This window comes from Mesoplodon bidens, assembly GCF_964165515.1.
Source record: "Mesoplodon bidens genome assembly, chromosome: 11".
Lineage (NCBI taxonomy): Eukaryota > Metazoa > Chordata > Mammalia > Artiodactyla > Ziphiidae > Mesoplodon > Mesoplodon bidens.
Genome location: NC_138167.1, coordinates 46863686 through 46935154, shown reverse-complemented (window position 1 = coordinate 46935154; position 71469 = coordinate 46863686). Strand labels below are relative to the sequence as shown.

The 71469-nt window shown below is 50.2% G+C and overlaps 1 protein-coding gene across 1 annotated transcript; it reads right to left on the bottom strand.

Moving 5' to 3' along the window:
• Positions 1-11937: 11937 nt before the first annotated feature.
• Positions 11938-41777, bottom strand: FAIM2 (Fas apoptotic inhibitory molecule 2). The gene is made up of 12 exons (XM_081249513.1): positions 41679-41777; positions 38151-38346; positions 35380-35483; positions 34898-34962; positions 34371-34424; positions 28316-28366; positions 27942-27981; positions 27410-27447; positions 26786-26873; positions 26398-26493; positions 24684-24737; positions 11938-12347 (listed from the first exon to the last, which is right to left on the bottom strand). The coding sequence occupies exons 1-12, from the start codon at positions 41691-41693 to the stop codon at positions 12198-12200; spliced, it is 951 nt and encodes a 316-aa protein (XP_081105639.1). The 5' UTR covers positions 41694-41777; the 3' UTR covers positions 11938-12197.
• Between the last annotated feature and the right edge of the window lie 29692 nt (positions 41778-71469).

Below are 71469 nucleotides of genomic sequence, written 5' to 3'. Positions count from 1 at the left end.
TATTCAATGCAATCCCTATCAAAATCCCAAGGACATTTTCCACAGAAATAGAACAAAAAAATTCTAAAATTTATATGGAACCACAAAAGGCCCTGAATAGCAAAAGCAATCTTGAGAAAAAAGAACAAAGCTGGAGGTATAACACACCCTGATTTCAAACTATATTACAAAGCCACAGTAATCAAAACAGCATGGTATTGGCAGAAAACCAGATACATAGATCAATATAAGAGAATTGAGAGCCCAGAAATAAATCCATGCATGGGTTTATGGACAATTAATTTATGACAAAGGAGCAAAGACCATACAATGGAGAAAGGATAACCTCTTCAACAAATGGGGTTGGGGAAACTGGGCAGCTTAAACATGAAACTAGACTACTACCTCACACCATACAAAAAAATCAACTCAAAGTAGATTTAAAGACTTGAATGTAAAACCTGAAACCATAAAACTCTTAGAAGAAAACATGTATGTTTTCTGTATTTGTCCCTGTATTTGTTTATTATTTGTTTTATCTAGATTTACTCATTTTTCTATACCAAAAGTTACATAAATTGTGTAAGAAGGCAGTATGTTCTTTGACATCAGTTTTAATAATATCTTCCTAGATATGTCTCCTCAGGCAAAGGAAACAAAAGCAAAAATAAACAAATGGGACTACATAAAACTAAAAGCTTCTGCACCCTCAACAAAACAAAAAGACAACCTATCAAATGGGAGAAGATATTTGCAAATGATATATCCATTAAGGGGTTGATATCCAAAATATATAAAGAACTCATACAACTCAGCAACAAAAAAACAAACAACCTGGTTAAAAAACGGGCAGAGGAGCTAAACAGACATTTTTTTCAGAGAAGACGTACAGATGGCCAACAGGTACATGAAAAGATTATCACTAACTCATTATCACTAACTATTTGGGAAACGCAAATCAAAACCACAATGGATATCACTTCATGCCTGTTAGAATAAATAACAAGGCAAGAAATAAGTGTTGGGGCTTCCCTGGTGGCGCAGTGGTTGAGAGTCTGCCTGCCAGTGCAGGGGACATGGGTTCGTGCCCCGGTCCAGGAAGATCCCACATGCCATGGAGCGGCTAGTCCTGTGATCCGTGGCCATTGAGCCTGTGCATCTGGAGCCTGTGCTCCACAATGGGAGAGGCCACAACAGTGAGAGGCCTGCGTACCACAAAAAAATAAATAAATATATAAATAAATAAAATAATAAAAATAAATTAAATTAAAAAAAAAAAAGAAATAAGTGTTGGCAAGGAGGAGAAAAGGAAGCTCTTGGGCACTGTTGGTGGGAATGTAAATTGGTGCAGCCACCATGGAAAACAGTATGGCAATTCCTCAAAATATTAAAACTAGAAATGATCCAGCAATCCCACTTCTGGGTGTTTATCCAAAGAATAAGAAAATGCTAACTTGAAAAGATATAAGCACCCCTATGTTCATCACAGCATTATTTACAATAGCCAAGATATGGAAATAGCCTAAGTGCCCACCAGTGGATGAATGGATAAAGATTCCCAGAGTTGAATACTCCTCAGCTATAAAAGGATGAAATCTTGCCATTTGTGACAACATGGATGGACTTTGAGTGTGCTATGCTAAGTGAAATAAATCAGATGGAAAAAGAGAACTACCACATGATTTCACTCATATGTGGAATATAAAAAACAAGCAAACTGTTAGTGGGAATGTAAATTGATACAGCCACTATGGAGAACAGTATGGAGGTTCCTTAAAAAACTAAAAATAAATTATCATATGACCCATCAATCCTGGGCATATACCCTGAGAAAACCATAATTCGAAAAGAGTCATGTACCACAATGTTCATTGCAGCACTATTTACAACAGCCAGGACATGGAAGCAACCTAAGTGTCCATCGACAGATGAATGGATAAAGAAGATATGGCACATATATACAACGGAATATTACTCAGCCATAAAAAGAACTGAAACTGAGTTATTTGTAGTGAGGTGGATGGACCTAGAGTCTGTCATACAGAGTGAAGTTAAGTCAGAAAGAGAAAAACAAATACTGTGTACTAACACATATACATGGAATCTAAAAAAAAAAAAAAAGGTTCTGAAGAACCTTTGGGTAGGACAGGAATAAAGATGCAGATGTAGAGAATGGACTTGAGGACACGGGGAGGGGGAAGGGTAAGCTGGGACGAAGTGAGAGAGTGGCATGGACGTATATACACTACCAAATGTAAAATAGATAGCTAGTGGGAAGCAGCCACATAGCACAGGGAGATCAGCTCGGTGCTTTGTGACCACCTAGAGGGGTGGGATAGGGAGGGTGGGAGGGAGATGCAAGAGGGAGGGGTTATGGGGATATATGTATACATATAGCTGATTCACTTTGTTATATAGCAGAAACTAACACACCATTGTAAAGCAATTATACTCCAATAAAGATGTTAAAAAAAGAAAAAGAATCAGCCTGCCAATGCAGGGGACATGGGTTCGAGCCCTGGTCCAGGAAGATCCCACATGCTGCGGAGCAACTAAGCCCGTGCACCACTACTGAGCCTGCGCTCTAGAGCCTGCGAGCCACAACTACTGAGCCTGTGCACCACAACTACTGAAGCCTGTGCGCTTAGAGCCCATGCTCCGCAACAAGAGAAGCCGCTGCAATGAGAAGCCCATGCACCACAACAAAGAGTAGCCCCCGCTCTCCGCAACTAGAGAAAGCCCACGCGCAGCAACGAAGACCCAACGCAGCCCAAAATAAATAAATTTATAAAACAAAAACAAAAACAAACGAGGCAAACAAAAAAACCAAACCAAACAAAATAAATGAACAAACCAAATAAAAACAAACTTGTAGAGAAAATAGTAGTAGTTACTAGCTGGGAAGGGGCAGTGGTGGGGACAAATGGGGTAAAGAAGATCAACCATATGGTGATGTATGGAAACCAAAGTTTTGGTAGTGAGCATGATCTATGGGATACAGAAGCAGAAATGTAGTATTGTACACATGAAACTTACATAGTGTTATAAACTAATGTTACCTTAAAAAAACTTAAAAAAAGAAAAAGAGGAAAGTGATCTATGTGGAGATAAGCTGAAACTATCTTAATATTCTGTCCCTATGAAACTTTCACCTAAAAGTTTAGCATTCATTTGATGATTCTTGCCTAAATCAATTATTACAAAATGGTAATTTTCTAATTCTCTCATTCCATCTATATTTATTCATTGGCAGTTTACTATAAGGAAGAGCCATAAAATATATTTTAAAAAATAAAAAATGGGATTACACTCTACATAATATTTTGCAATATGCTTTTTAATCTAATATTATGCAATACTGTGATTCTGTGTAAATATTTACTCAGATTATCATTCTTAATGACTGCTTAGTAGTTCATACAATAAGTGTACCACAATTTGTTAAACAGTCCCGTATTGTTTAATATTTATGCTTCCAAATTTTCACTCTTATAAACAATATCCCAGTGGACATTCTGTATCCTTTTGGCATTCGTCCAGTTGTTTATTTAGGATAAATATCTAGAAATATGATTTCTGGGACACAGGGTATATACTTCTAAAAGTCACTTGATAAATATGGCCAAATTATCCTCCAGAGTTGTTTCCCAAACACAGATCTGATCTTGTCATTCCTCTACTTAACCATCTACAGTGTTCTCACTGCCTACAGAATCTAGTTCCATCTCCCTGGCAGAGTGTTGCTTGGTTCCTCATATCCCGACTCCTCTCCATGTTTTAGCGTCTCCTCTTTCCATTCCTTTCAAACCCCCTGTGCTCCAGCTAACACCAGACAACTTGCCATCCCCTAACACATTATAACATTCCATGCCACCAGGCCTTTGTTTCAGCTAATCCCTTTGTCTGAAAGGCCCTCTTCTCTCTTGTCTGCTTGACTAAAATGTGCTCATCTTCTAAGCTCAAAGGTCTCTGAGAAGACTTCTTTTTTTTTTTTTTTTTTTTGGCCACACTGCAGCTGTGGGATCATAGTTCCCCAAGCAGGGACTGAACCTGGGCCCCTGGCAGTGGGAGCGCAGAGTCCTAACCACTGGACCGCCAGGGATTTCCCGCTGAGAAGCCTTTTCTAATTCCCTATCTAACTATAATAGAATGGCACTTACTATATTGGTTACTTCACTGACATCTCCATACCACTATGCTGAGTTCCTTGAGGACAGGGTGTCTGTCCTCTGGTGATGGACATGTGCTGTTTTTGCCTGCTTGGCATTCAACTGTCTCCTGGGAACCATACTCTGATTTTCCTTTGGGGAAATATCCCTCACTTCCCCAACTCCTATCAATGAGTGTGGCTCCCGGGATAAAGAGATGACCTAGATCCAGTCAGTCAGTGCATTCCACCCTAGTGCCATAGTGATTGGTCCAGCAGAGAACTTCTGAACCAAGGAGGACCAATTAGGGTCAGCCAGGACTTCTGCTGGAATTGCTGGGCCAGAGAACTCTTGGAACTCACACAGAAGCACTTTTATCACATTCCACCGGTCAAAGAACTTGGGGTCATTGTTTTAAACTCCTCCACTGTATCCTCAGGCCTCATGCAAAATATACCCAACCTTTCCTAAGACCCCCCAAAGTCTCATCCCATTGCAACATCAGGCTCAAGCTTGAGGTCCAGAATCACATCTAAACCAAGTCTATGTGCATTTGAGGCTCTTCAGGTTTGGTTCCTGGGTAAGGCTGGTCTCAATCTGAAAACTTCAGAAGAGAGACAAGTTATTTATCCCCATGTCCCACCCCCCACCACAGCATACAGTAGGGGGACAGGGATGGGAAAACCACAATAGTTGCTCTGGTTCAAAAGGGAGGAAATGAGAGGGATACAGCAGACACTGGTTGTAGCAATTTTGAACTCGGGGCACATGTTGCCCATTCCTTGACTAGGGCCCAAAGTTGCTCTCTGGCAATGATCCTCTGTGGCTCTTAACTGGACTCTCTGGCCTTCTTGGTTTTGCCTTCTGAGTCACCTTCTTTTCCATAGGAAGTAGCCCACGTTGCCTCTGAATAGTTTTCTCAGTCTAATTCCTGTCCATAGAAGTTCAGGAGTCCAGAGGCCTCTTCATTTTGTATTGTTTCTGTCCCTTTCCATTTGAACTGGTGGTGCTACTACAAATACAACTGTCTTAGAAACTCTGTGGTTTTTCTATGAATCTTATTGAGGATCAGTCCAATAAGTGACAACAGTCACACTCATAAATCTTTTGAAGACAAGGCCTTCTCTATCTTGGGCCCCCAGTGAGGCTACTGAAGGCTAATATCTTTAAGATCCTTAGTAGCCCTACTGTTTATCAGAGCCGGTTTGCAACAAATGTGTTTAAGATCCTAGGAGTGCTTCTGTCTATTGGAAAGATTCTGAGGCACCATCTTAGATCTTTCTAAGGTCTTAACAAAGGGTTGTACAGTCACACCTTTGGCTTCATCTTTGCTAGTAGATCATGTTTTCCTGACAATGCCTTGGATTTGATCTTTGTCCTGAGGCCATTATTACTTTGAGAATTCTTTGCTGGCTGGAAAGACTGTCCCTAGGCTATTTATATCTCCTCCAAATTTTGTTTAACAGAATAGTTCCTTCTTTAGGTTTTCTCTCACTATCTGTTTCTTGTGATAAAAAGCCAAAGCAAGCCAGCTGACCCTTTCAGCGTTCTACCTGGAAATCATCTTAGCCAGATCCATCAGTTCATTAGGTATTTTTTTCTATTTTTCACATGAGTGTAGATAAAAGTTTTGCTAAACTTTCTACCATGACATAACAAGGGTCTGTGTCCCTCTGGGTTTCAATTCTATTTTCCTCAGTTTCCTCTGAACCTTCATATGCAGTCTCCTGGAAGCCCTTCAAGATTTCCTTAACAGTCTCATTGAGACTTGTCAGGCATCTCCTACCACCTGGTCCCAAAATCAATGCTGTGTGTTTGAAGTTTGGTTATGGCAGTGCCTCACTTCCAGGGAACAGATTCTGTTCCAGTTATCCGTTGCTGCATAGCAAACTACTTCAAACTTAGTGTCATAACACAACAATTTTGTTGTACTCACAGATTCTGTAGATTAGGAATTTGAACAGGGGACATAGGGGGTGGTTTGTCTCTGCTCCATGATATCTTGGGCCTCAACTGGGAAGACTCAAATGTCTGGGGGCTGGAGTGAGAGAATCTACTTCCAAAATGGCTTCCTCCCTCACATGGCTGCCACTTGGTGAGCATGGCTGGAAGACCGGACTCAGCCTGGTCTCTTGGCTAGAGCACCCACACATGCCTCCCTAGAATGGTGGAAAAAGGAGCTAACGAAGGGGCACAGAGCACCTACCATGTACAAAGCACTTCCATAGCCGGCAGAAGACAGGAGAGGGAGAAATCACCAGGAGTGTTGCAGAAGAGAAACCATACCCAACAGCTCCAGACCATTTAGCTGAGAGTCCCAAGTAAATGTGCTTTAAAGTGGCCCCAGCAGGAGAGCAAGCGCTGAGGAGATGGGGAGCTGTGGAAAGGGGAGGCCTCTGAGTTGGGGTGGGGCCTTTGAATTGTTTTCTCAGCTTGCTTCCTGTCCACAGAAGTTCAGGAGTCCAAAGTCCTCTTCATTTTGAGACAGGGTGAGGTTTGCTCCTTTTGGCAGGGTTTTCCCAGAAAAAAGAGCAGAGACCCCAGGAGGGGTTGGGGAGGGTGGGCTGGGAAGAAAGGATCTTAGCCGTCTGTGTGTGGGGATGGGGGTAGGGGACAATCAGTGAGCGGGCAAACACAGGTTTGCTGAGAGTAGCCAGACTTGAGTGAAGACAGATGGCAGGTGTAAGCCAGATCAGGTCAGTTCAGCTCTGGAATTTCTCCAGTCTAGCTAGGGGGTCTGGGAATGGGAATGAAGAACCTCAGTGTGAAGACCATTCCTGGGGTGGGGAGGATGTACACGAAGGTCACCACTCAAGGCAGCAGCTGCCAGAAGGGTGGTTTAGTGGGTTGAATAGTGACCCACCCCCTCCAAAGAGAAGTCCAAGTCCTAACGTCTGGTACCTTTGAATATGACCTTTTTTGGCAGTAGGGTCTCTGTAGATGTAATTAAGGATCTCAAGAAGAGATCATCATCCTAGATTTAGGGTAGGCCTAAATCCGATGATAAGTATCCTTATAAGAGAAAGGAGAGACGGATTCAAGACACAGAGACACAGAGGAAAAGGCCAGGTGAAGACAGAGGTAAAGATTGGAGGGCAACCGCAAGCCAAGGAACACCAAGGATTGCCTGCAGCCACCAGACGCTAGGAGAGAGACACAGAATGAACCCTCCCTCAGAGCCTCCACAAGGAACCAGCCCTACCGACACCTTGATTTCAGGCTTCGAGCCTCCACAGCTCTGGGAGAATAACTTAGTTCCGTTGTTTTAAGCCACCCAGTTTGTGGTAATTTGTTACAGCAGCCCTAGGAACTAGTGAAGACAGAATGGGTAAACAGATACAGAGAGACCGAAGGGCTGGTTGAAAGCAGGTGGTGGCTAGGGAGCCCAGTGTTGCCAGCTTGGGCTGCCATCCCTCCTTTTGTACCAGTCCAGGCCCCTCAGGCTTCATTCACTTCCAGCCCCGACACAGAGGCCTCCCCTTTCCACAGCTCCGCATCTCCTCAGCACTTGCTTTCCTGCTGGGGCTACTTTAGAGCACATTTGTTAATACTTGGGACTCTCAGCTAAGTGGTCTGGAGCTGTCGGGTATGTTTTCTCTCCTGAAATGACCATTGGTGATTTCTCCCTCTCTTATCTCCTGCTGGCTACGGAAGTGCTTTGTACTCAGGAGGTGCTTAATAAGTGTTACTTATTCTTTCTTCAGAGTCCTCGAACTATTGCCCTGCTCCTTTCCCTGCTCCAGTTGAACTGATACCAAAACCTTGTCAGAGGCAAGATAAGGTCTCCCACTGCCCCAGTGTGATGTGTCCCCTCCCACACGTCACGCTCAGCCCTGAGCTCCTCAGAGGAACTTGGTAATGTAACCCCACCCCCAGTCACTCACTCGTGTATAAACTTGGACAAGTCACTGCACCCTCTGCTCCGGAGTTTCCTCTTAGGTAAAATAAAAGGGTTGGAGGGGGTTCGTTCATTCATTCCTCCATTCATTCAAAGGCTGTTTATTGACGCCATTTGCCATAAGACCTATGAATTCAAGGGTGAACAAGACACAGTTCATGCCTTCAAGCAGCTCAGGTCTTATACGAGGAGACAGGAGAGGTTAAAACGCAGCTAGAGTGGCACAGAGCAGGAGGGCTCCGAGGAGGGAGTGGCCAGGGCACCTGGGGGAGGGATTGAGAAAGGCTTCATAGGAGAGGCAACTCTAAAAGCTGCTGTTCTTGGGGATCCTTCCAGGTACAACCTAGGCTTGCCTTCTAGGGAACCAGATTTTGGGTCAAAATAAGGAAGAATCTTCTAACAGAACTGCACACAAAAGAACAGGCTTCCATGGAAGGCTTCCTGTTGGGAGAAGCCTCTGTCAGGGCTGTCACAGGTGCAAGGATCCAAAGGGCCTCCACCAAGGGTCTATATATATCGACAGGAGGGCCAGTGTGGAATGTGGAGATTTAATTCTCACTTAGCTACACTAGGAGCAGCAGCTCTGGCGTGAACTTCTCACACTGCCCCCCCCACACACACACACACTCCCTGAGCCATCCGAGGGGACGAGCAAAAGGCAGGCAAAGGAGAAGGTTCGGGTGTCATTATTACTTTTATTCTTATCTCCTGTCCGTAATGGACCAGGAAGGTGAGGCCAGGGAAAGGAGCAGCGCAGATCCCAGGAAACTTGGAGGAGATGAGGCCTGAAGGGCTTGTTTCTGGGGGTGTGTCTCTGCCCTCGGACACTCGAGAGAAAGCTCTGGGCCTGGGTGGCACAAGGGTGTTTCCAACAGACAGGTAAACAGTGTCTGAGATACGACAGTGGCTGGACTAAAGGGAACAGCAGGAGGCTGAGGCAGAGAGTGGTCTGGGGTGATCCGAGAAGAGCAGGGAATGAAGGCCAGTGGCCAGATCCTGCCCGCAAACCTCAGGCCACACATCCTTCTGCTTCTCGCCTGCAGAACCAGGCCCTGCTTTTCCTCAGGCAGCCACCGAGGGGCAGCAAAGTGCTTGAGTGAAATCCCAGGTGGGCCAGGGAGGGAGAGGCGGAGCATTTTGGAACAAGGGTGTCTGTCTGATCCTGATTCCCCCAGGAGCAAAAGATGAGGATGGGAGAACCAAGATTCCAGGGGCTTCCCCAGGCGATACAGGAGCCACACGTGAGCCTGGGAATCGGTGCTAGAGGCCAGGGACTTGTGTGTACCTGCCTGGCCTCCCATCTACAATCCCCAGGAGAGGATCTTTTGCTCTGTTTTCCCCTCAGTAAAAGAGACCTCTGACCTGCATCACAGATGGTCAGATTCTTGGCTGCCTGCAGTTTTATAAAATCCAACCCACCCCTTCCTGGGCAGGGAAGCAGGCCCCCCTCCTCCTCTGCGGCTTGTGGCACCTGCCCAGCTTCGGTTTCTCTGTTTCTTGTAAGCTTGCATTCCTGTTCCCCACCCCTCCTCCTTCCAAGACCCATCCAGGTGTCCCTGGGGTGCCTCATGGCTTCAGTGCAGGTGGAACACAGGAGCCTCAGCCCTGGCTCTGCTGCCAGCTCAGCATGTCCTGGACCCCTCTCAGGACCCAGAATAGGAGACTCCGCAGCATACTCTGCTGTGCGATGGCCCTGAGTTGCCCTGTCACATTGTCTGTTGCTGAGTGCTTGCCTTCTCCTTCACGCTTTTGGAGCTCAGCCTTGGAAAAGCTTCTCAATCCCCAACTTCTGCATAAACTGTCCTAGGAAGAGGAGGGCTTTGACAAGTGGATTCTGGGAAGCATGACCAAGGCCCAGGCTGAGAATTATAGGGCAAGGGGTGGGGGAAGTAACCCCTCTAGCACTGGAACTGGAGATTGGGAGAGGAATCGAGGGGACCTTGGAGGAGAGGTGGCAACTGGATAAGGAAGTCAGTGCAAATAAATGTTCTGGTGCCTGTCCCTGCGGCACTCTGGCCACGGTCTTCCATCTTGCTGATAGGAAAACTGAATCACTGTCAGTAAGAAACACTTGCTGAATACCATGAGCCCGTTGGCAATGAGGCTGGAAATCAGACCCAGAATCCTGCTTCCCAGCTTGTGTTTAGAAGGTGGAAACTACAGAGTACAAAATCTGGTGGTGGTAACTGGGGTGGGGTGGGGATGGAAGGCCAGGGGTGGTAATGAGGACAACGAATCCCCCGAGCTGTCAGGGCCTGACCATCCAGTCTCATTCCAGCCCCCATCCAGTCTATTAGCTGTATGACCTTGGACCAAGCCTCTCCATCACCTCGGCTTTCCTCTCTGCAATGGGGATGCGCTGAGTACTACCTTCGTAGGGCTGCCGTAATGGATTAATTTAGACCAGCACGCAGGGTGCATCCCACCTGTGCTCCCAGTTGCCTTTGTCTCACACACCAACACCGCCATCCATTCTTGGTTCCCTCCCTCCTCATACCCAAGATGGAACAAAACTTCACATGCTTCTGCAATATTTCTTACAAGTTGGAAGTAGGAAGGGCGGAGAGGGAGGGGTCAGGAACACATAGATAACATACCTAGTTATCCCCCCACCCCCAGGGGCAAACAGAGCCACCGGCAAATGGGGAGAGAGGCAACCCTGGAGGGAGAGGCCAAGGAAGGGTCCAGGTATCCACTCTGCACCTCCCTGACTCCACACAGTAACTTTCCACTGGCCCAGTTAGCCGCTAGCAAGGGCAGGCTGCACGCTTCCCCCAGGTGTGGCCCCCTGGTCCACTCCCCAGCAGACTTGCAGGGGGCTGGGTGGCTGACGCACACCATGCCTGAGATCTCAGCCGCCCAGAGGCTGATAAGGAGACCCGACCCCATCACATGGGGACCAGGTGGAGGGACTTGCCCTGGTTGTTAACATCAGCTGGACGGCTTCCAAATTGGAGAGATGAGGAGATAAGGAGTGAAACAGCCTAGACCTCTGGCCTGAGTGGCCAGAGAAGCTAGGAGAAGGGACATAGGCACTGCCAATGGAGGCCTCAGGAGGCCTGACTGGGGATAAGCCAGCAACTGGCAGAGGATGGGGGAGGTTTTAGGAAGTGAGATGGGCAGAAAGACCATGGGGAAGGGCTGGAGGCAGGGCCGGATTCCCTCCTGATGAGGCTGGCTCAGTTGCTAGATAAGCCTCCCTTCCCTAGAACACCCAGTCCTCCAGGGCCCAAGCCCTCACTCAGCCTCAGGCCTGTGGGAGCAGCCTGGGAGTTTAAGAGGTGAGTGGATGTTGGTTTCAGTCCTGCCACGCCTCCCAGGAGGATGCAGGTCTGGGTGAGTCGACGGTGCTGCAGAGCCCAGGCCTCCCAGTTGGTTGGCTGCCTGCTCCCACCTCCCTTGGAGTCTCAGGACAGGTCCCCACTCAGTAGCAGGGCCCCTGCCCCCACCTCCTGCCCCAACAGCTCTGTGTCATGACCCAGGAGGGTAAACCAAGGCAAGCACAGATGGCACTGGCTTCCTGCCCCTCTCTCTGCTGCAGGGCTCAGGTGCCTAGAACAAGCCGCTGGTCCCAGAGCTGAGAGAAGATAGGCAGCCTGGAACAGCCATCCTGTTCACCCACTATCCCCGTCCACCCACTGCAGAGCACACACATCCTGTCTCCCAGTTGCCCTCCCCACCCCTTTCTTACCGAATGTCAAAGCCTAACCTGGAAGGAGGGAGAGGAGGCAGGGGGTGGGCACAGGACAGTGTGCCCCATAGTCCCACAGCTGTGGCAGCCTCAGGAGGAATCATGGTGGGGCTGCAGGCCTCGGCCAGGCTTCCTGGGATCTTCTTCCCACCTCTGAACTCCTGCTGGGCTTCTCCCACTCATCCCTTGGGTCCTCAAACCCAGAGGAACCTCCAGCCTCGACTATCTCACTTTGGGAGATATAACTGGGGGGAAGGGGCGGCACAGGGGATGGTGTGACCTGGGTACCGCAGGGCCCCTGATGGCATGGGTGCAAGCTGCAGAGGGTGAGGATGAGGGCTGGCTGAGGGAAGTGAGCAGGCTGGCCAAAGGCTGGGCTGGAAGCTAGCTTTATATCTGGGCGGGCAGGAGCACGGTGGGGGGCGGTCAGAGGACCAGCAAGGGGGCATTCTCTGAAGGAAGGAGGGGTGGGAAGGGCTCCTCATTCCCGGTTGGTGCCAAAAAGCTGCAGGAAGAAGGTGAAGATATAGATGATGTCTAGGTAAATGTTGAGGGCTCCAAAAATATACTCCTCAGGGCTCAGCGAGTGGCGTCGGCTACCCATCAGCAACTGGGTGTCAAATGCCAGGAACTGAGGGAAGGGGGAAGAGAGAGAGAGAGAGAGGTCAGAAGGTCTGGTCACTGTGACACTGACCAAGGGAGCCCAGTGTCCCAGCCCAGTGTCCCAGCCCAGGCCCACCCCCAATTTTGTTATCACGGGCTGCCTGGCTGCTCAGTGACCCTCCTGTGACAGCCCAGAATATGGCACTTTCCCAACACCTTCCATCCCTAATTCAACACTTATTTACTGAGCACCTACTATGTGCCAGCCACCAATGCCGCAAAGAACAAGACAGACAAGATCCCCGACTTCGTAGAGCTTAGAGTCTAGCAGGAAAGTAATTGTTAGTATGGTGAGTAACAAAGAGAAACACAAAGTGCCACAGGGGGCTGATAACAGGAACCTGACCAACGTGAGTGTGTCAGGGGTCAGGGAAGGCTTCCTGGAGGAGGGGACCTTCAAGCGGAGGCATAGTCTTCTTGCCATTCCCTCAGGACCCTACTCTTAGAGGATGAACGAATGCTCCACGTAACAGTGAGCAGGGAGCAGGCACTTGTTAGGTGCTTTATAGACATTAGCCTACTTTGTCCTAATAACGTCCCTATTGAGTAGGGATTCTACCTTTCTTAGAAGAAACCAAGGCCCAGAGATGTTCAGTACTTAACCAAGGTTACACAGCTGGGAAGCGGCAAAGCCAGGATCTGCACCCAAGCAGGCTGGCTCCAGAGCCCCCTCATTTAACCATTCTGCTTTGCAGCTTATGGGCAGCACCCAGGGTTAATGTGTTTCCTACCAGGAAACAGGCTCCCCCGAGAGCCCCAGTGACTTGCTCAGAGCTGCAGAGACAACGAGGAACACCATGCCATGCCTGCTTTCAGGGGCTCACCACTTAGTGGGGGACACTTACAGATGATTACAATAAAACCTGGTAAATGCCATAATTAGGGCTGATTGGGCAGGAGGAAGGTGGCCCGGGAGAGGTGACACTTTCCCTGGGGCTTGAAGTATGAGTAGGAGTTTGCTAGACTAAGCAGGCCTGGGGAAGCCCTGGAGGTGAGGGCGGTGGTGTGCAGAATGAGGAATTCACTGTGGCAGGAGCAGTGGGGCAAAGGAATGGATGGACAGAGAATGGAGCCCAGGGGCCAGAGGCTCCAACAGGGAGCAGCTCCAGCATGTGGGACATCAAGGCATGTCACCCTTGAGGGCGGGGAGGTGGGCGTGATTACAAGTATGGGCTTGAAAGTCAGACCGACTTGGATCCCAGTCTCAGCTCTACTACTCACTAGCTCTGGGATCCTGGGCCAGGTTATTTAGTCGTTCTGAACCCGTGAGTCCACTTCGGCAGAAGGGAGATGAGTGTGCTTGCCTCCTGAGGATGTTGTGAGAGTGAGATAATGCGTGCAAGGTGCCTGGCAAGGTGCCTGACACATGGTAAGCACTTAATGAATGGTGGCTATTAGTGCAGTTTTATTGTTATATCTGCAGAAGGAGAGGTGCCCTCTTGAGAACCTGTGTGTGCTGCTGCTGAGACTCAGGTCTCCTGCCACTCAGCAAGGAGGCAGAAATGTCACTAGGGAAGCTGTGTAGCCTTAACAGCAGGCAAATGGAGAACCATAGCCAGGGCTGAGGGGGCCCTGCTCAGGGCATGAGAACACAGGACCGGAGTCGGAACGCCTGGGTTTGGGCTTCTATACCTTGGAGCCATCACCCACTTGACCTCAGTGTCCTCACCCGCAAAATGGGACAGTAATGACAACCACACCATGGTGTGGTTTTGAGGGTAAATGTATGACAGCGTATGTGTCATCAACTATTGTTATTCTTTAGTATCGTCTTACTCCACTCCACTCTGCTCCTTCTCAATTTGATGTCGATTACCAGGTAAAGTTTCCTTCTGTAGCAAGAACAGGCAAGGAGAGGGGCTGACTCAATGCTACAGGCTGCTTAGCAGTCACGGCTGCCAGCATAAGTTAATAAACTGCTCATCTGGCTTACCAATCAGTCGCTTGCTTGGTTGATTTCCCAGAGCCCAGTCACCCCTGGGTGAGCTAATGAAATTGAATCTCTCAACTAGAAGGCTTGGACCTGACCCGGTCTGGGGGTGGCCTCTCCAAGGAGCCTCCTAGAACAGCCAGCTGGCTTTTCTCTTGGAGAAAAGAGGAATGAAATGGTTTCTGCCCCTATCCTTGGCCAATGGCCATGGATGCTTATCTACATGGGCTATCTGCGAGAGCCTGCCACAAATTTCAACCCCACTGCCCAGCAACACCCATCACTGCAACCTCATGCCTGTAAGCCAGCTGAAGGCTTTCCATTCATTTATTCCCAGCAGCATTTGTTGAGCATCTACTATGTTGCAGGGAACATGAAAGCAAAAGACATGATCAGAGATTACATTACGAGCATGCACTCACATAGGGGAAAGTAACTTGATAATCTCCCTGGGTGATGAGCGCTGTTCCCTAACACGTTGGCTGAGAGCAGATATCTTGGTCATAGTTAACATCGTAGTTGGCAGCTAAGATCTCAGTTGAGAGCTAACAACCAGATTGACCACTGACACCTAAAAGGACAGCAGGGGACTTCCCTGGTGGTGCAGTGGTTAAGAATCCACCTGCCAATGCAGGGGATACGGGTTCGAGCCCTGGTCCGGGAAGATCCCACATGCCAAGGAGCAACTAAGTTCGTGCGTCACAACTACTGAGCCCACACGCCTAGAGCCTGTGCTCCGCAACAAGAGAAGCCACCATGATGAGAGGCCTGCGCACCGCAACCAAGAGTAACCCAGTCGCCGCAACTAGAGAAAGCCCGCGTGCAGCAACAAAGACCCAATGTAGCCAAAAATAAATAAGTAAAATAAATAAATTTATAAAAAAAAATTCCCCAATCCTGCCAAAGTCATAAAAAAAAAAAAAAACACAAGAGGACAGCAAGTGCTTGAGTTGCGAGGCAACTGGATACAAGACCCAGGAGGGGCATGTGGGTCAGGGGCAAGAGGGAGGAGCTGGACGAGGATGCTACTAACTTACATCTGAACTGTCTTTTCACACGCTAGTCCTTTATCTCACTTGCCCAATTCACTCTAGGAGGTGGATATTCACCCTTATTATTTTAAATATGAGGAAAGGAGTCTCAGAGCAGGTGAGTGACTTACTGATGGTCATTTATCTAGCTGGAACCAGATTACCTGTCTCCTACGTTCCAACAGAGAAGGGGGGAGGGTGGGCTTGAAGGGAGGGAGGAAGCACGCACAGAGGGCAGAGGAGACAAAGGCAAACTTTCTTAGTTCACCCTATTGGCCGGGGCTGCACCTGGTCAGGGTCCCATGGCCATACACTTGGCCTGACCCTGCCTCGTCCAGGCTTATGTCTGCTGTCCTCCCAGATATGAGGCTGAGAGGCTCTGGGGGAGCCATGCCATGGAAAGGGTAGCTCAGAGCCACCAACAAACAGGCACTGAATACAAAAAGCTGGGGTTGCAATGTGTTGAATCAGCATAAAAAATATACGTGGACCATGTCCATCCTACAGAAATGCCAGCATAAGGGCTCAAAGCAGCACACCCAAGGCTGTTCACGGCAGCCTTGGTTCTAACAGTGAAACCTTGGAAACAAACCCAACCTCTATCAACCAGGGGATTGTTAAGAAAACTGTGGGCAGCAGTGCTGAAGCAGAAACATCTCTGATATACACTCTTATGAGAAAAGCACAACTTGCAGAAAAATCCAAATCACATGAGCCCCTTTATGTAACAAAAAAAACCTCACAAAACTATGTGTTATAGGGATCTACATAGCATATATCTATAAAATGCATATAGAAAGGTCTGGAAGGAGAGACAACTGACCACAGCTGTTATACAGCCAAATGACATTTGCTTTATCTATATTATTTAAGATTTTAAAAAATGAAATATATGAATAAGTGTATTCATACATTAGAAAAAACTAAGAGAAGGGTTAAAGTAACACAAAAGAAGTGTTTATGAACTCTTTCATTTAACTGTCCCCATAATCCCCTGGGACAGGTATTGCATGATCATCTCCCTCATGGAGCTGAGACTGAGGCCCAGAGAGTATAAATGACTCGCCCACTTCACACAGCTGAGAGGACAGATAATCCCATTCTGTTTCCACAATCTGACTGACACTGCTTTGGGGCATGGGGTGTGTGTGTGTGTGTGTGTGTGTGTGTGTGTGTGTGTCTTTGAAGAAGGATGGAAGAGGTGAGAAGTGTAAACAAAGCTCATGGCCAAGAGCCTAGCAGGCTATCTGGGGGGATGCAGGGAGCGCTGGGCCCACCTGGCCCCGCCCCCACTTTCTGGGCTAGAAGGTAAGCATGGGCTTTGAGGATTCCAGAGAAAAGAGACTACCAGCTTTAAGCCCTTGTGCCCTCGGTTGGGATGCAGGACAAGGAGAGGGGAGCTGAGTGGAGACCCGCCTGGGGCCCACAGAAGACACTTCTCTTGTCTTCAGCAATCTGGGTGTCAAAAGTTTAAATGGCACAGACGACCTCTGCATGCAGCCCTGGGTCCTGGGGAGCACTCCCAGGTGGGTCACCACCACCAAAGGGACAGGGTCTGGCAGCCATGTGAGCCAGAAAGTCTGGCCCAAGATAAAAGGGGAGCAGTGTGAAAAGGTATGTGAAAGAGGAAGGACACGTGTGTAATACAGCGCTTAAGAGCACGGACTGGGAAGTCGCATAGACCTGGGTTCAAAGCTTGCCTATGACCTTAGGCGTCTGACTACTACTAACAGGTAATATTATTGATCACTGATGACACGCCAGGCACTTTCTGACTGCTTTGCACATATTAATTCACTGAAAAGTCACAACCTACGAGATGGGTACTATTATTATCTGCATTTTACAGATAAGGAAACAGAAGCACAGAGAGGTGACATGACTTGATCAGTCCACACAGCTCGAATGTGGCAGAGAATGGATTTGAACCCAGCTACTGTGCTCCAAAATCTGGTGTTCTGAATTATAAGGTTAACATTTACAATAAGGGTGAAAGCTACCATGGTAGTTGAGAGACTACCATGTTCCAGGTGCTAGGCTGCTTTCTTTATTCTGTTCATATATTATCTTATTAAGCATTACCACAGCCTTGTGAGATAGTTAATATTAGCCTCATTTTAAGATGTGGCACAGAGAGATCAAGTAACTTGCCCAAAGGTCACAGTGGTAAGAGGATGAGCTAGGCCTTGACTGTGGTTTGGGTGGGGTGCACGTGGCCACCTGAAGAGCCCCCCTGGCCCTCCTGATAGCACCTTTCCCGGCTCTGCCCCCGTATGCCTGTGTAGATGCTCCCCTGCCCTACTTCCTACAGGGACTCCGAACCACCCCTCCCTCAGTCTACCAGCACTGGGGCTGGGGGTCTTCTTTCACCTTCTCCAGGTCAGGGTGTTGGTCTGAAAGGCTTGGTTTGAGCAGGGCATTGGTTTTGGAGGATTAGTGTCTCAGGAACTGAGACTGAGGTGAGGTCCAGGAAGGGGTGCACCTCCCCCCGAAGGAGCAATTACTGGTCAACCCACCCTCCCTCCTGCCACCCTCACAGGAATCCACTCAATCTTGAGTGGGTTCAGATGAGGCCTCGGGTGGGCATCGGGGCTGTTGTGGTGGCAGAGGGTGGGCGGCAGGACAGAGAAGGTTCTCACTGGATCTTTCAGGCTCATGTAAACCACTGAGGCAAAAGAGTCTCTAAACTCTGAATGAAATAAAGATGAGTCTAAAATAAAGTGATACCCCTGCCTTGGGTTTGTGTAGCCATTTTTACTTTTCAAAGTGTTTCTCTAACTTTGAAGAAGGCAGGGCATCTATCATAGCCCCCACTAGAAAAGCAGGGTAAGGGGTGGGGTCGGGGCAGACTGGAGTCTCTTCCCCAAATCCCTCACGTGCTGTGGGAAGATTCACAGGACACACAGATTCCCTGTTGGGGCTGGATGGAAGTAACTGCCCAAAGCCTAGCCTCAGGGTGACAGAGGCTGAGAAGGCCTCTCTGGGCCCTCCTGCTGTGGGGGAACGTCTCTAGGCCTCTATCTTCCCATCTGTAAAATGGACAGGGAGACAGAGTAGAAAGAATGCTGGGCTGAGAGTCAGGAAAATGGGGCTTTCATCCAGCTTGGTGGCCAACAGTGCATGCATGTGTGTGGGGTGTGTGTGTGTGGTTTGTGTATGTAGTGTGTTTGTGATATGTATATGGTGTGCATGTGTATATGTGTGTGGTGTGTCTGTGTAGTATGTATGCGTGTGTGGTGTGTATGTGTGTGTGGTGTGTGTGTATGTAGTGTACATGTGATGTGTATATGGTGTGCACATGTATATGTGTGTGGTGTGTGTGTGTGTGGTGTGTATGTGTGTATGTGTGTGTGGTGTGTATGTGTGTATGTGTGTGTGGTGTGTGCGTGTGGTGTGTATGTGTGTATGGTGTGTGCGTGTGGTGTGTATGTGTATGGTGTGTATGTGTGATGTGTGTATGGTATGCATGTGTGTGGTGTGTGTAGTATGTATGTGTGTGTGGTGTGTGTGATGTGTGTGTGTGGTATGTATGTGTGTGTGGTGTGTATGTGTGTGGTGTGTGTGTATGTGTGTGTGGTGTGTGTGTATGTAGTGTATATGTGTGTGTGGTGTGTGTGTGTGTGGTGTGTATGCGTGACATGTGTATGGTATGTATGTGTGTGTGGTGTGTGTGTGTAGTATGTATGTGTGTGTGGTGTGTACATGTGTGTGGTGTGTGTGTCTGGGTGTGCTCTCTCTGGGCCTCAGTGCAGGGAGGTCCCTGTCACTCTGAGGGCTCACAGTCTCAGTGTTCCCTTTCTTCTAGAAACTGAGAGCAGACGGTTGTGTGTGTCCCCTCTATGGTCAGAAGTCAATACCCAGCACTGGAGGCCCAGCATCTCTACAAACAAAGCATCTTCCTATCCAAGCTTCACTCATCCAAACACCATCAGGCCCTGATGCATCCAGTACTGACCACACAGGCTCTCCGTGCCACCCCATCCCTGACTCTGGGACACCGCAGTGGCCTCCTAACTAATCATCTCTCAGCCTCTCTCCTGTTCATTAATCTGGCTTCTCACTAATCTTCCTTAAAGCATAGAGACTGATGTTTCCTGAGGTCCTCAAACTGGCCAGAAGGGGCAGGCAGGAGAGAGTTCTGTTCCCATTGGGCCCATCACCTAATTTCTAAAGTCCTATTCCCGGTTTCTTCCCTAGGTATCCAGGCTTGGCTTCCGGATTTAAGTGGCCGCGAGGCTTAGCTTCCCCAAAGAAGGACCAGCTCTGAGGCAGAGCAACGTGCCCACAGTCATGTAGGCAAAGAGGCTCAGTCACTGCAGGAAACCAGCTGGCCAGGCCCTGGGCGCCACCTGTGCTCCCTCGCGCGCTCTCTCTCTCTCTCCCCCTCTCCCTGCCTCAACCCTCCTGCTCTGTCCAAACCCCTCCACCTTGCCTCATCACCCCAGCCCAGCCCTCATGTTCCTCTGCCTCACTTTCCATGAGCTCCTACAGAAAAGCACTCCAGGAGAGGGCACTAGAGGGGAGAGGAGGATGGGGGCAGCCTGAGACCAGTACCTTTCGGCTGACTCACCCACTTCCATTGGCATTTGAGTCTAGTGCCTAGAGGGGGGTTATGTGGTAGGGTGAGGGAGAAAACCCAAGCCTCTCAAGAACGTGCCAAGGCTAGTTGGGGTGAGGCCCAGGAGGGGCCTGTTCCTGCAGGCAAGAACACGGCCCTAAGAGGCCTTGGCTCCCTACCTCCCCAGTCTCAGACTAGTCCATCTGGGTGGCCCTGCTCTCAAAGATGGCAGGGTCCTTCAGGGGAGGGGCTGAGGTCTCTACGAGAAAATCTTTTGCTGCTCACAGCCCTTCCAAGGCCCAGGCTGCTGGGGGCTGGGGTGGGTCTCACTGGGATCTGGGCCCTGCTCTGACACTTGTCTTCCCCCGTTTCTCACACATCCTCCTCGAGGCAGCAAGGAGGATAGGGATCGCTGAGTGAAATTCTTGCCTAGCTGCGGTGCTGGAACGGCCCCACATGGTGCTGATACTTCTCCATCGGCTAGGGTAGGAGATGCCAGGATGGGCAGATGGAGAGACCAGGGCTGCTGAGCACTGGTTCTGGGGATGGGTTGAAGCTACAGGACCACAGATTCCAAAGGACAGAAGTGATGCTGGAAACAGGATCAGATTGAGGTCAAGGACCTTCTGACTTGAGCTTAATGGGGAGGAATGGGGACCTTAGTTCTTATGGGGCTGGGCCTCTGTGGGTCTCCATCCACCTGACACTGAGAGGAGGGAGGGGAATGAGTCTAGCAGCCCCTCCTCAACTCTCCTCACGCCATGGGACCCAGGGGACGGGCTGCAGGTCGTCCCTTCTTTGAGCCAGGTGGCAGAGGGCAGGAGATGGGACTGGGGCACTGACACCACGTGCTCCGAGCCATTGTTTACATAACCTGCAGGATGAGCCCAAAACTGTCTGGAGTGTTGCTCTCCTAATGAGACATTAACAGGTAATTAGGCGCAGTGGTTCCTCCCCCGTGACTCACAGAAGACTGATGCTTAAGTCAGCTACGCACCTATGCTTTCTTTGCCTCACTCTGACAGCGCCTCTCAGGCGTCTGTTCATTCTGCAAACATCTAGGGGTGCCTGCTGTGTGCCACGCACTGCTCTAGGCGCCATGGATGCAGCGATGAGCAAGCCAGACCCAAATCCCTGCCTTCAAGGAACTTAAATTCTGCTGGAAGGAGACAAACAATAAATAAACCAGAAAAATATGTAGGATGTCAAAGGATGAGACGTGCTATGGAGAAACAGGGGTGTAGGGAGCAACGTGTGCGTGCCTGCATGTGCGTGTGTACACACTCAGCACAAGAGATTGTAAATAAAGCAAACACTTGAAGGAGGGGAGAGAGGGAGCTGTGAGCAGATGGGAAGGAACAGACAGAGGCAACCTTGGGTGCAGGGGCCCCAGGCTGGGAGTGAGCCTGCCATCCGCAGGAGCAGCAAGGATGCCAGCGTGGCTGCAGCAGAGTGGGCGACGGGAGGCCCTCGTGAGCTCAGGGAGGGCCTGCAGGCAGTGGAGAGCGATTGCTGGAGGCCAAGCGGAGGAGTGACCTGACCTCATTAATGTGTAACAGGATCACTCTAGCTGCTGTGGTGTGGGACACAAACTGTCGGGGCAGCACCCACGGGAGGCCATTTCAAGAATCCAGGTGGAAGGTGATGGCGACATGGACCAGGAAGTAGCCGTGAAGGTGGAGAGAAGCAATCAGATTCTGGATAGAAGGCGAGGCCAACCGGATATGCTTCTGGGCCAGTTGTGGGGCGTGGGGAGAGTGAGGAGTTGAGGTGTCATCAAGGCATTTGGCCTGAGTGACTGAAAGGATGGAGCTGCCACTTACAGCAACAAGGAAGGCTGTGGGAGGAGCAGGGGTTCAGGGGAAGAGCAGGAGCTCAACTCTGTGCACATGAAGTTTGAGGTGCCCATTACATTTCCAAGTGTGGACCCGGAGTAGGCAATTGGAAAGTCTAGTGTGGGATTCCAGGCTAGCGATGTAAAATTTAGGGTCATTATCATAAGAGATGGTATTCAAAGTTTTGAGACAGTCTGAGATCCCCTAGGGAGTGAGTGTGGATGGTCCATGGCCCCAGAGCCCTCCAGTGTGACCCGGGAAGCAGGAGGAAAACCAGGAGAGCTGGTGTCTGGATACCAAGTGAAGAAGATGCTCCTGGGGGGAGGGAATGAGCAATTGTATCAAATGCTGCTGAGAGTCGAGCAAGATAAGGACTGAGATATGACCTCTGGAATCAGTCACAGGGAGGCCATTGTGGACCTCGGAGAGAGCATTTTTAAGAGGGTAAGAGAGAATGGGAGAAGAACTGAGTAGAGAGAAGGGAGGAAGGGAGGAGAGGAATTGGAGAGAGTGTAGATTCCATTTTAAGGAGCTTTGCTCTAATTGGGGGGGCTAGAGGGAGATGTGGGTTAAGAGTGTTTTGTGTGTTGCTGTTTTTTCAGTTGGGAGAAATTACAGCCTGTTTCTATGCAGATAGAAATAATCCAGTAGTGAGGGCAATACTGATGGTGCGAGAGAGGGAGGGGGAACATTGCTGGAGAGATCACCCCAGCCTCTCCCCACTTCAAGCCAATAGAAGTTGTCCTCTTTGAGGGGGACGATGGGGGTTCTGGCAATAGCACCAGGCTGGGCACAGGACACCTGGGTCCTGTCCTAAATCTGCCCCTTACTGGAGGTGGAACCCTGTGCCAGCCCCTTAACACCCGGGACTTCGGATGTGGAAAGCGGGTCTTCACACGTAGAAAGCAGGTCTAACAGCAGCACTACCTCCCTCCCTGGGTTGTGATGGAGATCCAGTGAGGTAATAGGTGTGAAAGTGCTTTGTAAAATGTAAAGGGTGGAACAGATGGTTGGGATTATTTTTATTATTCTAATAATGCAAGGGATTATTAAACAAATTTAAAGGATTACTGTTTACCCAACCCAACTTGTACACACAGCCTCCCCACATAGCTGACACACATGCTGTGTCCTGATCAGCGCGAAGCCAAGTAAACTCCCTGACCCTCCATCAGCGCTCGCCCTCCTCCCACTCTGCCCGGCACGGACCCCTCTTCTTCCATTTATCCCTGGCAAACGCTGTCCTCTGAGGCCTCCCCAGTCTCCCTCCCCTCAGTCTGACCCTCCTTCCTTTCCTCCTAGCCGACACCCCCCCACCCCAACCTTTTCATCAAAATTTGTCTTTAGCGGGTACTGTGTGCAGGAAAGAGTGCTGGTCAGGAGCCAGAGAAGTTAGTGTCGTAGGAAAATCAACCATCCTGGTTTGCCCAACCTTGGAGTTCCTAGGGGGTTCCCCCAAGAAGTGAGACTTTCAGTGCTAAAACTGGGAAAGTTCTGGGTAAACAGGGATAAGTTGGTCACCCTAGTCTTGACCAAGGCCAATCACACTTAGTTGATTTACCATTATCTTGCAGGGAAACCTTAGAAAAATCACTTAACTTCTTTGGGGTTAAGTTTTCTCATCTCTAAAATGAGAGGCTTGAAGTTTCACTAGACCCCTTTTTCAGCCCTGTCCAGCCCTCAGCTTCTGAGCCTGGAGGCCATTTACTCCATAGATATTTACTGAGTGCCACTATGTGCCATGCACTGTGCTCTTCCTGCTGACTGTGGCATCCTGGGCACACAGCACACACCTCACACATTGTAGGTGCTCAATAAAGACCTGTGGAAATGAATGAATCTACCACACCCCCATTCCTGGCTCGATCCCTATCCACACCCCCAAAGTCTCTGCTCATAGTTCTGACCCCTATTTTCCCCCCATCTCTGCTCCCCCACTCTGTCAGCCATAAGCCTCTGGAACCTGTGATTAAGCCCAGAACTCTGACCAGACTGAGTTGAGCTGAAAACACCAGTGAGGGAGAGGAGAGTCTGGTCACTGCTCCCGCGGGCAGTGGATGTTTACCTTGGATGCCACCCCACTGCGCAAGAAGATGTCACCAACACACGCTTGCCCTGGCGCACCATCACATTCAGGTGCTGGGAGCCCACTGAGCAAAGGGCCTGTGTTGGGCTGCTCTAGGCAGACATCTGCCCCGGTCACCTTCCATCTCCTGGGCATCTGCCTCCAGCCACCCCACTCCCTTCCCCACCTAGCCTCAGACCCTGAGTGGGGCTCTGGGGCCATCTGTGCAGATTCCCAGTCTAACCCTCCACTTCCTAGGATGCTGTCTGCTGTCTGCAAGTCATTTAAAGTCTCTGAGCTTCAGGCTCCTCATCCTAATCTGAGAACAATAGAGCCTAGTTTATAGAGTTATGGTGAGGATTCAGTATATGTGCAGAGCTTGCTGTGGGAGAAGCAAGTGCTCAATAAATACCAGCTATCATTGTTATCATAACCATAATCATCATCATTAACTCTCTCAGTTTGGTGAGGACAGCCAAGGACAAGCTCCATCTAAGTGCATCTGTCACAGGGTACCTGGAATCTCCCTTGCTCCAAGAAGCTTTCCCAGATTACTCCCAGCAGAGCAAGGACTAACTTAGTCCATGTGGCTGGGACACCCTCACTCTCCCACCCCCACAAGCAGCACTGAACCTCCCCAGGAGCCAGGGGTACCTCTTCCCAGCTCTGTCTAAAGCGTCAATCCTGATGTTACAACCTTCCTTGACCCTCTGCCCAGGTCAGCTGGTCTGTCTTAGAGACCTGAGCAGCACTGAGCCCTTCTGCGCCCACTGGTACTTCACAAGGGTTCAGAGAAGAGGACTATGAGGAAGATAGGGATGGTGGAGGGGCCTGAGGAGATGGTGGGAGGCTGAGAAGGCAGGGCCCCCAGGAGGCCACACTCACCAACGTAAACACGCCTGCCCCCAGCACGGCATACACTGCATGGAGCCAGGGCACCTGCAGGGCAGACAAAAAAATGGGCTCAAGGATGGCGAGATGGGCAGTGCGGCAGAGGGGCAGGGAGAAGGGATCAGTCGAGAATGGAGGGTGTGGCACAGACCTCCCCAGGGGGGCCCTCTCTCACCACCCCCCAAACCCAGCCCCAGACTGAGAGGTCCTTAATCCCCTGGGTGCTCACGGTGGGTGGGGGAGCCCCAGGGTAACAGTGATCCTGGAGGGCTGGCAGGGGAGGTCCAGATGGGCCAGCACTTCTTTCCTCCACACACAGCCCCAGGCTCAGGCTGGCCCAGAGTGACTCATCCTATGGGGTCCCTGCCATCCTCCCAGCCTGGGTCTGGCCTGAGGCTGCGCCCTTCTCCCAGTGTGGACTCATCCCTGGGCTGTCTGTCCCCATGTCGGGAGCTTCCTGGCTCTGCCTGTGTGGGTAAAGGGGCTCAGGTAGAAGGGGACAAAGGCTTAGGCCCAGGGGTTGGGGGGGCATCTGGCATCCCTGCCAGCTGTGCTTGATGGGATTGCCTGCAGAGGCTGGAACAGCACCCCTTCCCAACCTCTGCTCCCCCCAGGCCTCAGGGGCACCCAGCTGAGTGCGGAAACCTTGCAAGAGGTGCCAAACCAGCCGTGCCCTCTGAAGAGCCTTCCCCCAGAAGATTCCTGGAAACATAGGCATTCCATCAGCCTGACCCGGGTCAATAAAGGGTTCTTTGAAGCTCTGGGGCCCCTTCCTGTACCCCGCCCCCCCATCCTAGATATACAGAGGGGCCCCAGGCCAGCTCCGGCTCCTCCCTTCGTCAACAGGATCCTGGGAAGAGCCAAGGAAATGCCAGAACCAATCCTGACGTTCTGGACTGGGAGGCAATAACCTGGGGCTGGGCAGGATGGGGTAGGGATGGGGAGTGAGGAATCCTGCTCTCAGCCTGGCAGAAAAGGGGCAGTGGGGGACCCCCGTACTAGAGGTAGCTAAGAGGAGCCCGCGGCAGGTACAAGCCCTGAGCCCTCAGCACGGGTCCAACAGCAGCTCTCTTGGGTTCCCAGGGTTCAAACCCCCTCCTGTGATGCCCTCGGTCTGCCCCTTCTGCACCTGCAGCAGCCTGAGTGCCTGGAATGGGTCACGGAGCCCTGAGCAGTCTTAGTGGGATTTCCCAGGCAGGCCGGACACTTCTTAAAGAGCTGAGATTCAGCTGTCCCCATGGACACCCTCATGGGGCAGGGGTATGCTCGGAGCCCCGCTGTCCCATTTCCCGCCTGCCTGGACAGCCAGATCCTGCCTCTCTGGACTTGACTTATCCCCCAAGAGTCCCCTCTGGGCCTGGTGGCCCCATGGAGCTCCGGAGCCCCCTCCCTGGCCTAGGGTTTAAATGATCTGAGCCCTCCCCCTCAGCCTCACCTCCCCGCTAGTGGAGAAGATGGGAAAGGTGAAGCGGATGTGGCTTGTGGAGTGGGCAGGTGCCCAGACCTGTCAAGAAAAGCCTGGCTTCGTTGTTTGCTTACACTGCCAACCAGCCAAGGGCAGGTGCCAGGAGGGGCAGGACAGGATGGCAGGCTGTGAGCCCTTGGCTCCCGGCCTTCCCTGGAGGGTGCAGGAGGAAACAGCGCCCTCGGGCCAGCAGTCCCACCCCCTCCATCCCCACGGGGTCGGTTGGGACACTTGGAGACTCACATATTGGAAGGGCAGGAGGATGGCCAGGATGAGTCCACTGAAGAAGAGAGTCATGAGGAGCACGAAGAGCACGCCCTGGCAGGACGTGAAGTCAAACTGCAGGGATGGGATGGGCATCAGCTGCCGGGCCCCTCAGGCCTGCATGGAGCGGCTTGGCGTTCCTGGGGGCCCTGGCTGCGCAGTGTGCTGGCCAGAAGGCCGAGGCCTCGGCAGCAGGCCACCTTCCTGTGCTCACCCCAGAACCCCGTGTTCCTCCCGCTCCCATCCCAGGTGGCCTCCCCAGGCACTACTCATGCCTTTTACCTCCCCAAGCTGGGGAATCCAAGGTTGGAGCACCCCCCCACCGCCCCCCGCCAACCTTCCTCAGCCCGAAGGCCCCAGGGCTGACCTTGGTCTGGAAGCTAAAGACGGTGACCGAGAGGCAGACGAGGGCCGTGATGCCCAGGCACAGCAGCACAGATGTGGTGTTGTAGTAGCTGCAGGATGGGCAGGCCAGGAGGTCAGCTTCAGGGCAGGGCTTCTGGTCTCCCCTTGCCCTCCTCCAAGGTCCTCCCCTTCTGCCAGGACCTGATCCCACGACTTCTGGCCCCCAGCCTCTCCCCTTTCCCAGGATCCCCCTTCTCTCTGCTTCCTCATCCTTTCTACTGGGACCCACCCTCCCCAACATGCTCACACTCAAAATCCTGTTAGAAGGATCTTGAAGAGGTGGAAATGGGGGTGGGGAGGGGTTTATGCTGGTGTCTGGAGGTGGCTTATAGGGAACTGTGTGATCACGAATCTGGGGTCTTTTCAGCTGCAGCTTGAGAGGTGTCACCTTGCTCTCCTCCGTCTCCCACCTCCACCCACCAGCCTGGCCAGGTCCTGGAGGCCGAGTGCGGGAGGAGCGCGCTCTAAGCCAACGTCTCCTGCCTGCCTGAATGCCCACCCCCCGTCCAAACGTTCTCCGGAAGGACTGTGCTTGGGGCAGCTCCTCTCGGGGTGTGGCCAGCCCCCGTCCACCTGGGCCCTTTACCTGGACAACATCCCAGTGAGGTAGGCCATGGACAGGGTCTGAAAGGAGAAGCAGGATGAGGGAATGCTGGGGGCCCAGACACCTTCAAGGGCCAGCCTGGGTCTCCACCCCTTGTGCGTACCCCTCAACTCTGAGTCTGCTTTGCCCACACACACATTTACCTCCAGGATTTCTCCCGGTGAAGGAGGTCTCAGCTGTCCCTTTCTTTTATCTGCAGCCCTGCCCGTCCCCCTTTCTAAGATTCACACCCTCCCCCCCCCGGCTCTTGTTATCCATCTCTCTAGGAGTCCCCATACAAACCTCTTAAAAACAAAATCACAATGGAAAGAGAGAGTGGATGGAGTGGGGAGAGAAAGGCCATTTGGAAAGAGAGGGTGGGGTGTCTTTGCAGAAGTGGGGCGAAAATGCCCCTGCCTCCCCCAGTGACCTCCCATCGGCTATCTCCAACTCCTAGCCCTCGAAGCTCACCCTTCAACCCTCCTCCTTCCATCCCCACTCAGCATCTGTCCCCAGACACTCCCACATCACTTACAAAGATGGTCAGGAGGATCAGGTTCCAGGGGAAATGCCTCCTGTAAGGCAAGCCACTGAGTTCAGAGGAGAGAGGAGGGGTACCTGCAGCACAGGCTGGGTCATGCTGTTCGAGGGCTCTCCGACACACTCAGCCCCACTCCTCGGAGCTTCTTCCTTCAGCCACATCCCCATGTGCCCCCATCTGTGCCTTCACCCTCCCCCCACCTCTGCGGTGCCAAGTAAAGGAGGGAGGGGCAGGCCTGCTTGATGGAGCCCAGAGAAGGATGGGGCCCTCTTAGGGGTGCACTGGCATCAAGCAGGACTGGGGCCAGAACTTCCAAGGCCCTGCTCATGTTCCCACAAGCCATGTTGCTCCTCAAGCCATCATCATACCTGGGTCCAGAACAGCAGGCCAGGGTCAGGTAGGTCGCAAAGAAGACAGCGCTGTGAGAGACAGATGGATGGGAGAGCTGGCCGTCCCTGAAGGCCCTCCACCCAGTCCCCTGCTCGTTCCACTCTCTGCCACCCCTGCCCACAGGGCACCAAGCAGGGTGCCATGGGCCAGGGGCAGGGGTTGGTTAAGCGCACGATCATCTTAGAACCTTGCGATGGGCAGGGTGATGGTATAATTCCAAAAGAAAGGAAGGGGAATAAGATGAGCCTCCTTCTAGAAATACTGAATCTTGGGTGCCATGTGATAGCTAACCACCCAATGCAAAGTGGTTCCCCCCCAGACAATATCTTATTACTTATATATATTTTGAAAAGCTCATATACAGTGTTCTCTATATGCCAGGCAGAGAGCTACATGCTTTATGAGTATTAGCTAATATAATCCTCATATCTTCTCTATGAAGCACGTTCTTCACTTTATAACTGAGGCACAGTGAGGCCAGGTGAGTTGTCCAAGGTCATAGAGCTACCACATGGCAGAGGCAGGGTTAGAACACAGGCATTCTCCTCCAGAGTCCTAGCTTTAACCACTACCCCGCACTGCCTCCTTTAGGCCTTTCCCTGGCCCTGTCACTACCTACAATGATCTTGTCTGTCCTGCCAGCACCTGGCACAGTGAGAAGTACCTGTGGCATGAATTTCTGGATCAGGTGGCCGTATCCATTGGGAGACTGGCAGGAAGCTCAGGTGGAACCCAGAGACAGGGGTTGAGGATTAAGGATTTTCTGGAGAGCAGTGGAGGTGGAGGCCAGTCCAGGTGGTAGGACATGAGGGCTGAAGACCCAAGAGTGGGGCATGCTCATGTCTACCTAGATTGGTGCTAACACCAACGCACGGTCTCCAGCTCTCAGAGTGCCCTCAACACATGGCACCTGTCATCCTTCCCCATCTCCCTCCTCGGTTCTCTCACCCATCCCCTACAGCAACAATGCCAACCATCCTCCTTCACCTGCACACCTCCCAGGCTGCCTCACTCTCCTGCTTGGTCTGGCCTGATGTGTCCCAGAAAGATTTGAGATGAGGGCGGGGGGCTCCACTGGCTCCCTGCCTGCCGCCTGCAAACATCGCGTCATGCATCTATGTGTCCTTCCTCCTGTCCCTCCTCCCGTCCCAGGTGAATCCCCCCAAGCCTCTGGGTCCTACACCCTTAACTGCCCTGCCATCGACTGCTACATCCTCTCCCTCACAAACCTCCTCAGCTGTTCTCCATCTTTAACCATGTTTCCCGGCTCCAGCTACTGCCACTTTATCCACCCTCACAGCCAAGCTTCTTGAAAAAGTTGTCTCCACTCACGGCACCTTCTCCATCTCACAATTACTCCTCATCTTAACAAACCAGCCCGTCCCACTTAACGAGAGCTGGCTTTGCCACGTCACTATGACCTTGTTGAGTCCAACTGACACTTGTCCATCCTTATCTGACCTGGACATGCTGACATCTGATCTCTCTCGTTGTTTCCCTGGTTCCACAATGACACAGCCTTGGGTCCCCTCCTACCTCCCTGGTCACTCCTTCTCCATCTCCTTCAGCACAGGGTCTCTCCCATCAGACTGTCTCCCTTCATGATCCTCTTGGGGGGGTTCCCTCATTCCTAGGACTCCCTTTATCGGGCAGATGCTCATGACTCACACACCATATTTCTGATCTAGAATTTCCTTCTCAACCTCAGACCTGAATAACCAACTGCCTACTGGGCAAACACAGCTGTTCAGAAACATGCCAAATGCAGCAGGTTAGAGCCGAACCTGCCCTCTTCCTTGCTCCTTCTCCTGCATCCCCTATTGCAGAGGATGTCATGCAGCCTTCGAGTCACCCAACCAGCGACCTCGGTCAGCCTTGACTCTCACCCTGCCATGCCCAGCTAATCACTTGGACCTGCTGATCCTCTACCCAGGCAGTTCTCCAATCTGTCCCCTTCTCTCCATCCCCACGACCACCCTTTTAGATCGGGTTATCTCTGTCTATCTGGTCCTTCTGCCTCCAGCCCTGCCTTCCACTCTCCAAGCTACAGGCAGATCCCATCATGTGACTCTCCTGTTTAAAATTCCAAAGAGCTGGTGATGCCCTGCGTGATCCGCCCCCGCCTACCTCTCCAGCCCATCCCGCACCGCACTCCGCCCCTCCATCTACTCTCTCATTGCCCTCTGCACCCCTCACAGTGTGCCCACCACTCTCTGCCCCTGCTGGAAAGGACCGACTGGCGAGGATGCCTGGGGCTGAGGTTGGAGGGGCTTCCTCTGTGCACCACGGGCATAACTCAACCAAAGCCTGCACCCCACACCCCATGGGTCTGCTCATCTGATCCCCACCCAGATGTAGCATCTGGAACAACCTATCGTCCAACCCAGGGCCTGGCACGGGTTAGGCAATCTTTAAATATTTCTGGATGAACTGTGAAAGCACAGGGAATGTAGGGGTTGAGACAAGCCTATTGGATTTGGTAAATAGGAGCCCTCCATCTTCACCCTCTCCTATTCTTCAGTGGTTCTCAATGATGCATCACTGCTGTCACAGTGATGGAGGGGTTCTCAGTGCCAGGGCCAGGGCTGCAGGCCATCCTGCTCCATGAGGAACAGTGCAGTTGTCCTGCCCCAGTTGTTAAGAAATACCCCAGCATCTGCTCTCTTTCGGTCTCCCTTGAGTCACCAGTCACTTCGACAACGATAATAATAATACCCTTGTCTATGTGTATCCTGGGTGTGGGGCCTGTCTCCCTGGCCAGACTGGAAGCTTCCTGAGGGCAGGGCCCAGCCTCCTTGTCTCTCTGGTCCAGAGCTCCTCAACCCTCAAGACGAGTGGTCGGGAGGAAGGGCAGAGGGACGGATGACCTGGAGCGTGTGGGGCAGTTTGGGAGCCTGACCCTCACATTTCACATCCCAGCTCTGCCGCCACTATCGTGTGACCTTGAACAGCTACTTCACTGCAGAGCTCCAGCTTCCTGCTTTGTAAAACGGGAATACTGGTACCAACTCACGGGGCTGTAGCGAGGACTGAACGAGAGCGTGCAGTCCAGCCTTGAGCACAGAGCCTGGCACTGGGTAGGGACCTGAAGATGGGAGCTGTTATTATTATAACTAGAACCTGGCTAACTGACAGCTTCCTGGAGAGGCTCGGACCCACCTCCCCCAAGTCTGGTCTCACACTTTTCCTTCTCTGTCCGGTCCCCCCACCTCCACCCCACAGCCCTTACTCCTCCCCCGCACGGTAGGGAGGCCCGCAGTCCCCGCTGCCAAGGCTCATAAGGCAAGAGCCCACTGAGGGAGATGACTGGGGCCTGGAGAAAGCGTGGGCTGGGGGAGGGGGGTGGTGCTGGAAGGCTGCCATCCCAGGGAGCGAAGAATAAGTCACAGAAGAAGTGAAAGACAGACTTGCTTGTCAAGAGCCTGGGCCCCAGGGCCTGAGCTAGAGCCGTGGTCTGTTTACAGAATGTCAAGACCGAGGCACGAGGCTCAGGTGGAGGCCAGGGTCCAAACCCAGTGTCCTCCCCCAACTCATGATGCTCCAGGGCCAGTCCCAGGCTGTGGGGAGGCAGCAGAGCGTGGAGGGGAAGTGCACGAGCTTCTCAATCAGAAAGACAGGGTTCAATCCTGGCTCTGCTGCTTAGGAAGCAACATCTTCTCTCTGAGCCTCAATTTTCTCATATATAAAATGGGGATAATAACAGTATCTGCCTCGTGGGGCTGTTGTTAAGGATCAAATGAAGAATATCTGCAACTCACATGGCACAGTGCTTCATACATAGAAAAAGACCTGTTTTATTCTTACTGCTATTAAGGGCTTGGTATTTGGAGGACGTGAGACCCACTAGGTGTCAGACCTGCTAGGTCTCAGACCCAGAGGCAGACTCAGGACTGGACAGCGACGTGGGGAGGGGGCAGGGCGGGGCAGAGCAACAGGCTGGCTCTCTAGAGGGCAGCGCAGCATCTTGGTGGTGAATTCCCAAGCACCTTTAAGGCTTTGCGACGCTCCATGGAAAGCACACGGTCCACGCCCACTTCCGACTTCTCTCCACACCCACCCACCCCTGAGTCTGGGACAGCATCTGTTTTCTGCCTGGAGCTGTTGAGGAGGAAGGACCTCTCACCATTCAGAGGTCAAATTCTCACACCATCCTCAGTGGGGTGGACTCTGCCCTCAATTCTAGAGCCTGCTTATTCTTGGACTGTCCCTCTGCCACCATCTGCTTAGGGCACAGAGTCCCCAAGACCCTCCCGCAGGAGGCCTGACGAGGGGCCTGGGGACCGCATTCCCGAGGTGGCAGGGCGCAGAGGCTGCCAGGCGGTGCTGACGTGCCGGGAGCCATGCCAACCCGCCACGGGGGCTGGCCGGGGTGGCAGTCCCTGGGGCCTCATCAGCTTTAGCCTACAGTGGCCCCCCGTCCCCCACGACGCCCGCCTCCCTGCCTGGTCTGCAGACAGGCCCTCTGTCCTGTGCCCTAAGAAAGGCTCTGGGTGCGAATGTCCTCTCCCCTGGGACCCCCAACTTGGCTGAGCTTCTCCTCCACTCCTCCGCTCCTCTGGGGAGCCCCAGAGGCCAGGACGTCTCCTTCCTGTCGGCCTTTGGCTGGCTTCTGTTAACTGGAGGCCCACTCTGGGACTGTTCTAGGCTCGGGTGGTCCAGGAGGCTCTGGGCTGAGCCTATGTTCCCACCAGATCCCCATCCAGGAACAGGCCTGGGACAGCTGTAGTGTGCAAGCTCCTTGGGTGGCCATTCAGAGCCTCCACCCCAGAAGGCCTCACTGCTCTCTGGGATGTCCCGATTCCCCTCACGGAGCCTTGCAGTGCTCCGCCAGCCTGGTCCCTAATTTACCCAATGTACCACGTGCACTCCCACTCCCATGCTTTTGCTTAAGTCACCCCAGTCCCCAGACCTCTTGGCTCATCCTTTGAGGCGCACCCACTGACATGGACTGAGGGCTCCCCCTCCTCTGAACGCTGCTCTTTCATAGGCTGCCTTGTATGCCCACCACCTTCCCCTGCAGAGGCCTCCTCCCCACCAGCTCCAGTTCTGGCCTGGGCTCACAGAGGGTGCTGAAGGAGACTTTGCTGACAGTAGTTCTGCTTTGAACAGGGTGGTCCGGCCTGGAAGTATCCAGAATGACTCCTTAATTGCCCACATAGGAGGGTCAGAATAACCTCTCAAGTTACCTGCCGTGCTCCTTAAAGAGTAGAGTATACAAGCAGGAACCAGCTGCTCGAGGGGAAGGGAGTCTGCCAAACAGAGGGATTAAGAGTACAAGCCTCTCCCTGGTGGCGCAGTGGTTGAGAGTCCGCCTGCCGATGCAGGGGACACGGGTTCGTGCCCCGGTCTGGGAAGATCCCACATGCCGCGGAGCGGCTGGGCCCGTGAGCCATGGCCGCTGAGCCTGCGCGTCTGGAGCCTGTGCTCCGCAACGGGAGAGGCCACAACAGTGAGAGGCCCGCGTACCGCAAAAAAAAAAAAAAAAAAAAAAAAAAGAGTACAAGCCTCAACCTGAATCTTGGGTTTGAATCCCAGCTCTACCACTGCCTACCTGGGTGACCTTGGGAAAATTACTCAACCTCTCTGAGACTTAGTTTTCTGAGGAGTGAATGCAACGCTGCACATCATGCACGTAGAACAATGCCCAGCCCTTACTAAGCACTTTGTAAGTGGTAGCTCTTATGATTAATAATTCACAAGCATTAATAACAACTATATGTTAATATTGAGTAGCAACATTATCATTAGTGTGGGCCAAGGTGGCCCAGCCCCCCTTCTCCTCCAGGCCAAGGTCTGAGTCTCCCTAGCCATGACCCCAGTTCCACCCTTCCCTCCTTGGGCAGGCACCAGAACCAACACCCATCTCCTCCTCTCCCCCCTCAGCTCTAAACACCCCAGAAGGCCCCTTCTGGCCATGCTCTTGTGAGGCAGTTCCTACAGGATGGGGAGAGGTCATGGGCTGGGATTCTGTCAGCGGCGATTTCCCACCTTGGCTGCGGAGGGTGTTCTGGGAAGGGGTCTAGGTATACTTACTAGGATGCCCAGTACCAGCCTGGGTTGGCCTGGACATAGTCCTTAACGGGGTCACTGCAGGGAAGGGAGGGAGAGAGAATCAGAATTTACCCTCTGTCTCCATTTCTGGTTCAACAGCTGCACCTGCCCCCACCCCGCCGCCCCCGCCCCCCTGCCAGTTCACAGGACTCAACTCAAGAGGAAGAAAGGAGAGACCACACCCCTGGTGGGGGAGGGAGCTCCAGCCACAGTCTCCCAGTCTCAGGCTGAGACTTGGATGCGCCCAGGTGTAGGGCTGCTGCATCTGAGAGGAACGACTGCTTCACAGACACCTGCAGGCCCAGAAAGCATGGGACCACCCCCTGCTGGACGGAGGGCCCCTCCCTGTGCACGGTCTAAGGTTCTTCCCAGCATGAGGTGGGCCGCTGCCCTGCGCCAACATCTTCAGGCGGACGGTTCTAAGAACAGTCTGACTCTGGACCCTCCTCCGCAGGCCGAGACCTGGCGCCACCACCCGTGGAACGTGCTGGTCCACACAGCCAACTCACCAGAAGGTAAAGAGAGCCACGACACCCAAGGTCACCAGCAGCTGGATCAGCAGAATGGTATAGACCTGGGGGTGGGAGGGGGTTCCGCTCAGCTTGGGGGGCCCTGTTGGGGGCCAGAGAGGCTCAGTCCCCCAGCAAGGCTCAGGGAGACCCCAACTTCCTGGCGACTCGATCTACCCTGCAGACCCGCATCCTGGGCCTTCCACCCTCCTTCTTAGGGGGCATCGGAATGAATCCAGGACAAGGCGAAAGGACAGCAAAGAGGCTCCAGAGCCCACACCCATGGGATCTGGAGAGAAGAGACCACGTGTTCAGCCGTAGCAGGGGGCAGTGGGCACCCCAACTTCCCAGTAGGTGCCGTCAGCTGGCATCACAAGGATGGGGAGAGGGATGGCCTCTGGGCAGGAGACTGGGCCAGCGGCTTCTCGAGAGGCTCCCCCCACCCAGCTTCCCAGTCTGGGAGAGTTGGGGGAGGCAGTTACCTTTCTGATGAAGACTCTGCGGACGTTCTGGTCGTCCCAACTGAAGGTGGTGAAGAGCTCATGGTCTCCGGTGGGGAAACCACTCTCATAGCTAGAGCTGCTGCCTGGGTGGGCAGGGGGAGGGCCATGAGCGCTCCCACACACATGAATACCACCCCCAACGGCTCAGAGCGACCTTTTGTCAGACTGGCTTTCTGGACCAGGCAACGCCCTTCTCTCCAGCCCCATTCTCAAACCTCCTCCTGCCCCACCCCATCCCATCCCACAGAGATCCCAGATCTCTCCCAGGTTGCCCCTCACCTTTCCTGTTCTGAGTCTGAGAAGGAACTGTCATGTCCCCTTCCCACCCCAAGCAGGGGCTCCCTGGGGCCCAAGCTCTGCCATACAAATGTGGCCCTTCCCTCTTGTGCCCCCCAACCCCCTTCCTGGACATTCTGCCTCCCTTGTGGCTGAGAATCAGGGAAGGACAGCCACTCCCCCGGGGCCACCTCACACATCCCAGAGTCAAAGGTCCTACCCTGGCTTGCTCTGAGGCCCCGGGGGTGGGAACTGGGGACTCGTAGGTGGGGTGGACCTGCTGGTGCTCCAGCTGAGAACCAGAGCTGGGGGGAGGCTGGAGGGGAAACAGAGCCAGGACAAGGGCAAGAAGTGGCGTGTGGGTGTGGGTGAAGTTTGGGGGCCTGGTCCCAGAACTCAGGCTTTCGGAAGAGCATGGGCTCTGTAAGCAAACACGCGGATCCCTCCCCAAGACTGACTAGCTGTGTGACCTTAAGCAAGTCACCAGCCTTCTTTGTGTCTTCTGTGATATGGGTTGGTGATACCCACCTCATGGGGATGAAACGAGATAAAAGTGAAAGCTCTGTGCCTGATGCTGACGACACCACCCTCTCTCTTTCATCCCTCGCCTGGGTCATGCCTAAGGCCTCAGGTGTGTCCACTCTGCTCTCCACCATCCCTGCCAGTTCTCCATGACCTTCCCCTCCACAGCAAGAGCCTGTCCTGGCCTTTCAAATCTGACCTCAGCAACTGTCCCGCTTCAAACTCTTTGATGGCTCCTCACTGCCTTTTACTCAAGTTCAAGTTCCTTAACAAAGCCTCCTCAGCGTCCCACGAGTCCTCCAGCCCCACTGCACACTACTCCCTTCTACTTATCTCCAGCCTGACTGTATTTTTTTCAGCTATGTGCTCTCTTGCCTCTGGGCCCCTGCACATTCTTTCTTTCAGCCTTGGACACTCATTTTCCCACCTCTTCACCAAGCTAGTACATGCCATCCTCAGGACTCCCCTCATGGATACCCCTTCCTTCAGGAAGTCTTCCCTGACTGTCAGGCGGGTTAGTTGAACTGCCAAGGCCTCCCTCACTGTCTTTCACCATGTGGTAATCATCCATTTACTTGTCTACACCGTCAGCTCTGTGAGGGAAGGGCTTGCAAATCAACGCATCCCCAGAAATTAGCTCAGTGCCAGACACGGTGCCTAGTGCATGCTTAGTAAATGTTTGTCACACGCTGACTGAAATGAGCTGCCTTCCTCTGCCCTGACAGTTCACTGGAAAACATTCCTTAAGGCAGCCAGTCCTGGCAACCAGGATATGGGAACTGAGGAAGGGGGAGGGAGGTGGACCCACTGCCAACCTGGGGCTTGGAGACCCTAAACCTCTTATCCTTCACTCCTTCATGTTCTGTCCACGTCCCCCACCAAAGCCCAAATGGCCAGGCCACAGAAGGGGAGAAAAGGAGAGAAAAAGCAGTCCTGTGGGTGTCAGGGGCAGGAGGAAGGGCTCCCATGAACACCAGACCTTCAGGGGTCCTCCAGTAGATCACGATGGGGTGGGTCCGCTTGGGTCCGGGCAGAGGGGCTTTGTAGTGGGAGGTGTGGACCATGGTGGCCACTCCTCGTGAGTAAAGACTGAGGCATTGTCCCCAGGATCTCTTCTAGAATTCTGCTGTGGGTGGGGGTGGGGTGACAAGGTGGGGGAGGGGGTCGAGGGGGCTGAGGAAGACTTCCTTGCAGCTTGCGGGAGCTGTACACGTTCCCAGCCCTGAGGCAAAGCTCCCACAGGCTTCCACACTGAACAGAGGGCCCCCTACCAGCCCGATTCTTAGTCTGCAAGGAGTTGGCATCAGCCCTGGTGGGTCGGCCTAGGAATTGTGCCTGGCCGTGAGGGACGCTAAGGCTGGCATCCACACACCTTCCCCACATCGTGCTCTCCCGCCCCCAGTTAAGGCCTGGGGGAGGGTAGAGAGACAAGGAGAGTGATGAGTGAAGTGGATCCTCAGCCCCCACCACTAAACAACGCTGGGGCCTCCATGGGGACAGGTTTCAGATCAGCCAGCATGTCAGCAAACTGCACTCACGCTCACAGCAAGCCAGCCCCAGCTGAGGCCACAGTTAGCTGCAGCCTCGTACTGCTCCTTCCTGTGTCCACTCTGACCTCTCTCACTCCCTCTCTGCATCCCCTTCTTCTAGAACAGCCCCTGGTTTTTCTCCCCCATCTGTCCCCTCCTTTTGCCCTAGCCTGGTGACTTGAAAATGCCCCTCTTCCCCATCCAAGAGAACTATGACTGCAGAAACTGTGTCCCTCCTTCTTCATGGAGTTCTCCTTGACCTACCCTCAGAACAGCCCTCCAAATCCCAAACCTTTGCCATCAGAGCCTCATACAACAACCACACAGTGCATCTATTTCTGGGCAACTTCTTCCTTCGCAGGTTTTCCATCTGGGCCCACCATTCCCTCTGATGCTCCAGCCTCCGGGAGCTGAGAGACTTACTAGGGTCCACGTAGGCCCAGCTGGGGTGGAGAGGCACAGCCGAGGGGGCTGGCGGGAAAACTCCTGCCTTCAGCCCCTCCCCAGAGGTGGCCTCCTCATAGGAGGGTGGGGCCGAAGGCACCGCTGGAGCCTCCTTCTTCTCACCATTCGCCTGCTGCTGCCCCTCTGTCCCGGGGGCCTTGTTAGCCACAGAGAGCTGTGGAGTAGAGGCAGAGAGAGACAGTCACCAGGGAGAGGGCACCTTCTAAGTCCTCTTCCCCAGCCCCTCAATCTCTGGAACTTCCATGGGTACTTTCTCACCTGCACTAGGAACGGCAGTGGTGCAGACAAGAACCTCCCTATTTTATGTGGGGTATATATACAATGGAATATTATTCAGCCTTAAAAAAGAAGGAATTCCTGTCATTTGCAACAACATGGATGAATCTGGAGGACATCACGCTCAGTGAAATAAGCCAGACACAGAAAGACAAAAACTGCAGGATCTCACTTATATGTGGAATCTAAAATTGTCGAACTCATAGAAGCACAGAGTAGAATGGTGGTTGCCAGGGTCTGGGGGTTGGGGGGAATGGGGAGATACTGGTCAAAGGGCACAAAGTTTCAGTTATGCACGATGAAAAAGTTCTGGAGATCTAATTACAGCCTGGTGACTATAGTTAACAATACTGTATTGTGTACTTGAAATTTGCTGAGAGGGTAGATCATAAGTGTTCTTGCCACACACACACACACACACACATACACACACAGAAGGTAACTATGTGAAGTGATGGATGTGTTAACTAGCTTGATTGTGGTAATCATTCCGCAAGCTATATGTATATCAAAATATCTCACACCTTAGATACATACAATTTCTATTTGTCAATTACACCCCAATAAATCTGGAAAAAAAAGAATCTCCCTATTTTACAGATGGGAGAACTGAGCTCCAGGGGTGTCAGGGCTGGCCAGGGGCACACACTGGAGCTGGGATAAGAACTGAGGAAGGAGAAAATTCTTAGGAGAGCCCACCATTGGTGGTCACTGTCCCCGGGGCAGGGACTGGCGCTATATGGTTCCACCGTTTCCCTGGGGTCCAGGGAAGGGCCTGGCACAGAGTAGTAGGCCCTTAAAAGTATTACTGAATGAAAGGTCCTCTCATCGAATCTCCCTGCTACCTTGCTCGTTGTATTTTGATCCCTGTTTTTTAATGAAGGGACTGAGGATCAGAGAGGAAGAATGACTCAGAGCTACACATGGCCCACCGGGCTGCAGAGCCCAGGCACCGTCCACTGGGGCTGGCCTCCTTCTGCTGGGCTGGAGATGACCAAGGAGGGTGGGGATGGGAGAGCAGGGAAACAGAAAGGGGAGAGGAGAGGGAAAAAAGAGGAAGAGGGGGACTTCCCTGGCAGTCCAGTGGTGAAGACTCCATGCTTCTACTGCAGGGGGCATGGGTTCAATCCCTGGTCAGGGAACTAAGATCTCGCACGCTGTGGGCAGCGCAAAGGAAAAAAAAAAAAAGAGGAAGAGGAATGGGGGCTGCAGGGGAGCAGAGGGTCAAGGCCCCTGGCTAAGAGTCCATTCTGACCTCACGCTATTGGAACCTCAGCCTCTCCCTCAAACCAGAACAGAATCTGACTGTCACTGATGGAAGGGAAAGCACCTCGTCATTCAGCCCCTTCCTTCATCTTACAGATGAGGAAACCGAGGCCCAGTGGGAAATATCCCATGGCAGGTTGAAAATTCAAGTCTATTTACACTCAGATATGGCCCCGGTTAAAATGTGCAAAGCTAAATGTGCAAAGCTAAAATGTGCAAATTTAGCTTTGGTGAGAAGATAGGGGCTGGGAGGGCCCGAATGATGCCGCCAGGGAAGGGAAGATTGGGGAGGCGGGGATGGTATGAAAACTGAAACGTCACCAAAAGGACTGAACCTCAGAAAACAAATGGGATTTAGGTCTGGTTCCAAAAAGAATGAGTTAAACCTGCAGGGCCACTGAGGAAGGCTGCAAAGTTCCTTCTTTGCGGGAAGCGTCTAGCTGAGGCAGCCCAGAGATGGACAAGCACCGGAAGGTTTCTGCTTCCATCCAGCCCTGAGGATGACCGAACTGGAGGGGTCTTTTCCATCATCAGAAAGCCTGGGAGCAAGCTGGGGGTGAGGGGCAGAGGAGGCAGGGGCAATACATTCACCTCAGGACAGGAAGCAGCGTCAGCAAAGTGACTGGTGGAGGTGGAGGTGGGAAATGGAGAGAATCTGCAGAGCGGGGAGCTCTTCATTTTCCCCATGGTGAACCCCACCCCTGCATCCTTAGGGAAGGGCCTCAGAACCCAGGCCTGTGGGAGTAGGGCCCAGGCTCATCCCTCCCACTCCCCAGCCCCCTTCATCACCCAGATCAGAAGGGTCATGCCCGGGAGAATCCATTTCAGCCCACCAGAACCAAGGTTCTCTGAGCCCAGACCCAGGGCTTGTGCCTGGGAAAAGGATTATCACCTCTGACTTCAGCCCGGTCCAGATTGGTCCTCTGCACCAACAACCACCCTGCTGACCCTAGGCCCTGGACCCCCAACATCCAGCATTACCAAGTGAAGTCTGTCCAAATGGCACGAGGTGGTATCACCCAATGACATCATTTTGAGGCCTGATGAGCTTAAAAAACAGTGAAAGGAGGGTCTGAGAGCCCAGGAAAGATGCCATTGGCTCTGAGGCTCATCTCTGAGAAAAGAAGGGGGAGTGGAGGGGAGGCCCTTCTTCTGTTTTCTCTGCCCAATCCTTAGCACCCCCAAGCAGAGGGCCAGAGGACCCTCCTTCTTTGCCCCAGGCCCTGGTGGTTGTATAATTCCACAGGCTATTGATGTTACATAACCCTACTAGGCCAGCCAAGTCTCTGCCCCAGCCCCTCCTCTACACTTCAGGCCTAAAACAGGAACAAAAAGAGATGTTTTATCCGATCCCATTCAGTCCTATGTCTGGCCAAAGCCAAAACAAAAATTAGAACATCCTGAAGCAGGGTTGCCATAGGAACCCCCCAACCACAGGGGCTGTATCCAGATATGGAATAATGACAGGGAGTTTGGTGGGGCAGGGGGTTCTGTGGAGGGTGTAAAAGATGAGTATAATATGGTTGGGGTTGGGATTGGACAGAGTGGGGGTGCCCTATAGGGCCTGCCCCTCAGGGCTCACCCTGGGGATGCGTGCACGCGCGCGCACGCACACACACACACACACACACACACACACACACACACCAGACACCTAAGCTGACTCCTTAAGGGGACATGGGCGTCTGTGAAGGCTCCTGTGATGCCAAAGCAATTGGTGGAATGTAGATGGGAGGAGAGGTGAGCCTGGTGGGCAGGAAGAGGCCACAACCCATTCCTTGAAACAGCCCTTTTGGGCCTCTGACTTCAACAAGGACCACGCAGGACCTTCGCATAAGAGCCAAGGGAGGATGCTTACAGTGGTCCTGAGAGTTTGCTTAGGATGACAGGGAGATGGGGGAACCAGAGGATGGAGGATGATGCAGGTGGGGGAGATGCCGGTACCTTTCCCTGTGTCATGGTGCCGTCTCTCCGGGAAGGGGTCCCTGAGGCAGGGGCGGCCGCTTGGGTCACCGCAGCCTGCCTGCGTCTCTTCCTTCCTCCGCGTGGGTTCTAGCAACATCCACTGCAGCCGGGCCAGGAGGACCGGAGCGTACCATCCAGACGCGGGGAGGGGGGCGGGAGATGGGGGGAGGAGGGGTCCAGGGCGGGCCTGGAGGCTGCGGCGGAGGCCTCTGCGGATTTGCAAGCGGAAGAGGAGGAGGCGGCGCAGAGCTCTTTCCTTCCACCCCCTCCTTCCTGTTATCCTCACCCCTCAGGCACCAGGCAGCTCTGCGCTGCGGAACTGGCCAAGTGGATGGGTCCAAGCGGGCGGGAGGAGGCACCGGGAGTCCATGACACCCGACCAGCTGATGCTGCCTGCCTGTAACTGGAGCTGGGTGTCAGGGCCTTATCTCTCCACCATCTTTGCCGCTGACAGGCTCCGTTGTACCTCTGCCTGTTTCCCCTCCCTCTTTGGATGCGGCCCTGGTTTCTCCATCACCACCTCCCCTCTCATCATCTCTATTTCATCATTCACGCTGGAGTGGCGAAAGTCTCCGATATCTTGTCTACCCTACCGTCTTCTAAAAGGCCCCCTGGGCCCTAAGTTCCTGTGGGCCTTCGGGCAAGCCATGTGGGCACCTCTCCTTGCCTCTCTTTTCTCACCTGGGAAAGGGGGTGGGACAGGCTCTGGAATAGGGAGGAGACAGATACAGGGGTGGTGGAGGCTGAGAATGGAGGGAAATGGGAGCAAGAGGCCCCTCCCTACCTTGTCACAGAGACATGGGGCTGGGAGAATGCAGCTTGTATTTTTTTCAACCCTGCTGGCACATTTTACCATATCTTTCTGGAGAGGCCTCTAGGTCTGTCTCAAAACCTCTCCAACCCCCTACACTGCTCCCTTTTTGCCTCCATTCTCAGCCTCCACCACCCCTGTATCTGTCTCCTCCCTATTCCAGAGCCTGTCCCACCCCCTTTCCCAGTCTTATCCTTGGGACTCGGCCATCACCGGGCCTTGTTTTCTGCAGTTGCTGCAGTGTTACCGTGGGATTTGCAATCTCAGGAGCTGGGCTCGAGTCCCAATTTAGTCACCCACTGGCCGTGTGACTTTGACAAAGCCTTAACCTCTCTGAGCTGCAGCATCTCCTATGGAAAGGAGGATAACAGCGGAGCTCTGTCCATCCTAGATTTACTGTGAGACACAGGAGTTATGATGGTGGAAGCACACTGAAGACCACAAAGGGTTGTGAGTATTTGAGTTATTATTATTTGAGGAATCTCCTGGAACTGCCCCAGGGTGAGGGCACAGAGATCTGCCTAAAAGAAGGATCTGAACCTTGTAGGATGGGATGAGAAACCAAGATCTGGTGCAGGTGGGGGTGGCCCCCTACCTTCTGCTTCCCTGTCATCTCCCAGGTGGACCCAACTAATGGCCTGTGAGATAGCAGGGTCCTGGGCCAGCAGGTAAATTGCTGAAGTCTTTTTATCACCTCTACTCACCTGGTATCTCCCACTCCATAAGCACCAACTTCCAACACACTTGCTTAAACCTGGGCCTCCCTGTGCAGATGCTCTGTCAGTCCCCACACACCCAAGCCCTTCCCCACCCCCTTTCCCATCCCATCACTTTCCTCCCCAAGCCCTTCTCCTTGACCCCTTCCTCCCACAAGCTGCTCCCTGGCCCTGGCACTGCTGCTGAAGCTCTGCCCAGCATTCCAGGTTCTGGCCTTCCCCTCCCTCTCCGCATCTGTGTTCTGGAGCATTTTCCTTCTCCTGCTTGGCAGCTCAAGTGCCGTCTCCTCCAGGAAGCCTCCTTGGTCCCTAGTGTGGGTTAGATGCGCTTTTCTGTACTTTCATAGCGCCCTGACATAGCACCTGTCACGTGGCACTGTGGAGTTTGTCTGTCTCCCCATTAGACTCTAAGAGATCCTGTCTGTAGCAGTTTTTGTGTTGGCAGGACTGAGGACAGTGCCAGGCATGTGGAATGAATGAATCCTATTGCTGTTTCCCAGACGTGCAGTGTTGCACAGAGCCTGAATTTATGTAGGCCTTGGCATTTTCCTGTGTTTGTGACTCTTGCTTACTCCTTCTCTCCCCATTCCCTCTGCTCCAGCCACGCAGGCTTCTTGGCTGTTCCTTGACTGGACCAAACATAGCTCAAGGCCTTTGCACTTGCTGGTCCTCTGCCTGAGATATCTACACGTCGCTGCATGGCTCACTCCCCCACTTACTTCACTGCTCTGCTCAGACGTCACCTTATTGGGGGCAGGAGGGGCCTTCCTGATCCTATACAAGTAACAGTGCCACCAATGTAACCCCACCCAGCTCACTGGACAGTCCCTTTTTCCTGACTCAGCTTTATTTTTTTCCATGGCAATTGTCACCTCTGACATATAATTATTTTTTAACAGCTTTATTGGAGTATAATTGCTTTACAATGGTGTGTTAGTTTCTGCTTTATAACAGACTGAATCAGCTATACATATACATATACATATATCCCCATATCCCCTCCCTCTTGCGTCTCCCTCCCACCCTCCCTATCCCACCCCTCTAGGTGGTCACAAAGCATAGAGCTGATCTCCCTGTGCTATGCGGCTGCTTCCCACTAGCTATCTATTTTACATTTGGTAGTGTATATATCTGACATATAATTTTCGTTTAGTTTTTTGGTCTCTCTCTCTCTCCCCCCACGAACTATATGAGAGGATGCATTTTTGCACTACACCCTTGGGTTAAAATAGTGCCTGGCATGGATGTAGTGGGTGTTTGGTAAATGTTTGGCTGAGCAAAGGGAAACATTATATACAATCCTTATATTCCTCAGACATTTGGACATTGTCAGTGCTGTGATGTTTCTCAGATGTTGGACTCCATGACCTTGACATCACTTATATGTCCCGTTATGTGGTCTTCAGACATCACCCAGATGTTGGAATGTTTGTCTATCACTTTGCTGGCCTCTGGAGGCAGTGAGGTCTGGTGATCAAGAGCGTGGACTTCAGAGTCAGGTTCTGATTCCAGCTTCTCCACTTGAAGGCTGTATGACTCCAGACAAGTTAGTTCCCCTCTCAGAGCCTCAGTTTCCGCATGTATAAAATGGGGGATAGTGATAGTACTGACTTCACAAGGTTGCAGAGAGGTTTAAATGATAATATATGTGAAGGGCTTCACACAGTGACCAGCACATAATAAGCTCTCAGCGTAAGTGAGCTATTAGCCTTAGGGATTCCACAAATGTTGTTTAATGAAATAATTAATTTCCACCCTCATAAAGCAGCTGGGCTCCACTGTTATTCATTCATCACGTGTGTCGTGCCTACCTCTGTGCGACACACTGTAGTAGATGCTCTGGGTGGTTCAAAGAGGAATCAGACCTGCAGCCTTTCCTCAAGGAAGAACGATCCATCACATATTCAGAACTCACCCCCGTGCAGTGCTGGGGCCGGAACCGGTGCCGTCAGGGAGGTTAGAAGACAGGGTGCCTGAGGGGAGCCAGGAAGAGTGAGGGGCTCCCCAGGGGAGTTGGGAGCTTGTTGGGGTCACATCCTTGAATCCCTAGCCCAGGGAATGGGCTTTATTTTGTTAGCATGAAGTAGGGAAATGGGGCTGGGGGAGAAGGGGCAGGTTTCAAGGTTTTTTGAGCAGGGCATGCTCCAAAAAGACCACACTGCTGGAGCCATTTTTGTCATTAAAGCATTTTCTTAATCGAGAAGGGCAGAAGGATGCATCTGTGAGCAACACGTGGGAGGAACTGAATGAGGAAGAGACTGGAGGTGCAGAGACAAGCAAGGAGACTTTGGGAGAGGTCCCGTGAGGGGCGCTCAGAGCCCAGACTTGAGAGCAGGCTGCCTGGGCTCAAGTCCAGCCGCTGGGTAAAATGCTTCACTTCTCTGTGCCTCAGTTTCCTCTTCTGTGAAATGAAGGTTATGAGTTAGTACTGGTAAAGCACTCAGAACAGGACTAGGCATATAACAAGTGCTCCATATGTGTTTGGTAATTTTAAAGTGAGACAAACAATCCAGGGGCAGAAAAGATGGAGAGAGGCAATCGGCCTGGGGCAGGATTGACAGGACTTGAGAAGAGGTTGGACATAGATAAGGGGTGAAGGGACATCAGAAGAGATGGGGGCTTGGGGGCTGAGTCTCTGGGCGAATGGCGCCGTTATGAGAAGGGAGGAAGGTGCTGATGTGCTCAGCTGGGGTCAGGTTGAGTTTGTGGTGCCTGTGTGACATCCAGGTGGAGAAGTCCGGTAAGCAGTCGGCAAGAGGTCCAGGCAGGGCCTTACACAGCTCAGGGGGCAGCATGCACTGGATTCTAGGGGAACACCACTGCCCCTTCTGCCCAGGAGCCCAGCCCTGGGGCCTCACGGAGTCGAGCAATGTGGGTGCCAGGGACTGAGCAGCCACTGGCCATTATTAGAATGTGGGCAGTGGCTGAATCACAGAGTATGTGAGGACATCCCTGGAGAGCGAGGCCAAGGAGGGAAGGGGGGTCGAGCAGGCCTGGAGCAGCACCTGGGGGATGGGGGAGATGGAAGGAAGTTCTTTCCTGCCTCCAGAGTCCCCATCACCGTCTTCAACCACCAAGCTGAGGTGGGAGTGGAGAGATTCGAAGACCATGCCGGAGTGTCTTCAGGGCTGCCACTCGGGCAGGGGAACATGTGGGCTCCAGCTGTTTCCTTTCCTTCCCTTCAGGCTCACACTGTGGCGGCCCATCCCGATCTTGTTCTGCTGTGGTTGCCAGCTAGCTCCGTTTGGGGCAGGTGCCAGGGGAGGAGGCCGATGGTGTGGACAGAGGCGTCACTTCTCATTTTACAGCCGTAGAAGTGAAAGGCTAAAGAGGGTGAGTGACTAACCCAAAGTTACATGACATGTTGGGGGCCAAGCCAAGGCAAGAGGAATGAATGTACCCCAGCAGGGGACCATGAGCCCAAGAGTGATTCAGTGGTAGCACTTAGACTGGGTGAGGGGGAGGAGTTGGGCGTTCCCAGGCTTCCTAGGTGGGCAGAATCAGAGCTAGCCAGTCACCTCTCCCCAGACCCTCCCCCGTATCCCCCATACACTCAAGCCTGCACACCCAGCTTGCAGCAGTGCCTGCGCCCAAGGGTGAAGAGAGAACCGCAGAGGCAGGGTCTAGAGCCCGGGTGGCTTGCAGTAGGCAGATTTCAGGCTGGGCTGCAAGAGATGGTGGTCCGGGCCAGCTCTGGCGTATCAGTGTACCCCCTGTGTATACCTGGGCCTCAGCCATGGTTGCCTCCCACAGATTTCGAAGCCTGTCACTGCCCTGCAGGTCCCTGGCCCCCTACCCCTCTCATTGCTATCCTTACAGGCCCTTTCTACCTCCCCTCCCCGCTTCGTATACCCCCCCCCCAGCCCTACAGCAAAGAGCCCGACATCCTGTCCTGGCCAGTTGTAACCTGGTTGCACAACCCCTCTGTGCTGGGGTGTCCATTCCTGCCTTCCCCTCCCCTCACCCCAGGACACACTGCCTCCCCAGATACCGTCTCCGAAGCTCAGGGACATGAAATCTTTGGCAAGCACCAACACCCTGAATCACCTTTCTTCCCAGCTGCAAGGGTGGCTTATGGAGTGAAACCGCATTCTTGCTGCTCTTGGCAGTGTTGAGTGCCTTGAGAAGTCATTCCTTCCCCTGGGTCTTGGTGTGGGCACCCGCCCTCGCTGATTCCTGGGATGGTCACAGGTTGTACAATCACTTGTGTTCCGCGTGCTGCGCGTGTGCATTTCTGCTTCTCCACCAGATGGAAAGCTCCTTAAAGGTAGGACTGTGTCATCTTGATCCTTTCAGCACCCACCCCATCTCTTCCACCTGCTAGAGTTCAGTGGTGAAGAATACAGGTTTTGGATCCAGGTCCATCTGGGCGCAAATTCTGACCTTGCCACTTATCACATGAGTGACCTTAGGCAGGTCACTAAACCTCTCGGAGCTTAGTAATGGACATCCATTAATTAATGCACTCATCCAACCAATATTTACTGAGGGCCTACTACATCTCAAGCACTCATGTATATATAGCAGCGAACACAAAAGATGCAATTCTCAGCCCTGCGGAGTTTACTTCTTAGTGGGGAATATTAGTGCTTATCTCATAGGGCGATTGTGAGGGCTCGATGAGCCGCCATATGGAAAAGGCTTAGCACAGTGCCTGACACAGTAGGCATGACACACAGGAGCTGTTGTTGTGAACATGCATTCAGGACGATTTACCGAGAACTTACTGTGAGCCAGCTCCATGCTGGGTGTCAGGGAGACATAGGTGCAGAACACCCATCCGTGCCCTCGAGGAACTCACAGTCTAACACACCTACTATGTAACAGTGGGCAACATCTCCATCATTGTTCAGAAACCTGTAACCAACACCAGCTTATATTGCATACCACAAAGAACCATAAGGTTCCAGAATGTCAGGTATAGCAGAGACTGCTGTTTGTCCCCCAATATCCTTCAGACAAAGCCATGCATGATTGATATCAACACTAAGGTTTGGGGAGGTTCAGAAAGAGGTGTGGTTATATTTGCTTGGGAAATCAGAAGGGGTTGGGAGAGGTGGCTTTTCAACTGCATCTGGAACAAAAAAGTAAAATTTAATAGACAGAGACCGTGGTGGCAGAAATAGGAAGGGAGGCCCTTCAGCAGAGGAGAATGGCACACAACGGCATGGAGAAAGGAAAATGTGAGGCACCAATTTTGTGCTAATCCCAAGATGGCCTAGCCTAGGGTGAGGTTGGAGGCTGATCTAGGGAAGGCAGCTATATTCATTCACAGGCACAGGGACAACTGCCCAAGAGGTGGGGTTTGACGGACCCCCATCCCAGCCTGCCCTTGGCCAAGAGGACACCAGGCTTAAGATTCCACCATTAGAAATTCATTTATTTTGGTAAGCATTCAGCCTCCAGGAGGTTGCTAGCAGGGGGCAAATCATCCCCACAGGAATAACATGGAAAGATGATTCTGGGCCATGAGAGGAATGGTGGGGAAAAGAGACCTAGGAACAGGGAGAACAAGGTCATGTGACTGCAGGAATAATAATAATAATAATAGCTAACTCTTATTGAGCACTTAAATGCTAGGCACTGAGCTAAGTGTGCTACATGGATTGTTTCATTTAGTCCTTGATAACACAAGTAGGTCCTCTTATCTCCATTTTACAGATGAGGAAACTGAGACTTGGAGAGGTGAAGTGACTTGCCCAAGGTCTCCCACAGCTGGCAGTCAGCGGCCAGACCCCAGAGACCAGCTCTCAGCCACATGGGGTCCTGCCTCAGATACTGGTTTTCTAACCAGTTAGATGGGGTTAGTGGCAGCTCCTCCGCTGAGCCAGAAGTAAAACTCCCTGAGTGGTGTGACATGCTGTAGGTCTTCACATGTGCCGTGTCCCTTCCCTTTCTCCTGAGTGGAAAGCTCTGTTTCATGAGCCAGGAGCCTCGTAAATATTTCAGTGGTGTCTGTGTGGTCGAGGCCGTGCAGCCTGTTCTCTGCAGCACTTGTGATAGTGAGGTCTGGGAGACGTCCCAGGCCTGCTGCAAGTATTTGATCAGCCTCAGTTAAAAAAAAAAAAAAAAAAAAAAGACCTTTTCCTCAGGGTCCCATTTCCCAAGCAGGGTCCCATTTCCCAGGCTGTCTGGCTGCCAAGCCTGACAGTCATCCGTGGGCCCCTCCTTCCAACCCGGACACTGTGCCGAGGGCTCTGTCACACTTGGGGGAAGGGCTGCAGCGAACCCAGAAAAGAAAACAAAGGGCACAGGTGGTGCCCCTACAGCAGGGGTGGAAGCTAGAATTGAGGGCAAGTTGACCTGGGTCAGTGCCTCTGGAGCACTTTGACTTCTTTCTTTAAAAAAAAACCAAAAAAACTTTGTTGTGGTAAGAACACTTAACATGAGATCTACCTTCGTAACCAATTTTTTTTTTTTTTTTTTTTTTTTTTTTTTTTTTGCTGTACGCGGGCCTCTCACTGCTGTGGCCTCTCCCGTTGCGGAGCACAGGCTCCGGACACACAGGCTCCGCGGCCATGGCTCGCGGGCCCAGCCGCTGCGCGGCATGTGGGATCTTCCGGGATAGGGGCACGAACCCGTGTCCCCTGCATCGGCAGGCGGACTCTCAACCACTGCGCCACCAGGGAAGCCCCGTAACCAATTTTTAAGGGCACAATCCAGTGTTGTTAGCTGTAGGCACAATATTATATAGGGGATGTCTAGTACTTATTCATCTTGCATAACTGAAACTTGGTACTCATTAAATAGCAACTCTCCACTGCCCCCTTCCCCCAGCTCCTGGCAGCCGCCATTCGACTCTCTGCTTCTATGAGTTTGACTTTTAGATACCTCACAAAAGGGAATCATGCGGCATTTCTCCTTCTGCAATTGGCTTATTTCATTTAACATAATGTCCTCAAGTTTCATCCATGTTGTCACATAAAGCAGAATTTTCTTCTTTTTAAGGTTGAATAATACTTTACTATATATAAATATATATATATATATATATATATATATATATATATATATATATCACATTTTCTCTATCCATTTATGCATGGATGGACATTTAGGTTGTTTCCACATCTTGGCTATTGTGAATAATGCTGTAATGAATGTGGGAGTCTAAATATCTCTTTGAGATCCTAATTTCGATTCTTTTGGATAAACACCCAGAAGTGGGATTGCTGGATCATATGGTAGTTCTAGTTTTAATTTTTTGAGGAATTGCCATACTGTTTCCATAGTGGCTGCACCATTTTACATTCCTCCCAACAGTGTACAAGGGTTCCAGATCCTCAACATCCTACCAACATTTGTTATCGGGTTGTTTTTTTTAAAATAATAGCCCTCCTAACAGGTGTGATGTGGTATCTCATTGTATTTTTGATTTGCATTTCCCTGATGATTAGTGATATTGAGTATATTTTCATATGCTTTTTGGCCATTTGTATGCCTTTTTGGAGAAATGTCTATTCAATTCCTTTGCCTATTTAAAAAAATTTTTTATTGAAGTGTAGTTGATTTACAATGCTGTGTTATTTTCTGCTGTACAGCAAAGTGAATCAGTTATACATATACATATATCTACTATTTTTTAGATTCTTTTCCTATATAGGTCATTACAGTGTATTGAGTAGAGTTCCCTATGCTATATGGTAAGTTCTTATTAGTTATCTATTTTATATATAGTAGTGTGTATATGTCAATCCCAATCTCCCAATTTATCCCTCCCCTCCTTTCCCCTCTACCTTTGGCTTTTTTTTTTTTTTTTTTTGCGGTATGCAGGCCTGTCACTGTTGTGGCCTCTCCCGTTGCGGAGCACAGGCTCCGGATGCACAGGCTCAGCGGCCATGGCTCACGGGCCTAGCCTCTCCGCGGCATGTGGGATCTTCCTGGACCGGGGCACAAACCCGTGTCCCCTGCATCGGCAGGCAGACTCTCAACCACTGTGCCACCAGGGAAGCCCCAATTTTTAAATCAAGGTTATCTGGGACTTTTTTGCTATCAAGACAGTATGAAAAGTGAATGTAAAATATCTTATTCATAAACTTTTATATTGACTACATATTGAAGTGATAATATTTTAGGTATATTGGGTTAAACAAAATAAAGTTAATTCTACTTGCTTTTTTGCTTTTTTCATGTGGGTATTAAAACAATTTAAGTTACAAATGTGGGACTTCCCTGGTGGTCTAGTGGTTGAGAATCCGCCTTCCATTGCAGGGGACGCGGGTTCGATCTCTAGTCAGGGAACTAGGATCCCACATGCCATGGGGCAACTAAGCCCGTGCGCCACAACTACAGAACCCATGCTCTCTGGAGCCCACGCACCACAACTAGAGAGAAGCCGGTGCACCGTAAGAAAGGATCAACAAAGGTCCTGCGTGCTGCAATGAAGACCCGACGCAGCCAAAAATAAATAAATAAATAAATTTATCTATTTTTGGCTGCGTCGGGTCTTCGTTGCTGAGCACGGGCTTGCCCTAGTTGCGGCGAGCGGGAGCTACTCTTCGTTGCGGCGCGCGGGAGCTACTCTTCGTTGCGGCGCGCAGCCTTCTCACTGCGGTGGCTTCTCTTGTTGCGGAGCAGAGGCTCTAGGTGCACGGGCTTCAGTAGTTGTGGCTCACGGGCTCTAAAGCGCAGGCTCAGTAGTTGTGGCGCACGGGCTTAGTTGCTCCACAGCATGTGGGATCTTCCCAGACCAGGGCTCAAACCCGTGTCCCCTGCATTGGCAGGCGGATTCTTAACCACTGCACCACCAGGGAAGTCCCTAAAATTCTTTTACTAAGAGAAACTTGCCTCTCTCAACTATTTGGTTAACCTGAGTTAACTTTTATAAACTATACAGGAAAAGCAGATCAGTGCTTGATTCTTTTCCCTTTATTTACAGTTTCCAAACTAATGAGTTACTTCCTTAGCATCCCCAAAAGTGATCGATTTTTTTTAAAAAATCATGAACTCATGAATTTAAATATATTTGAAGTGTTTTAAATCATTGCCACTATAATTAGGATATATTTTAAAACTTGCTGGCTGAAATTTATTGAATGAGGGTAATAATAAAGGTAACCGTGGGAAAGCCGAGAGAACTCCAACTCTGGAGGTAAACAACCCAGAGGTGGAATCCTGGCTCTACTATTTACAAGCTTGATGACCTTGGTCGAGTTACTTAATTTCTCTTTCTGTCTATTTCCTCATGCCCCAAAGAGGAAAACGGTTAATAATAACTAATATTTATTGAGTGTTTACCATCTTCCAAGCATAGTGCTAAGTTCTTTAAAGACATAATGGCACGTAATCCTCATATCAGCTCCATGAGGTAGGAGCTATTATCATCCCCATTTTAGAGATGAGGAGGAAACTCAAATATGAATTGGTTGAGCAATTTGTCAAGGTTGCACACCTAGAAAGAAATGGAACAGGGACTTGAACCCAGGGCAGTCTGGCTCCAAAGCACACCGTCATCTAATGGTTATTGCGAAGATCTGAGCTGGTGATGATCATTCATCATATGCCTACTGCATGCCAGGCACTTGGCCTGACTCCAAAGCTCACACTCTTAGCCGGTACCCTATTTTCGTGGTGTTGGCCTGTGGTTGGTGCATAATTAGTGAGAATTATTGGTGGTTGTAGAAGTAACCACCATGGGAGTGAGGGATGGAGCAAGGAACTAACCAGGAGAAGTGCAGGCCCTGGGAAAGTCAGGGTGAGCAGGCCTATTGTTGCCCCTGGCACTTCCCCTCAGAAATGGAGCACAGTCAGGTCTGGCACATGGGGAAGGGGGCAAAACTTCTGTTGCAGCTGTGCTCTCTCCCTCCCCAGGCTCCCCCTCAACTGCTGAGATGCAGACCTCTTGCCTAAGAATGCAGCTGTTCTTGGTGGGTTCTATGTCCACTGCCGTTATGGTTCTCATCCTAATTCCTTTGTTAATCAGTAAGGGCAGGAAATTTCCCTCTGCTTCCCCAGAGAGGCCTGGGTGGCTCTCGAGTAGTCTTAGAGGACAGTCCAGGTCCTACCTGGCTGGTAGGGAGGGCAGAGATCCTGGGTGCAGCTGGGAGAGGGGAGGTATCAATAAGAACACTAAGAGTAGCATTTCCTGAGCACCTGCTGTGTGCCAGGTGGAGGCCAGACCCTAAGTTATCCTCACAGTGTCCAGAAAAGGTGTGTCTTTTTTTTTTTTTTTTTTGGCTACACCACTTGGCATGTGGGATCTTAGTTCCCCGACCAGGAATTGAACCCGCACCCCCTGCACTGGAAGCACAGAGTCTTAACCACTGGACTGCTGGGGAAGTCCCAGGTGGGTCTTCTTAATATCTCCATTTTGCAGATGAGCAAACTGAGGCTAAGAGAGGTTAAACAACTTTGCCTGAGGCAGGTGGCAGATCCAGGAATCTAATCCAGGCCGCCCAACTCCATATTGGGTACAGACAGACAAGGAAGCAGGATATTGTGGAGGCAGGTGATGCTGAAGTTCTCTGGGTAGCGAAGGGAGGAGAGCATTCCGGGCAGGAGGAACGGTTTATGAGACGGTGTGGAGGTGCGAAAATGTATGGCCTGTCCAGGATGGTGATTAACTCTGTGGCCAGAGTGAAGGGTGTGTAGCGAGGAGGGGCAGCAAATGGAGTGAGGGGGCTGCTGGGGCCAAGGTAGAAACCTCAGGTTCTAGGACAAGGAGCTGGGATTTTGTCCTTGGGCAGGGGGAGGTGTGAGACCATGGGAGGCATCAAGCAAGAGGACTGATGACGGTGATGACTTGGGTTTGCATGGTGATCTGTGGTTTATGAGGAGCTTCTTAAGGTACATTATCAGGTGGAAGCCTCATGTCAATCCTGAGAGCTACCCATTTTGCAGATTAGCAAACAGACTCAGAATAGTTACGAGACGTGCTCAGGCCACAAAGCTATTAACAACTTCTTACCAAGAATATGACAGCAAGTAATAAGAACAGATATTCATTGAGCTCCAACTATGTGCTAGGTTTGGGATGCATCAGTGAACAAAATACAAGATAAGTAAAATGTCTAGTTGTTAGAGGTGCTGTGGAGAAAACTAGACAGAGAACAAAAGCAGAAGCCACTCACTCTGATAACTAATATTCTGAACTGAGAGTTCCCCACGCTGCACTAGGAGGTGCCCCCAGATCTGCCTGAAGAACTAAAAAGGGCCCCAGTGCGGGAGAGTTTGGGGATTGCCGGCTCAGACCCTGACTTCGCTGTGACCTTGAGCAAGGCAGGCCCTCGTTAAACCCGTTGCTAAGTGAGGGGACTGCACCAGAGAAGGGGTTTTTAATGTCAGAAGCCTCGAGGAGCATCTCAAGCTGACTCAGGAGATCCAGGGAAGGCACTCAGGTAGGGGTATTTTTTTTTTTTTCTCTTTTTTTTTTTTTTAATTAGTTTCTGCTTTATAACAAATTTAATCAGTTATACATATACATATGTTCCCATATCCCCTCCCTTTTGCGTCTCCCTCCCACCCTCCCCATCCCACCCCTCCAGGCGGTCACAAAGCACCGAGCTGATCTCCCTGTGCTCTGCGGCTGCTTCCCACTAGCTATCTACCTTACGTTTGGTGGTGTATACACGTCCATGCCTCTCTTTCGCCTTGTCACAGCCCACCCTTCCCCCTCCCCATATCCTACTTGAGAATGGACTTGAGGATATGGGGAGGGGTATTTTAACAAACTCCACGGGAAGCTCTGAAAGCACACCTGATGAGAAACAACTAGATTATCAAGGTCCCTTCCAAATCCAGTTCATTAAATTCAGTACAGCACATGTTTATTGAGTACCCCCTATGCCAAGCGCTATCCTGCAGCTTTGGGATAAATCGGTGAGCCAAATACAAGAGAAATAGGTAAAATTTTCTAGTAGTTAGAGCAGCACCGGCAAAGTGCAATGAGGAGTGCTGGTTCAGGGAGGAGTTGCAGCATTCGGTAGGGTGAGCAAAGGTGACTTGAAGGAGGCGAGGGAGTGGCTGAGTGCATATCTGGGGAAAGGATGCCCTGAGCAGTCAGACCCTGGTACAGCAGTGTGCTTGCAAGGTGGTCACTGTGACCAGAGCCGAGAGGGTGAGAGTTAGGGGTGGGGTGAGGGGAAGGAGACGGTCATGCAATGCTGCTCTAGCGTGTTAAGACATATTCAGCAGTTCCCTGAGTATCTTGACTCTGATGTTGACCCTGAAGCTGTCCCTGCCCTGACCGCTCCCCCACTGAACTTTCATTTTAGGGACCACCCATCACAGTAGATGCCAGAACCGCTAACACCAAAACAGTGTTACTTGTAGAGGTACGCGTTTTGTATCTTCCCTCCTTAATCCTAAGTGTCTTCAGCCTCGCCTAGTCTTCTGTCCCACCCAAGTATCTGTCCTTCCCTTCCCAACAGCTTCCAGGGGCCCCAGGTGTGCGTGGCCTGGAGGCAGGGGAACAGGGCAGGTGGAGAGCATGTGGCCAGTGTCATTCTCATTGTCCCAGGGAAGCAGCAGCTTAGGGTACAGCATCCAGGAAAGAGAGGACCCGCATGAATAACTGTCCCTGGAATTACTCACTCTGAGCTTCTGGCTGGGAATCCCAAGGTAAATAAGACTGTGCCTGCCTGGGGGTCCCAGCCTGGGGTGGTGGTCTGGGAGAAGTGGAGCTGGGTAGGAAAGGAGATAAACACAGATGCAGAAAATTCTAATGTATATACAATGTGTTGTTTCAGATTCTCAAACAAGAGAGGTAAGTGACCACCAGAGTTCAACAGGTCATTATCTACCAGTTGGGGGACCCTGTGTAAATCAGTTAACCTCTTCTCTCAGGCCTTGAGAAATATCGGGCTCAATACATACTTTTAAATAAATGGGCTTCAGTTTCCTTGGGTGTTAAATGGGAGTAGTAATAATATTGTTGACTGAGGTCTCCCCAGAACCAACCTCCACCCACTTCCAAGCTCACTCTCTGGTCTTGCCTCTGACCGTCCCCTCAGCAGCGTTTGTACCTCACTCCACTGACGTGTCAAGTGTGCCACCAGGCCATATCTGTTGAGAGGAAGGTCATACCAGCTTGTGGGTGTGACCTTGACTGCCAAGGCCAGCACACAGCTGATGTAATGGTCATTAAAGTGTTCTACTGGCTGATCAATGGTGAGAGCTGCCAACTTTAGCAAATAAAAATCCAGGACACCCAGTTAAATTTGAATTTTGGATAAACAACCAAAACAAATGTATTATAAGTATGTCCCACACAATATTTGGGACTGTAGGGGAGGCAAAATTTTACCTCTATCCTCTTAGAGTTTTTTGGCTGGGCCTGTGAACTAAATTGCCATAAAACAGATTAACAGGAGAAAAGCATACACATTTCTCTAAGTTTTATTTCTATAAGACCCAAAGAAATGGTGAAAACTACTGCCTTTTTACTGGATTGAACAAAGAGAGACAATTGTGGAAAAGTAACCAAACTCTATGGTGAGGCTAAAGGAAAATAAGAGTTAACTTTAACAAGGTCTGTTTGTACAGAAGGCTCTTGACTTTGACAAACTTTAGGAGAATGTATCTTTTTTTCTTGGTACAGGGAGGGAATCTTTCACATGGGAGTTTTTAGTCTCCTGTTTTCAGGAAGAAAAGAGGAGATTAGAATGCCCTTTCTGAATGCCCTTTCCGAATGCCCTTTGCCTTTAGCTCAAAATAATCCTTATGTCAGAGGGATCTATTTGGAGATGGTGTATTCTGCCACCCTTCAGGGCATATTTGTTATACAAAAATATTCATTGTTTATCTGAAATTCAAATGTATCTGTGCATCCTGAATTTTATCTGGAAACCTTAGTGATGACAGTTCATGACTGGCTGGGATGACAGTGATGTGGGACCGGGAAATGGCTCTGCAAAGCCTTTCCAGAACTGAACTGAACTGAATGTGAGGGTGAGTGTCAAGACACCCACCGGGGCCATGGGATTGTTGCTGCGTCATCATCTTAAGCTTTATTTGTTAGTGAATCCCTCAGACTCAGCCTTCTTGGGGCTCCCACTCAGTTTCTCTTCCCTGTAGGTCTGGGCACTTTGTCCTCCCAGGACCTGCCTGGATGGTGCCCTCAGTGAGCCCGGGAGCTGTACTGAGTCATAATATTGATACCACTTACTGTGTGCCCACTGGGGTCCCAGAGCCACGATACACGCTCTAGAGGTGTGAGCTCACAAAGCTGCGTGGCTGGTCTGAGCCCAAAGCCCGTTTCCCTTTCTGTTGCACCATGCTATGGCCTGTTCAAAGACTCAAGCATCCAGGGTGGTGAGGGAAGGAACAGGAGTGGACATGGCATATCCTGAAGTGGCCTCCCACCATGTCCCAGGCACTGCATTAGAACTCACTGAGTTGTTACAAAAATCTTATAGGTTTATTCTCTAGGAGACTCTGGAAGCTAAGTATCTTGCCCAAGGTCACACAGATTAAGTGGTGGAGCAGGGATTTGAACCCATGTCTGTCTCATCTCAGAGCGTAAGTAATTTTGCCCTCCTTTGTGCATATGCATTGTGGGCACGAGTGTGTGCACACGCGTACGCGTGTGTGCGCATCGTGGATGCCCATAGTCACTTCCAACCTTCAGAGCAGGCCTCCTGACCTTCCTCTCTTGGGAAGGCCTAGGGCCTTGGAGGGGGCAGCCCAGTGGTGCTCGCCCAGCGCTGGCTTTCTCAGGGGGCTGTGCCATCTGTCCACGAACCTTCAGTCAGTAGCTTCTCTTGCATCTTGCTTCCTGTGCCAGAGCCAGTGTCTCTCAGGATGGCAGGCAGTTGGTTCCCAAGCCCTTGGGGCTTGGGTGGAGAAGAGGGGGTATGGATGGTGAGGGGCCAGGGCTGGCACTGAGGGACTGACAGAGGCCGCAGATGCCTCCATCTCCGGTTTTGGCTCACTCAGTCGGGCACACTCTCTCTCTGTAATCTCTAGACTTGAACAGTATTAAAGCTGGACGGGACCTTAGAAACCATCGAGTCATCTTATGGAGAGAGGAACGGAGGCCCAGAAAGCAGAAATGACTTGTTAAGATCACTCATCAAAGCAACATCATATGGTATTTGTCTTTCTCTGTCTGACTTGCATCACTCAGTGTGACAATCTCTACATCTATCCATGTTGCTGAAAATGGCATTATTTCATTCTTTTTTAATGGCTGAGTAATATTCCATTGTATATATGTACCACATCTTCTTTATCCATTCGTCTGTCAATGGACATTTAGGTTGCTTCCATGTCGTGGGATTACTGGATCATATGGTAGTACTCCAATAAGTTTTTTTTTTTAATTGAGAAAAAAAAAGATCGCTCATCAGGTACAGGGTTCAGAACCCAGGTCGCCTACCTCCCAGCCCAGTGCCCTCCACTACTCTATATCTATGCCTTAACTCCTCCGGTGGGTTGGCATCTATCCTGACATGTTAGGACCAAAAGGAACCTTAGATTAGGAAAAGGGCTGGGGACACTAGTGAAAGTTTCAAGAATTTTCACTCAAATCGACAGGGAAATGAGAATATTCAATAAATGGTGTTGGGATGCCTGGATTGTTGTTTGGGGGGGATAATAAAGATGGGGCCAAAACGAATTCTATTTATATCACAGATTTAAGTGTAATAAATAAAACTGTAGAAGTTCTATAAGGAAGTACAGGTGAACTGATTTATAATTCAGGAGTGGGAAGGCTTTTCTAATTAGGATGAAAAACCCAGGAGTCATAAAGGAAAAATTGATACATTTGACCACATAACAATTTTTTAAAATAATTCTATATGGAAACCTACCATAAAAATATTTTTACAATAATGAAAAAACATATGATAAAGGGATTATTCCTTAATTTACAAGGAAACTCACATTCATTTATAATAGACACTATTTTAGCACATAGATTATTTTATTTAAATCTCACAGTAAGTAACCCTATCATATAGGTACTATAATTATCTTCGCTTTATAAATGAGGACATGGAAACAGTTTTTAAAAATAGTCAAAAAGGACTTCCCCGGTGGCACAGTGGTTAAGAATCCACCTGCCAGTGCAGGAGACACAGGTTCAAGTCCTGATCTGGGAAGATCCCACATGCCACGGAGCAACTAAGCCTATGCGCCACAACTACTGAGCCTGTGCTCTAGAACCTGCAAGCCACAACTACTGAAGCCCATGCGCCTAGAGCCCACAACAAGAGAAGCCACTTCTCTGCAACAAGAGAAGCCACCGCAATGAGAAGCCCGCAAACTGCAACGAAGAGGAGACCCCGCTCACTGCAACTAGAGAAAGCCCACGTGCAGCAACGAAGACCCAACGCAGCCAAAGATAAATAAATAAATAAATAAATAAATAATTTTTTAAAAAGTCAAACAATATAGACAGGTAGTTTACAGAAAAAGAAATATCAGTAAACGTATAGATATATTTCCTTAATATAAAACCAATAAACATGTAGAAAGATGCTTGATGTCACCTATAATTGAAGAAACACAAAATAAAAATAGAATTTAGACCACTTTTTCACTCCTCTGTTTAGCAAAAATGAAAACATTTGCCAATACCCAAGCTGTGATCATGTGGGGAAACAACCTACTCTATATAACTATTCCTCTACATATTCCGAGTTCTATCTTGGTGTCAGTTCATGCCACCAGAAAACTATACATCTGAACCACATTAGCTTAGCTGCCCATGCAGAAATGCCTTCAGCCCAGTTCCATTTTAATGTTACACTCTTGGCATCTGTTAATGTTTGGCAGAAGAAATGACCACATGAAAAACACTACATTATTTTTGTCCAGGAAAAGCTACCACTAAAGGCACTGTCTACTCTAGGAGTCTATGTTACCAGAAGGAAGGACCCACATAGTAAATTATCCTTAGTATTTACTACCAGGCAAAAAATCTCACCTAAAGACCTGATATGTTTTATTTTACCAGATAATGGTAATTATATGACCATTTCTATTTTTCTTTTTGTTTTAAATTTATTTATTTATTTTTACTGTGTTGGGTCTTCGTTTCTGTGCAAGGGCTTTCTCTAGTTGTGGCAAGCGGGGGGGCCACTCTTCATCGTGGTGAGCAGGCCTCTCACTATCGCGGCCTCCTTTGTTGCGGAGCACAGGCTCCAGACGCGCAGGCTCAGTAGTTGTGGCTCACGGGCCTAGTTGCTCCGCGGCATGTGGGATCCTCCCAGACCAGGGCTCGAACCCGTGTCCCCTGCATTAGCAGGCAGATTCTCAACCACTGCGCCACCAAGGAAGCCCCTCTCTTTTTCTTTTTGCCTTGGCTACCAGGAAGCTCAGAGCCATATTTAGTGGTCCATTACAGCAACAGCATAACTAGGGTGATTGACATCTGACTTCTTAACTCAATCTCACTTCATTTTTGCTCTTTTTCCCTCTCCCCTTCAATCAGTTTCTCTCCTTCCACTTGCTTTTTAATTTTCCAATTCTGATTTAACAAAATTACTGTAAAGTGAATTTAAATTGGAAGCTATCTCAAAATCTTTTGGAAGCAGGTTGGATGTAAGTAATAAACAGACAGTCAAACCCCCTCATTTTATAAATAAGAAAACTGAAGTCCTCTAGAGATTACATGACTTACCACAATCACTGTTAATTCGCACTTATCTCTGCACAGGTGACTCTGATGCTCTATTGTAAGCTCCTTAGAATTGTATTTATCTTTGAGACCCTGGTGGCCAGCTCTGAGTCAGGTATATGTTAGGTACTCAATAAATGCATATTGGTTGAAAACATTGTAGGTGTCGTGAGGAAAAGAACCACTTTTGCATGGAATGAGGTCTGGCAGGTAGTAGGTGCTCATGAGAACAGAATTAGCAACAGGGTGTGGCCTTAGCCTCTGGCCTCACAGTGCCACATCCTTGGTCTCTATCACTCAGGAGTCTAAGGGCTGGAGCCCAGAGCAACCAATCTGCCTCACACCTCCACTCTGCCTTTATCTCCACCCTTCCACTCCAGCCCCTTTGTCTGGTCCAATCAGCTCCCAGATCTTTTTGAATTTAGCCCTGGGTAGAGACTGACATACCTGTCCTCCAAGTCTCCTGGCCTTGAGATGCCTGGGGGTAGGAAATGGCATCACCTTTTGAGCCCTGGGAAGCACCTAATGTGAGCTGCTTATCCCTGGTAACTGGTGATGAGGAGGAGGAGGAAGAGGAGGACCCAAGGTCATGGCTCTCTCGGTCCTTGTAACCCTCAACCGATTGTGTCCTCATACCCCTGGTTGGACAGAGGGGACATCAGAGGTTGACAGGGTCTCTCTTTCTCCACTTTGCCATCCTTCTTTCCATTCCAGGAGGCAAAAGAGTGAGACGTAGACAGGGAGGTCAAGGCGGAGCCCGCAGATGAGGTGAAAGGGATGGGGCTTCCTCTTCCAAGCCGCAGACACTGAGCTGGCTTCCCATTGGCTGCCACCCCCCACCCTCACCCCCAGCGCCCCAACTAGCTCTTTTCCTGAGCAGCCTCTGTGGAGATGTGTAGAAAGAGAGCTGAGGTCTGGGCAAGGCCTTCTGACCCAGATTTCCTGGACTGATGGACAACCTGTCTTGAGAAACTGTGTCCAGGTGAGCTGAGTTTAGGTAGCCACACCTGCCAGGCCACAGGGAACCTCAGGCCTGGAGTTTCGAGACCCAGCCTCCTTCAAGGCCCATCTTGCCCAAGGAGATGCTCTGCCCTTCATTCTCACCCAGGACTTCAGGTTCATCATTGCAGCCCATGTGAGGGTGCTAGGGGACAGGAGGAGGGGTCCCTGTGGTCTCCCTGTCCTGGTCTCTGCCAAGAGGCTCCCTGTAGAGGACGCAGACTTTTCACATGGCTCAGGCAATTTCAGTGCCATGGCAAAGGCAGTGAGCACCATGATTCAAGCTAAGGCGTAGATTCCACGTCTTCCACTCTCCTTTGGTAGCAGAACTACCAGCTTGAGTGAAAAGTGGCTGATGTAGGATCTGAACATTCTGGAAATTCTTGCCCACTTCTGTGAGAAATGATGACCCAGTCCACAGCACCAGGCCCGCCCTTAGCTTGTACAGGACCCAGGCAGAGTTCTCATACTGTGTGTCTAAATATTGAAAAGTTATCAGTCAAGCTAAGTGTCAAATAAAATATGTTCTATTACCTATCTTGATGATATACTTCCACAATTACAACATTTTGTAACTGTGTAAAGCTATGGTTATTAATTGGCTAAAAGTTGACAAAACATCAAAAGACGATTTATTATTGCCCTTGTCTGGGTGTACTGTTGAGGGCTGGCAATGCTTGGTTGAGTAATAAATGTATACATAATTATACATAATTCATAAATGATTACATGTTCATTCAGTAAAAGTTGTTTTTCTTGCATTTGTCACAGGAAAGTCACCAATTATATGATTATAATAAAGACTTTCGTGGGACTTCCCTGGTGGTCCAGTGCTAAAGAATCCGCCTTACAATGCAGGGGACGCGGGTTTGATCCATGGTCAGGGAACTAAGATCCCGCATGCTGCGGGGCAACTAAGCCCGTGCGCCACAGCTACTGAGCTCGTGCACCTCAACTAGAGAAGCCAGTGTGCTGCAAACTACAGAACCCATGCTCTCTGGAGCCTGCGCGCCATAATGAAAGATCCCACATGCCTCGACGAAGATCCCGTGTGCTGCGACTAAGACCTGACACAGCCAAAAATAAGTAAAATAAATAAAATTTAAAAATAAATCTTAAAAAAAGACTTTCATATAATAACTATAAATGGAGAATAATCTTTAAAAATTGGGTATCACTATGTTGTACACCTGAAACTTACATAATATTTTAAATCTACTATACTTCAATTTAAAAAATAAATACACGGACTTCCCTGGTGGCGCAGTGGTTAAGAATCCGCCTGCCAGTGCAGGGAACACAGGTTTGAGCCCTGGTCCAGGAAGATCCCACATGCCGCGGAGCAGCTAAGCCCATGCGCCACAACTACTGAGCCTGCACTCTAGCGCCTGCGAGCTACAACTACTGAAGCCCACGAGCCACAAATACTGAGTCCGCGTGCTACAACTACTGAAGCCGGCGGGCCTCGAGCCTATGCTCTGCAACAAGAGAAGCCATGGCAATGAAAAGCCTGCGCACAACAACGAAGAGTAACCCCTGCTCGCCACAACTAGAGAAAGCCCACACGCAGCAACGAAGACCCAATGCAGCCAAAAATAAATAAATAAAAAATAAATTTAAAAAATAAAAAATAAATACAGTACAAAAGAGATTTTCACATAATTTGTGTTCCGTTGACACTCATGCCAAATTAGACAACCTTCCTTCAGTCATTATAGTTGTTAGTTTTTTATTTACTTCAGTCTGGAGAAACTTCATGAGGCTGGAATTTATCAATATAATTCTCTAAGCAATACTTGGATTCAGAACAAAACCACAAATTTTACATATCATGTGCAAACAAAATAATGAGTTGGCATATGATACCTTACCACTGTCACAAAAAAATTACAAAATGTTTTTATTTCATCATATAAAGTGCTATTCCTTTTATCATGAGTATTTCTTTTTTAAAAAAATAAATTTATTTATTTATTTTTGTCTGCGTTGGGTCTTTGTTGCTGCGTGCGGGCTTTCTCTAGTTGCGGCGAGCGGGGGCTACTCTTCGTTGTGGTGCGCAGTCTTCTCACTGTGGCGGCTTCTCTTGTTGCGGAGCACGGGCTCTAGGCGTGCGGGATTCAGTAGTTGTGGCTCATAGGCTCTCTTAGAGCACAGGCTCAGTAGTTGTGGCGCACGAGCTTAGTTGCTCCGCGGCATGTGGGCTTCTCCCCGACCAGGGCTCGAACCCGTGTCCCTTGCATTGGCAGGCGGATTCTTAACCACTGCGCCACCAAGGAAGTCCATGAACATTTCTTAAAGCACTATCTTAATCCATAAAATAGCAGTTCTCAAACATCTTTATGTCAGAACTCCTTTACACTCTTAAAAATTACTGAGGAGTCCAAAGAGCTCTTGTTTATATAAATTGTAACTATCAACAGTCCTCATATTAGAAATTAAACTGCTAACTTTTTTTTTTTTTTTTTTTTTTTTTTTTTTGCTGTATGCGGGCCTCTCACTGTTGTGGCCTCTCCCGTTGCGGAGCACAGGCTCCGGACGCGCAGGCCCAACGGCCATGGCTCACGGGCCCAACCGCTCCGCGGCATGTGGGATCCTCCCAGACCGGGGCACGAACCCGCGTCCCCTGCATCGGCAGGCGGACTCTCAACCACTGCGCCACCAGGGAAGCCCTAAACTGCTAACTTTTAAAACACAACACATGAGCACAAATTCCATTAGCCGTCAGAGTGATGGTGACATCCACGGCAAGCAGCCTCTGGAAAACACTGTCCACTCGTGAGAGAAGTAGCGTGAAAAGGGCAAATGATGTCTAAGTTTTGTGGGACCTCAGTTCCCTGACCAGGGATTGAACCCAGGCCCTCAGCAGTGAAAGCTTGGAGTCGTAACCACTGGACTGCCAGGAATTTCCTGTCCTCAGGCCACATTTTGAGAACTGCTTCTGGGGAACAATGTAAAGAATTGGTATCATGCTCCCTATACATTGTGCCTAGACCTATGAATATACAAATAAGAGTTTTAAGAATTAGTCCTACAAAACATTCCTTGACTGTGGTGTGCAACTTTTGTGAATATTACACTAATTCACGAGTCCATGCAGAACCACAAATTGGAACATGAAGAGAAGCACAAAAGCAGAGCTGCTTCTATGTGCTTTGTCGTGTGTAAAACCCAGAAATGCCTCTCGCCCTCTCAGAGCTTCAATTTCTTCTTCTGTGGCATGAGGATGATACCCATCTATGCTTCCACATCAATTCTGTACATTGCTTGAGGGAGGGTCCTGCCCGAGTCCCCACGGTGTCCCCAGTGCAGTGCCTGGCCCAGAGCAGATGCTCACTCAACATCGTCAGTGTGACCACTGGCCTCGTGGCTGTGCTGACCAAGGCTACTGTTACATGCACTTTGGAGTCAGGCAGGCTACTTGTGTGAGCTCGAAAGGCTTTTCTCCTGAGGTGGAAAGTCCACCATTTCCAAACCAAGAAGGCTGGCAAGGTTGCTAACTTCTCAAGGGCTCAGTTGCATCATCTATAAAAGGGAGTAACGACACCACTACCTACCTCATGGGGGAGAGGTATCAATGGGATAATCTATGTAGAGCACTTAGCACCTGACACATAGAAAACGCTTGATAAATGTTAACTATTCACTCTACCAGGCAGGCAATTTCAATATGGGGCAGATAGATTTATTATAAATCAACTCCTAGCTTGGCGAGGGCAAGGACCGGGTCTCACGTACAGGTGAATTCTAGAACTGTGCTCCGTGCCTGATACACAGCAGGTGCTCACCCAACAGGTGAATGAATGAACGAAGGGATGAACACATGAACAGAAGTTCTTTCTTATGGCTAAAGGGTTATACCTTCTGCCCACTGGCAGTGTGGAACCACCTAGCTCCTTCAACTTCTGAACATTGAGAATCACGTCCTTGCCTTCGTCCACCATCCTCCAAGCTCCTGGCTCTGCCCTGTTGCTGAAAGTAAAAAGCAAATCACTTTTGAATCATTAGTTGACCCATTGATAATACCTCCCACTACCCCTGGGTTCAATGAATTCTCCCAGGAATAATCAGAAAACTGACAAAATAGGATTTTCTCTCTACCATTTAATGTAAATTAATGTTTATCTTTTTATTCTTTTAAGTAATACATGTTCTTCATAGAAAAATAATTTTTAAACAGAAAACACAAGACTAAGAAAGTCAAGCTTCCACCAAGCAGGGAACTACCAGGAACATTTTAGCCTATCCATCTCCACTCATATATAAAGAGGGGGGTTATGAGTAACTTTTTTTTTTTTTAACAAAATCAAGTTCTTATGGTGAATGCTTTTTTTTTTTTCTGCTTAAGGTACTTTGAACATCTTTCCACGTGACATTCTCTCCCACAACTGCAGGGACGCGAGTGCTGGACACTTATGTGGTTTCCACTTTCTCTCCACTGTAAATAATACTGCCATCCTCATTCGTTACTTACTGTGCACACACACTGTGCACACTTGCAGGTTTACGGTAAATGAAATGAACACATTTTCAGTATTTGGTGAGATGGTGACCATTAATGGAGGCTACTTCTTGCCCAGATTCTTACATGACCTCCTAACTGGGGCCAGCCTGGTCTCCCCAGAACTCTTCATGATTCCTCCTTGTCCTACATGTGGTCTAACCTGGCATTCAGGCCCTCTGAAGGTCTGTGCCAGTCACCCTGGACACTGGCTACACTAACCCCACGCTTTCCCACCTTCTTTGCTGACTGCTCCCCCAGCCTGTGACAGCCTCCAGGTGAGAGTTTAGGGGACATTTTTTCTTCTTTTTAAAAATATTTGTTTCCACACTTAACTATGACAAGCATGAACTACCTTTTAAATTGACATATAATTCATATAACATAAAATTCACCCTTTAAAAAAAGTGTACAATTCAGTGGTTTTTAGTATATTCACAAGGCTGTACCACCATCACCACCATCTAATTCTAGAACACTTTCATCACCCCCAAAAGAAGTCCCATACACATTAGCAGTCACTCCCCATTCTCCCTCTCCCTGGGCCCTGGCAACCACTAATCTATATACTTATTATCTCTGTGGGTTTGCCTATGCAGGATATTTCATATATGTGGAATCATAAAATAGGTGGCCTTTGGTGATTGCCTTATTTCACTTAGCATAATGACTTCAAGGTTCATCCATATTGTAGCATGTGTCAGAATTTCCTTCCTTTTTAAGGCTGCATGAAACTTCACTGTGTTTATCAGTTCATCTGTTGATGGACACGTTGGTTGTTTCCACCTTTTGGCTATTATGAATAATGCTGCTATGAATGTTGGCGTACAATCACCTGTTTGAGTCCTTGATTTCAATTCTTTTAGGTATGGAGTGGAATTGCTGGATTGTATAGTAATTCTATGTTTAACTTTTTGAAGAAACACCACACTGTTTTCTACAGCAGCTACAACAATCTGTAGTCCCACCGGCTATGTATGAGGGTTTCAATTTCTTCACATCACTCTCAACACTTGTCATTGTCTGTGTTTTTTATTATAGTCATCCCAGTGGGTGTGAAGTAGCATCTTACTGTGGTTTTAATTTGCATTTTCCTAATAACTAATGATGTCGAACACCTTTTCAACTGCTTTTGGCCATTTTCTATATATTTGTAGAGAAGTACCTATTGTCTCTCTCTTTCTCTCTCTCCATATTTTTAGAGAACTATTCAAGTCCTCTTCCCATTTTAAATTGGGTTATTTGTCTTTTTATCACTGAGTCCCAAGTATTCTTTACATATTTTACATATTTTGGATACCGGACTCTTATCAGATACATGATTTGCAAATATTGTCTTCCATTATATCGGTTGTGTTTTCAGTTTCCTGATAGCACCCTTTGAAGCGCAAAGTTTTTAATTTTGATGACATCCAATTTATTATTATTTTTTCATTGCTTGTGCTTTGTATGTCACATCTAAGAAACCATCACCTAATCCAACGTCAAAGAGACTTATCCCTATGTTTTCTTCTGATGGTTTTATAGTTTAACTCCGACATTTAGGTCTTTGATCATTTTGACTTAATTTTAGTATAGGGCTCCAAATTCATTCTTTTGCATGTAGATATCCTGCTGTCCCAGCATCATTGGTTGAAAAGATTATTATTTCCTCATTGAATTGTCCTGGCACCTTTGCTGAAAATCAGTTGTTCATAAATATATGGGGTTATTCCTGGACTGTAAAGTCTATTTCATTGATCTATAATATCTCCCTTATGCCAGCCCTACACAGCCTTGATACTTGATACAGAGTGCCACTGCAGCTTTGCAGTGAGTTTAAATCAGGAAGTATGACTCCTCCAACTTCTTTGTTCTTCTTTTTCACAGAAGGAAATATATATATATATATATATATATATATATATATATATTACTATTAACAAAATCCTACATATTCAGTTCATTCCTACCCAAAAGCCACCTTCTCCAGGGAACTTTTCCCAGACTTTCTATTCAGGATCTGCCTTCCTCTGGACGTTTCCTTTGTACTTGTCTTATAGCATCTTGTACTCTTGTGAGGTTGCTGGGACCACCAATCTCACTGGAAGAAGAGCTCGTTGAAGGCAGGGGTTGTGTCTTATTTACTTGAAAATATACCCCACGCCTCCTGGCATGGAGCCTAAGACTATGGTAGGGCTGAGTACATGCTGAATGAATGAATGAATAAGTGCATAAATAAATGAATGGTATTGAGTCACTCATATAGTTCATATTCTGATCAGAACCTGGGCAAACATCCTTAACAAAGAAGGGCTTAGGAAATGCATTCTTTAAATTCATAGTTACACCTCTATTGACAAGTATAGTCATGTGTGTTTTCACCTGAGGTTTCCTTAGCTTATTATAGTCATTATAATGCTTATTAACAAGAGGAAAATGTGCCTGAATTAGTGGAGGAATTACGTGTGAATTGCACACTTAGGCATTTCACAGTCAGGCCCAACCTCAATCAATACTGTAACACAATGACAGGTCTTATCAAAGCTTCAGACTTTGCTTAAACTAAAAGATTATTAGCTTTTGAATTAGTACTCCAAACAACTCTCTTAATTAATCTGCTAATGATTTTCTTTCTTTAGCGGGATTAGCCCTAATCGATTCTAATATATGCTCCCAGAGCTACATACACACATTGGCCCCTTAAACAGTCCAGCGGAAATCTCAGTTTGAGCCCCTGCCTTCAGTTGAGGTGTGGAGACAGCACACATGTGACTCTTCTGAGTCAGGGGGCCAAGTGCCGGGTCACACAGCAGGCCCAGAGCAGCTGGGCGGGACTAATTCTGCTTAGGAGTCAGGGAGGCATCAGGCCACCTCAGACTTTTGAACTGAGCCTGGAATCCTGCCCAGGATTCTGTCAGGTAGATACAAGGACTAAAGGATTTGGGGCAGGGTGGAAAAGGTGTTCCAGGCAGATGGAACAGCTAGAGCAAAGGTGTGTTCACAGGTGTACATTGTACCTATACACACATGTACACTCAGAAGCATCCTTCTCCCAGGAACAGGCCCAGTCAGAAACTGTCTGAAAGATGTCATTGTGTCCACCTGAGTCAGCCCACAGCCCAAAGTCCCACCAGGCTCTGGGTTCCAGCTGTCCTTTCCACCAGAGGGCACTGAACGTCTGCCATGCCCAGCCTTCTTTCCCATCAGTACAGGTCCTCTCTCTGGCACCAGGCTGGGCGTTCCCCTCGGGGTCCTTACTCACTGCAAACTCTGGCACTAATCCCTGAAGGCCCAGCGTGAACTGGGCCAGAGGTTCTTGGTCCTGATGAAGCTTGGGTGTCACAAGATGCAGACTTTTCCACCCGCCCTGTTGGGGCCTTTGGCTGCCTAGTGGAGCCATGGGGGCAGAGAGAGCCTCCACAGAACTGTGGACTGGTGATGGGGGTATAGGTTTGTCCAATAATTAAAAGTGCTTAGGAACAGTCCCAATGTACTTTCTTCCATCAATCAATGACAAGTATTTATTGATCACATACCTTTTAAATTTCATAATTGATGTATTACCAACATATATTAAGAGATACATGTCATTAGTATATAGCCTGATGCATTTTCACCAACGGAACACACCTGTGTAACCAGACCTGGATCAAGAGACAGAACGTGACCAGCAACCCAGAACCCCTCCCGTTCCCCTGCCAGTCACCACCTCCCCCGAGGATAACCAGTGTCCTGGCTTGTGACAGCAGAGATCAGTTTTGTCTGATTTTGTACTTTATATAGATGGGATCATAGAGTATGGACTCTCTTGGCACTTTCTCTTTTTTTTTTTTTTTGCGGTACACGGGCCTCTCACTGTTGTGGCCTCTCCCGTTGCAGAGCACAGGCTACGGACGCGCAGGCTCAGCAGTCATGGCTGACGGGCCCAGCCGCTCCGCGGCATGTGGGATCTTCCCGGACCAGGGCATGAATCCGTGTCCCCTGCATCGGCAGGCGGACTCTCAACCACTGCGCCACCAGGGAAGCCTGGCACTTTCTCTTGAACAAACAGATTGGTCAAAGATCTGAAGAGAGAAAGCAAAACGATGTTTGAAAGACTGGTCCTCCTGAGGAATAGGGAGTAAATCTCATGTATGGGGATCTCTGCAGTCCGTCCGAGGGTAGAGAGGGCAGGTGGCCTGGTGGAAAGTGCTCTGATCTAGGACTCAGGGACTTGCGTTCAGATTTGATATCCGTCCACAGCTTGCTGTGCAACCTTGGAAAAATCTTTCCTTCTCTGGACCTCAGGTGCATCCTCTGCAAGGTTGGAGGGGAGAATAGTTTCCTGCCTCTTCCCCACCAAAGACACCTTCTGTTATCTATCCCCACTCCCATCACTGCCATGGAGGACATGCTTTGAAAAATGTTGCTGACTGAGCAGACCACATGTAAGTAATGATTAATTTGTTTCCCCATTTCTTGTCAACAGAAGACCTATGGAGCAGACTCAGATCTACAGCAGATAGCAAGCATGCCAAGCAGGGTTGGTAGAATTCCAGAAATAAGCAGAGGCTCTTTATGGCTGAATTACTTGATGGCAACCTCATGTTGGGGAAATGTTCAGAGCCTGATGCACCCATTGAATTATAGCAAATTACTTGAGAAGCCCCATCTCCGCCTTTATGCAACCCTGGGCCCAGGAACCACTGACAAGACACGCAGTCGCTAACTTCCCTTCCACCTCTGATAAGCCAAGGGTCTGGGGGTTGGCCAGCTCCCGCCTAGAATGACCACAGAGTTGTGGAGTGTGGACCCCTCCCCTGAGTAGGGCCTCCTTCTCAACCTGACCTCAGCCCCCAACCCCACCATGTGCCCTTTACTCCAGCAGGCCCCCTGCCCAGCCCCCTGCTGGACAAGTCCTCCCAGGCCCAGGGTTGGCTCACGTTGCTCTGGGGAGACTATTTGGGAACTGCTGATGAAACTTGAATTCCTGGAGCACTGTGATAATTGCCTTCTGCCACTCCAGGCAGCCACCACCAGTGTGGGGACGTAACTCCACTATTCTCTTCAGGGACATGGCTTGCGGCCTCCTTCAGGGTCTGCCTCCTCCTCCAGTCTTGGCTGTTCAGAGCTCGGGCTCTGGGGTCTCACTCCCCTCCATGCACACCCAAGAGCTTTCTACTTTTCAGCCCTGTCCCCGTTTCTGTCCATGACCAAGGATG

Coding starts and splice junctions, on each gene's coding strand:
- FAIM2 (XM_081249513.1), bottom strand. Junction 34,963..35,379: donor GCAGAGTCTTCATCAGAAAG/GTAACTGCCTCC, acceptor TCCCACCCCCAG/GTCTATACCATTCTGCTGAT. Junction 28,367..34,370: donor GGCTGGTACTGGGCATCCTA/GTAAGTATACCT, acceptor TGTCTCTCACAG/CGCTGTCTTCTTTGCGACCT.